General features: G+C 36.8%; 4 protein-coding genes across 4 annotated transcripts in view; 3 read left to right on the forward strand and 1 right to left on the reverse strand.

The window, feature by feature from the left end:
• The first annotated feature begins 3,933 nt into the window (after nt 1-3,933).
• LOC132372559 (olfactory receptor 9K2) lies at nt 3,934-4,932 on the forward strand. Its single transcript, XM_059934639.1, has one exon. It carries the CDS (start codon nt 3,991-3,993, stop codon nt 4,930-4,932), a length of 942 nt encoding a protein of 313 aa, XP_059790622.1. The 5' UTR covers nt 3,934-3,990.
• Nucleotides 4,933-24,948: 20,016 nt separating this feature from the next.
• On the forward strand, nt 24,949-25,883 carry LOC132372560 (olfactory receptor 9S13-like). Its single transcript, XM_059934640.1, is given in 2 exon segments — nt 24,949-25,648; nt 25,651-25,883. Coding segments are annotated over 2 exon segments (933 nt in total).
• Nucleotides 25,884-39,595: 13,712 nt separating this feature from the next.
• On the reverse strand, nt 39,596-40,609 carry LOC132372561 (olfactory receptor 9K2-like). The gene has a single exon (XM_059934641.1). The coding sequence runs from the start codon at nt 40,544-40,546 to the stop codon at nt 39,596-39,598; it is 951 nt and encodes a 316-aa protein (XP_059790624.1). The 5' UTR covers nt 40,547-40,609.
• A 31,092-nt stretch (nt 40,610-71,701) lies between these two features.
• The window catches only part of LOC132373750 (olfactory receptor 10P1), a 3,151-nt gene continuing 2,763 nt past the window's right edge, over nt 71,702-72,089 (forward strand). Inside the window, 1 exon segment of the mRNA XM_059937366.1 lies at nt 71,702-71,815. Within this exon segment, the coding sequence (XP_059793349.1) occupies nt 71,702-71,815 (114 nt within the window).

The following is a 72,089-nucleotide window of genomic DNA, read 5'->3' on the forward strand; positions in this document are numbered from 1 at the left end:
TGTGCCCCGGAGAGGAGGTGAGCTCAGGGTCTTCTTATTCTGCCATCTTGGGAATTCTCTGCTCAAATTGCTTCTGCTAATACTGGTATACCCTATTAGGACTCAACAAGTGTCTTATTCACTATTATGCCATATTGCACTAGTGTTTTGGTGCAAGGCACTCACTTTACAAGAAGAGAAGTAAGGTGATGCACTCACACCCATGAAAGTCAATAGAATTATCATGCAGCTAGTCAAACAGAGTCAGATGAATTTATGGAATGGTGGAATCACTTACTGAAGACTCAGTTGTTGAACCAATTGGCTGGCAATACTTTACAAAATTGGGTTATTGTCACCCAGGATATGGTCTGTGCTCTGCATTCAGAACCAATTTATGAAGATATTTCTTTCCTAATCAGACTATGGTCCAACTACAATGGGTCAAAGTGGGAATGCCAACCACCACCATAAAACCTACTAACCCACTCTCAACGTTTTTTCTTCACTGTCTGAGACGTTTGACTTCGTTGAATTAGAACACCTACTACCCAACAGACAGATGATTTTACTAGGGGACACAGCAATTGCTCCTGCCTCCTGGGCATACATTTCACTGAACCACAGGTAAACAAAATGCTTTGTATTCTTTTGGGTAACTGATACTGATTAGCAAAAGATATTAATAGAAAGGAGAAAAGGAGGAGTATGGTAGTGACCCAGGGAATTTTCCAGGATGCCTTCTAATACTAATATGAATGAACAACTACAGCAATTCAACACGACAAGACCACAAGGGCTCAGATCCTTCAGCAATGAGGTTTGCATCACTGCACCAGGTAAACAACTTTTGGACACTGTGGTTATTGTTGAGACCAGGGGGAATATGGAAAGAAAAATACCAACTATTGTCTTCAACCAGTTGCACATATAAGGACTTTATGAGCCACCATTATGAGCCACCTTTTTACCTATTCTCCTTCCCTTACTATGTTACAACATGTATTTATGGCAGTTAGCTTAATAATTTAATTTATATCAAATACAAATTGGGATTTTCTTGACTGGTATAAAACAGTTTAAAAATTATTTTGAAGTGTATATAATGACTGTTGAGAAATTAACTTAATACATGACATCTGGATAAACATCTTTGAATCAATTAAAGTTACAAAGTGAACCTATCTTTAGATATAGTTAATCATTATCTATCCTTTACTTAACCAATTAGGGGGCACTTACTGGGCTTTGCCCCACATCTTAGTCATGCTGCTGTACTCTTTATTATCAATTATTATTGACACAATGTATCTAAAGAATAAATATGGAGAGTTTTGAGTAAAAATGAAATGAACTTTACGGATAGGAACAAATTTTCCCTGTAAGTTATGTTTCATAATATAATATTTCCTTTCATATCTATTTCTATTTGCCTACCAAAAACTTTGCTGAAATGATAAATTGAAATGCTCCTTTTCAGTGAAGAAATTAAGACTGAAAGATGGTTTTGGTCCCTCCCAAAGGATTCTCACAATAAGAAAACAGCTCTTGTAAGTATTTTGACTCCTATTAGGCTTAGGCTCCTTTTTGTTCCCATTTTCTTTCTTTCTTTTCTTCTTTTCTTTTTAAAATCTGGAGTCTCTGTGTTCCTCATGGACCTTGGCTCTGGAGCCTAGGTATCTTAATAACTAATTTATGCTTCTTTCTTTCCCAGGAGGACTATCTCCCAGAAGGTGAGGGGAACCTCAATGCTGTAATTATTTGAAAAATGTGCATTGTTATGTCAAAACCAAAGCCATTATAAATAACCGCTGCTGATATTTTGGCAGATTATCAGAGATTCCAGATGATTCAGGGCCTCTACTTGGATATCTAAGACAATCTATTTTCCTTCTTAAAAGCGTTCAAGCACCCAAGAACGCAGGAGAGAGACTATCCTGCAGATTGATTCCTCAGGTTCACTTTGCATAACTACAGAATATAATTCCTGGAAATATTTCAGAGTTAGCCCAGCATCATTTGGAAAATTCACTTGTTTCTCTTTTTACAAAGGACGATAACATTTTCCAATATCAACTACTAAAGGAAAGGAGAGTAGTTTATATAGAGCAATAGGGAAAATAACTTTATTTTCTCTATGGGAAGAATATGAAACTGGGATAATGAACACACCTTTGGAAATTTTTTTTGGGGGGAAGGGGTTCATTTTATCTTGACATAATGATTTTTCATTACTTGTAGTTGTAACATAGTCATTAATTAACTTTATGTTTACTCTTTCTAGAATTAATAACAAGACAAAAACATCAGAATTCTGCTGCTTCCTTTTACAGAATATGACAAATTACCCAACAATATAAGGTAAGAGTAAAATTTCAAATGTGAGTTTTTGACAAATAATAAATCACAAACTGACTACTTGTCTATTGGCTACCCTGGGAAAAACTCTCCCTTTTCCAGGCATAAATGGCTTCAGTCATAAACTTATTAACATTGGAATGAGTTTGATAGGAGTAAATCTCAAAAATTAAAATGATCTGTTTCCTTGCCCCTAGGCAAGATTAAAGAAATATAAATAAAATATATCATTTTTCAAAAAAGATTTCACAACTACTTTAGTTTCTTTTCACTGCCTAAATAGCTTATACTTCCTCAGACCCTAAGTATGATCTTTTTAAAATCTTGCTCCTTTATAATTATTTGAATATTTAATTTTTGATGGAGCTGGCGCATAACAAAAATGTATCAAGAAGACATCATGCCATTTTCCTGGAAGTCATCTTTTTTTAGGCAAAATATTACATTTCTCTCAGATTTCTTTATCAAAGGTGATAGATATCACATAGTGATTAAGAGCATGGATTCTGGAGCCAGGTTTCTTGGCTTCAAATTCCAGTTCTGACCCTAGTATGTGGCTTTCAACATATATTTCTTGGTACCTCATTTTCCTTACTGTAAACTGGGGACTATAATAGTACTCAGCTCATATTATTGTTGTATGTATTAAATGAGCTACTATGAAAGCATTTAGAAAAGTAGCCTATAAAAGGTGCCACATAATGTTTGCTATTATTATTGTTGTCTAAGCAGAGTCATGCATATAAAGGCCTGAGGGGAGAGAAAGAGGGACCATGAGCTCAAAATCTTGTTTGAGCTGTCTAGTAAATGAACTAATGATGGCTGTGAAGGTTATATCCAGGGTAAATAAGAATTCAATCAAAAATTTCTTCATATGTATCTTTTGTTTAGTATCCATTTCTAAAGAAATTCTTCTGTCTAGTCAGTGTAAGGCTTTTTCTTTAAAAACTATGAGCTGTCAGTTGAGGAAATGCAGGGAGATTGTATTTATGAAAGGGGTTTTGAGGCTCATCTGGACAAATAGCATGCAAGTGCTAATAATTTTTGTGCTTGGTTGTGCACAACTTTTTCTTTGTAAGTATATAACTTACATCGGAATTGAAAGTTTCCATTACCCACAAAAAGTAATTGCACCTTTTAAGTAGTCTTAAAATTCAGTCACTTTCTTTGTATCTGCTGGTACTTAAGCTCTCCAAGCTAAGTTTTCCTAAACTAGACAGCTGAAGCCCCTAATATCTCTAAACCCAGACACCAAAATTGCTTAAAAATGTCATTTATTGAAATATTTGTGCTCTCTCCCAATCACCATTTCATGACATTAAATTTATTGCATAAATCACAAATTGGAAATATATACAGAAGTGATACTTGCAAATGTGAAAGGTATTTGGATGAAAAGGCATGGCATTAGACTCAGAGGAAAAAGCTCTAATTCCACCACTTGTATGAATTAGGACATAAAACTAACCTTTTGGTTCCTCATCCGTTGCAGCTGGCTTAAATTTAAGTCACTGCAATTTTTAAGGTTAAAATAAATAATGATTTTAGAATAGCTTTGTGAATACTAATACTGTAAGAGATTATTTGTAGCTAGGATGAAAGCCAAGAGTTCATTTGTTTATTTTGCCTTGTGCCTCTCAGCAGGTTTCTGGCATGGCTGACAGGGGAACAAGCAATCGCTCAGAAGTGACTGACTTCATTCTTGTAGGCTTCAGGGTCCGCCCAGAGCTCCACATTCTCCTCTTCCTGCTATTTCTGCTTGTCTATGCCATGATCCTTCTAGGGAATGTTGGCATGATGTTCATCATTATGACCGATCCCCGGCTGAACACGCCAATGTATTTCTTCCTGGGCAACCTCTCCTTCATTGATCTCTTCTGTTCATCTGTTATTGTACCCAAGGCAATGATCAACTTCTGGTCTGAGAGCAAGTCCATCTCCTTTGCAGGCTGTGTGACCCAGCTCTTTCTCTTTGCCCTCTTCATTGTGACTGAGGGATTTCTCCTGGCAGCCATGGCTTACGACCGCTTCATTGCCATCTGCAGCCCACTCCTCTACTCTGTCCACATGTCAACACGTCTCTGTGCTCAGTTGGTGGTTGGTTCCTATTTTTGTGGCTGCATCAGCTCAATTCTTCAGACCAGCATGACATTTACTTTATCCTTTTGTGCTTCTCGGGCCATTGACCACTTTTACTGTGATACTCGCCCACTTGAGAGACTATCTTGTTCTGACCTCTTCATCCATAAAGTGGTTTCTTTCTCCTTATCTGGCATCATTATCTTGCCTACCATCATAGTTATTATTGTTTCTTATTTGTATATCGTGTCCACAGTTCTAAAGATACCCTCCACTGAGGGACGTAAGAAAGCCTTCTCCACCTGCAGCTCTCACCTGGGAGTCGTGGGTGTACTGTATGGTGCTGTATTTTTTATGTATCTCACTCCTGACAGATATCCTGAGCTGAGTAAAGTGGCCTCATTATGTTACACCCTAGTCACTCCCATGTTGAATCCTTTGATTTACTCTTTGAGAAACAAAGATGTCAAAGAGGCTCTAAACAAACTTTTGGAGAAGAAAAGTACTATTCTGTGATTATTCTTTCTCTTCCACTAATGATGTTGTGGCTGATTATTTTGTACTCCTGGCCATCGATGAAACTTATTCTCCCAAGTATCATAAAAATATTATTGAAAGCTTTTTAAGGTAATGTATCCTTCCCATATATTACTTTTTTTTTCCATCTGAGACATTGTCAATCTTAAATGTCCTGGATATTGGAGATGTTCCGGACATTAGAGAAGCATTTTTCAAGGTGAATCTTCACACTGATCTCAAATAACATTTTATTTCACGGAATTGATTTCTATTTATTTTTATGGCATACTGCTGAACACTATTTTTATATATTATTATAGCGTTTAAGCAATTATTTTGTCTGATGTTAGTCTCTGGAATTGCTCCTTTGCTTGCACATTTTGGTCACTGACAGAAGTGTTCAACTTATTTTTTAAAGTAAAATATTTCTCAATTTTATTACTAGTTTCTCTAGCATATTAAATGGTGTTGACCTGAAACAAAAAGACTGCCAAATATTTCTCTAGCAAAGGTGGGTTTATTTGGGATCAGCAGAGAATTGCAATTTGTAGTCTGTAATCATGGTGAGCCACACACAAGTCCCTGCACGTCAAGGGAAGGAAAACAGTTTTATAGAGGGAAGAGGAAGTTGGGAGGGCTATAGAGAACAGAATGCCTGGCTTTTCATTGGCTGAGTCTTTGCCAGGGAAGAAGAGGAATCTTCTTCTTGTGTAGCCCTTCCAAAGGAATAGATCAAAGGATGAAAAACACAGCATCATTTTAGAGAAAAAAAGCCCTGGTCCTGAAAGAATGGGTTGAAGACTAGCCACCTTAGGAGAAGCAGCCCCCGTTCTGCAGGGAATAGGCTGAAGGCTAGTCAGTTTCAGTGGAACAGTCTGATCTCAAATCTTACCAAAGTGCCAAATGAGTACTAACCTAAAGAACAACGCCTTAACCAGAAAGATAAAACCTTTAAATAGATCCCAAATAAAGCCTAGAGATCTTCAAATGCAAAGAGGGTGAAAGCTCAGATCCAGGAGAAAGCCACACATTCAAACTCCACGGTAGGTGAGAAAAACAGTAAGCAACAATGGGCTCATATGAGGGTACTGCACCTGTTTGCTCACCTGTCCCAGAACTGTCGGGAGTCTTCTCTGGTCCCTGTATGGGCCACCGAAATGTTCCCCTGAAACAAACAGACTGCCAGGTATTTCTCCAGCAAACATGGGTTTACTGGGGAGCAGCAGAGAACCGCAATTCAGGGTCTGCAACCATGGCAAGACACATGTAAGTCCCTGAATGGCAAGGGAAGGAGAACTCTTTTAAAGAAGGAAAAAGAAAGATTGGGTGCTATAGTGAACAAAGGGTCCCTGGCTTTTCATTGGCTGAGTCCTTGACAGGAAGGAAGAGGTGTCTCTGTCCTTCCTGCTGGGCTCTGTTTTTGTTGTTGGGCGTGACAGCTCCCCTCTCTCTGAGCTTCCAACTCTATTTAACTGAGGTTTCTGTTGACTCATTTTTTTACAATCATTGTTGAATTTTCACTATTTTATACATGTTCTATCAAGAAGAAGTAATAAGAAGAAACAAACAATAAATAATCTTCATTATAGGCATTAACTTGGGAAATTGTATATTGAGTGTGTCTGAGGCCCTGCTTTGTTGCTTGATCCTAATATAAAGAACCAAAGTGGGGGACAGAGATATACAAACATTTGTGAGCAATCATTCCCTCAAATGGATCTTCATAATTCTTTCCTATATTAATTATTTAAAGAATTTTTAATAAAAGTATAGAAGTCAGGCATTCATCAAAATAGACTGTGACCCAAAATTTACTATGTCTCTGTATCTTCATTCATTCGATTAATTTTATTTACTCTCTGTGTAATATGTTCTGGTCTTGTGGTAGGCTCAGGTATAAATAACCTTATTCTTTAGGGAATTTACAATTTAATGTGGGAATCAGATCCTTGGACAATTAAAATCTGGAGATTTTATTTTATTGTTTATTGTAAGCGAACAATAAACATAGAGATTGCAAGGTGGGGTGCCTGAGAGTGGGTGTTGGTGATCAGGGAAAGTCTTCTTAGGGTTATATGGAAAATATATTTAAAGGACATAAGATTGGAGTCAGGGAAACTGCTGTATCACTTTATATTATTGATGGGGCTTGAAGTATGCCAATGTAAATTTTAAAAGGCTTATTTAAAAATGACAGGTGAAATACACAGAACATAATAACTGATTAGTATGAGGGGAGTGTACCAAAAGAGGTGTGTCTCATCTTTTTTAACTTGAATGATGTGTGTGGTGATGGTACAAACACATAAAAAGTAAAGGAGCTCTTAGCAAACTACAAATAGAAGGGAATTTCCTTAACTTGAAAAGTAACATCTACCAAAAACCTAGAGCTAAGATCATATTTAACGGTGAGAAACCAGAAGCTTTCTTGCTAAGATTAGGAACAAGGCAAGGAAGTCCCCACTACAAAACCTTTTCAACATCCAGCTGTAAGTCTTAGCTAATGCAATAGACAAGAAAAGGAAAGTGTTATGCGCTGAATTATGTTTTTCAAAACTCATATTTTGAAGCCCTAACCCCAGTACTGTAGTATATGACTATAGAGTTGAACCTTGAACAACACGGGTTTAAACTGTGCAGGTCCACTTATACACGAATTTTTTTGTTCAATAAATGTATTAGAAATTTGTTTGATATTTGCGACAAAACTTGCAGACGTACTATGTAGCCTAGAAATATTGAAAAAATTAAGAAAAAGTTAGGTATGTCATGAATACATAAAATGTATGTAGATACTACTCTATTTTATCATTTACTACCATAAAATATACACAAATCTATTATAAAAAGTTAAAATTTATCAAAACTGAGGCACACACTTACAGACCATACTTGGCACCATTCTCAGTTGAGAGAAATATAAAAAACATAAAGATGCAGTATTAAATCATAACTACAGGAAATTGATTGTAGTACATACTGTACTACTGTAATAATTTTGTAGCCACCTCCTGTTGCTGTTGTGTTGAGCTCAAATGCTGTGAGTATCCACTTAAAAACACCATGTGACACTAATCATCTCCGTGTGAGCAGTTAGTCTTTCCAGTGAACTGGGTACCACAATAAAAAGTGATCTTTCCCAGTTCTCATGTATTTTTCATCATGTTTAGTGCAATACCTTGAATAACTTAAATAACACCATGGGACTCCTACGAAATGCCACTAGTGATGTCAGAAGTGCTCCTAAGAAGCAGAGAATAGTCATGACGTTACAAGAAAAAGTTGAATTGCTTAGTATGTACTGAAGATTGAGGTCTGTAGCTATGACTGTCTGCCATTTTAAGATGAATGAATCCAGTGTAAGGACTACTATAAAAAAAGAAAAAGAAATTTGTGAAGCTGTTGCAGTAGCTATGCCAGCAGGCATGAAAACCTTGCACTTTTGTGAAATACTTTATCTCGTATTAAAAATGCAGCTTTTATTGGGTGTAGGATTGCTATAAGAAAGCCATATCTTATAGACTCTGATATGATTTGAGAAAAAGTGAAGTCATTACACCACAACTTAAAGCAAAAGGAAGGTGGAGGATCTAAAACTGGAGAATTTGATGCCAGCAAAGGATGGTTTGATAATTTTAGAAAGAGGTTTGGCTTAAAAAGTGTCAAGATAACAGGGGAAGCAGCTTCTGCTGACCAAGAGGCAGCAGATGAGTTCCCAAATGCCATTAAGAAAATCACTGAGGAGAGAGGATGTTTGCCTGAACCAGTTTTTAAAGCAGATAAAAGTGCCTTATTCTGGGGGGAAAATGCCGCAAAGGATATTTATTAGTAAGGAAGAGAAGCAAGCACCAGGATTTAAGGCAGGAATGGATAGGCTCACCCTACTGTTTTGTGCAAATGCATTCAGGTTTATGATCAGGACTGTCCTTAGCTATAAAACTACTCACCCCCAAGTCTTAAAGGGAAGAGATAAACTCTAGCTGCCAATCTTTTGGTTGTACAGCAAGAAGGACTAGACAAGTACCCTCTTTTTCTCTGGACTGGTTCAGTTGATGCTTTGTCCCTAAAGTCAGGAAGTACCTTGCCAGTAAGTGTCTGCCTTAAACTTTTTTTTTTGATATTGGACAGTGTCCCTGGCCACCCAGAAACCCATGAGTTAAACACCAAAGGCATCTACTTGCTCCCTGAACACAGCATCTCTAATTCAGCCCCTTGATTAGGGGGCATATGGATCTTTAAGGCTCATTATACGTGATACCCTATGGAACAGATTGTCAATGCTATGGAAGAGAATGTCGACAGACAGAGCATTATGAAAGTCTGAAAGGATTACACCATTGAAGATGCCATCATTGTTATAGAAAAAGCTGTGAAAGCCATCAAGCCTGAAACAGTAAACTCCTGCTGGAGAAAACTCTGTCCAGATGTCGTGCATGACTTCACGTGATTTATAACAGAGCCAATCAAGAAAATCATGAAAGATATTGAGGATATGGAAGAAAAGGTGGTGAGGTGGGTCAAGTGTTTCAAGATATGGATCTTGTAGAGAATTGACTTGAGGACACGGGGAGAGGGAAGGGTAAGCTGCGACAAAGTGAGAAAGTGGCATGGACATATATACACTACCAAATGTAAAATAGATAGCTAGTGGGAAGCAGCTGCATAGCACAGGGAGATCAGCTCAGTGCTTTGTGACCACCTAGAGAGGTGGAATAGGGAGGGTGGGAGGGAGATGCAAGAGGGAGGGGATATGGGGATATGTGTATATGTATAGCTGATTCGCTTAGTTATACAGCAGAAACTAACACAGCATTGTAAAGCAATTATACTCCAATAAAGATGTTTAAAAAATAATAAATAAATAAACATGGGAAACACACATTAAAAAAAAAAGATATGGATCTTGGAGAAATTCAAGAGCTAATAATTGAAGGAGAAAAGCCATATGATCATCTCAATAGATGCAGAGAAAGCTTTCAACAAAATTCAACACCCATTTATGCTAAAAACCCTCCAGAAAGCAGGCATAGAGGGAACTTTCCTCAACATAATAAAGATCATATATGACAAACCTACAGCCAACATCATCCTCAACACTGAAAAACTGAAACCATTTCCACTAAGAGCAGGAACAAGACAAGTTTGCCCACTCTTACCACTATTATTCAACAGAGTTTTGGAAGTTTTAGCCATAGCAATCAGAGAAGAAAAAGAAATAAAAGGAATCCAAATTGGAAAAGAAGAAGTAAAGCTGTCACTGTTTGCAGATGACATGATACTATACATAGAGAATCCTAAAGATGCTACCAGAAAACTACTAGAGCTAATCAATGAATTTGGTAAAGTAGCAGGATACAAAATTAATGCACAGAAATTTCTTGCATTCCTATACACTAATGATGAAAAATCTGAAAGTGAAATTAAGAAAACACTCTCATTTACCATTGCAACAAAAAGAATAAAATATCTAGGAATAAACCTACCTAAGGAGACAAAAGACCTGTAGGCAGAAAATTATAAGACACTGATGAAAGAAATTAAAGATGATACAAATAGATGGAGAAATATACCATGCTCTTGGATTGGAAGAATCAACATTGTGAAAATGACTCTACTACCCAAAGCAATCTACAGATTCAATGCAATCCCTATCAAACTACCACTGGTATTTTTCACAGAACTAGAACAAAAAATTTCACAATTTGTATGGAGACACAAAAGACCCCGAATAGCCAAAGCAATCTTGAGAAAGGAAAAAGGATCTGGAGGAATCAGGCTCCCTGACTTCAGACTATACTACAAAGCTACAGTAATCAAGGAAGTATGGTACTGGCACAAAAACAGAAATATAGATCAATGGAACAGGAGAGAAAGCCCAGAGATAAACCCACGCACATATGGTCACCTTATCTTTGATAAAGGAGGCAAGAATATACAGTGGAGAAAAGACAGCCTCTTCAATAAATGGTGCAGGGAAAACAGGACCACTACATGTAAAAGAATGTAATTAGAACACTCCCTAACACCATACACAAAAATAAACTCAAAATGGATTAAAGACCTAAATGTAAGGCGAGACACCATCAAAGTCTTAGAGGAAATCATAGGCAGAACACTCTATGACATAAATCACAACAAGATCCTTTTTGACCCACCTCCTAGAGAAATGGAAATAAAAACAAAAATAAACAAATGGGACCTAATGAAACTTCAAAGCTTTTGCACAGCAAAGGAAACCATAAACAAGACCAAAAGACAACCCTCAGAATGGGAAAAAATATTTGCAAATGAAGCAACTGACAAAGGATTAATCTCCAAAACATACAAGCAACTCATGCAGCTCAATATCAAAAAAACAAACAACCCAATCCAAAAATGGGCAGAAGACCTAAATAGACATTTCTCCAAACAAGATATACAGATTGCCAACAAACACATGAAAGAATGCTCAACATCACTAATCATTAGAGAAATGCAAATCAAAACTACAATGAGATATCATCTCACACTGGTCAGAATGGCCATCATCAAAAAATCTACAAACATTAAATGCTGGAGAGGGTGTGGAGAAAAGGGAACCCTCTTGCACTGTTGGTGGGAATGTAAATTGATACAGCCACTATGGAGAACAGTATGGAGGTTTCTTAAAAAACTAAAAATGGAACTACCATACGACCCAGCAATCCCACTACTGGGCATATACCCTGAGAAAACCATAATTCAAAAAGAGTCATGTACCACAATGTTCATTGCAGCTCTATTTACAATAGCCAGGACATGACAGCGACCTAAGTGTCTATCAACAGATGAATGGATAAAGAAGATGTGGCACATACATACAATGGAATATTACTCAGCCATAAAAAGGAACGAAACTGAGTTATTTGTAGTGAGGTGGATGGACCTAGAGACTGTCATACAGACTGAAGTAAGTCAGAAAGAGAAAAACAAATACCGTATGCTAAGACATATATATGGAATCTAAAAAAAAAGAAAAGAAAAAAAAACAATGGTCAGAAGAACCTAGGGGCAAGATGGGAATAAAGATGCAGACCTACTAGAGAATGGACTTGAGGATATGGGGAGGGGGAAAGGTAAGCTGGGACAAAGTGAGAGGTGGCATGGACATATATACACTACCAAACGTAAAATAGCTAGTGGGAAGCAGCTGCATAGCACAGGGAGATCAGCTCAGTGCTTTGTGACCACCTAGAGGGGTGGGGTAGGGAGGGTGGGAGGGAGGGAGATGCAAGAGGGAAGAGATATGGGGACATATGTATATGTATAACTGATTCACTTTTTTATAAAGCAGGAACTAACACACCATTGTAAACCAATTATACTCCAATAAAGATGTTTAAAAAAAAAAAAGAGCTAATAAACACCACAACAGAGGAGTTAACAGAAGATGATTTGACGGAGATGAGTGCTTCTGAACCAGTGCCAGATGATGAGGATGAAGATGTAGAAGAAGCAGTGCCAGAAGACAAATTGACATTAGACAATCTGGCAGAAGGGTTCCAATTATTTAAGACTGCTTTTGACTTCTTTTAGGACATAAACCTTTCTATTATACAGGAACTGAAACTAAAGCAAAAGATGGAGGAGGGATTGCTACTGTATAGAAACATTTTTAGAGAAATAAAAAAGCAAAACTGTCAAACAGAAATTATGATGTATTTCTGTAAAACTACACTGAGGGTGCCTGCCTCTCTTGCCCCCTCTTCCACCTCTCCACGTCTTCCACCTCTGCCACCCTGAGACAGCAAGACCAACTCCTCCTCTTCCTCCTCTTCCTCAGCCCACCCAACGTGAAGACAAAAGGGATGAAGGCCTTTATGATAATCCATTTCGCTTAATGAATAATAACCATCATGCTGTACAGTTAATAAACTTATCTGCTGTGTATGTATGTCTTTGTGTGAAACTCTAATAACTGTACAGCAAGAACTGTATTAGTTGTTTTTGTGCCATCATCATCATCATTGCCTAAGTATTCATCATACAGAATGCTGTGTGCAAAACTTGCATTGAAGTGGATAGCCTATCCTTACATAGGAATAAGGTGAGTGATATTTAATATAGAATTAGTAATGTGTAAATTTTCTTACTGTTTTATAACTTTGCTTTCAAAGAATTACATTATGGTACAATACGTGTATCTCTCTCTCTTGTAATTGGAGAAACCGCATATTAGCATCATAGGTAAGTGGGTTTTAAAAAATATAACAATGTTTCTGATACTGTATTATGAATATGACTATAATACTGTATGTCATAAAATGTTTATAATGATTCATTCATTAGTTGTGTAGGTTAGGACACCATGAAGCAATTCTATCAATTACACAGTTTTCATAAAGCAATCATATTGCTGCTTCTTAGTTATCAGTAGATGAATCCTTAAATAAATAAATCCTAAATAAATATGAATTTCTTTTTCACATGTCTTTTTTTTGAATTTTTGAGTTTTATTTATTTTTTTATACAGCAGGTTCTTATTAGTCATCCATTTTATATACATCAGTGTATACATGTCAATCCCAATCTCCCAATTCATCACACCACCACTCCCACTCGCTGTTGCTTTCCCTCCTTCGTGTCCATACGTTTGTTCTCTACATCTGTGTCTCCATTTCTGCCCTGCAAACCGGTTCATCTGTACCATTTTTCTAGGTTCCACATATATGCGTTAATATACGATATTTGTTTTTCTCTTTCTGACTTACTTCACTCTGTATGAGAGTCTCCAGATTCATCCATGTCCCAAAAAATGACCCAGTTTTATTCCTTTTTATGGCTGAGTAATATTCCATTGTATATATGTACCACATCTTCTTTATCCATTCGTCTGTTGATGGGCATTTGGGTTGCTTCCATGACCTGGCTATTGTAAATAGTGCTGCAATGAACATTGGGGTGCATGTGTCGTTTTGAATTATGGTTTTCTCTGGGTATATGCCCAGTAGTGGGATTGCTGGGTCATATGGTAATTCTATTTTTAGTTTTTTAAGGAACCTCCATACTGTTCTCCATAGCGGCTGTATCAATTTACATTCTCACCAAAAGTGCAAGAGGGTTCCCTATTCTCCACACCCTCTCTAGCATTTGTTGTTTGTAGATTTTCTGATGATGCCCACTCTAACTGGTGTGAGGTGATACTTCATTGTAGTTTTGATTTGCATTTCTTTAATAATTAGTGATGTTGAGCACCTTTTCATGTGCTTCTTGGCCATCTGTATGTCTTTGGAGAAATGTCTATTTAGGTCTTCTGCCCATTTTTGGATTAGGTTGTTTTTGAAATATTGAGTGGCATGAGCTGTTCATATATTTTGGAGATTAATCCTTTGTCCATTGATTCGTTTGCAAATACTTTCTCCCACTCTGCAGGTTGTCTTTTTGTCTTGTTTGTGGTTTCCTTTGCTGTGCAAAAGCTTTGAAGTTTCATTAGGTCCCATTTGTTTATTTTTGTTTTTATTTCCATTACTCTAGGAGGTGGATCAAAAAAGATCTTGCTGTGATTCATGTCAAAGAGTGTTCTTCCTATGTTTTCCTCTAAGAGTTTTATAGTGTCCAGTCTTACATTCAGGTCTAGAATCCATTTTGAGTTTATTTTTGTGTATGGTGTTACGGAGTGTTCTAATTTCATTCCTTTACATGTAGTTGTCCAGTTTTCCCAGCACCACTTATTGAAGAGACTGTCTTTTCTCCATTGTATATCCTTGCCTCCTTTGTCATAGATTAGTTGACCATAGGTGTGTGGGTTTATCTCTGGGCTTTCTATCCTGTTCCATTCATCTATATTTCTGTTTTTGTGCCAGTACCATATTGTCTTGATTACTGTAGCTTTGTAGTATAGTCTGAAGTCAGGGAGTCTGATTCCTGCAGCTCCGTTTTTTTCCCTCAAGACTGCTGTGGCTATTCAGGGTCTTTTGTGTTTCCATACAAATTTTAAGATTTTTTGTTCTAGTTCTGTAAAAAATGCCATTGGTAATTTGATAGGGATTGCATTGAATCTGTAGATTGCTTGGGCAGTAGAGTCATTTTCACAGTATTGATTCTTCCAATCCAAGAACATGGCGTATCTCTCCATCTGTTGGTATCATCTTTAATTTCTTTCAACAGTGTCTTATTGTTTTCTGCATACAGGTCTTTGTCTCCCTAGGTAGGTTTATTCCTAGGTATTTTATTCTTTTTGTTGCAGTGGTAAATGGGAGTGTTTCTATAATTTCTCTTTCAGATTTTTCATCATTAGTGTATAGGAATGCAAGAGATTTCTGTGCATTAATTTTGTATCCTTCGGGCTTCCCTGGTGGCGCAGTGGTTGAGAATCTGCCTGCCAATGCAGGGCACACGGGTTCGAGTCCTGGTCTGGGTAGATCCCACATGCCACGGAGCAACTGGGCCCGTGAGCCACAATTACTGAGCCTGCACGTCTGGAGCCTGTGCTCCGCAACAACAGAGGCCGCGATAGTGAGAGGCCCGTGCATCGCAATGAAGAGTGGCCCCCACTTGCCACAACTAGAGAAAGCCCTCGCACAGAAACGAAGACCCAACACAGCCATAAATAAAATAAATAAATAAAATTTGAAAAAAGAAAATGCTCCCTATAATTTTGTATCCTTCAACTTTACCAAATTCATTGATTAGCTCTAGTAGTTTTCTGGTGGCATCTTTAGGATTCTCTATGTACAGTATCATGTCATCTGCAAACAGTGACAGTTTTACTTCTTCTTTTCCAATTTGTATTCCTTTTATTTCTTTTTCTTCTCTGATTGCCATGGCTAGGACTTCCAAAACTATGTTGAAAAATAGTGGTGAGAGTGGACATCCTTGTCTTGTTCCTGATCTTAAAGGAAATGCTTTCAGTTTTTCACCATTGAGAATGATGTTTGCTGTGGGTTTGTCATATATGGCCTTTATTATGTTGAGGTAGGTTCCCTCTATGCCCACTTTCTGGAGAGTTTTTATCATAAATGGGTGTTGAATTTTGTCAAAAGCTTTTTCAGCATCTATTGAGATGATCATATGGTTTTTATTCTTCAATTTGTTAATATGGTGTATCACATTGATTGATTTGCGTATATTGAAGAATCCTTGCATCCCTGGGATAAATCCCTCTTGATCACAGTGTATGATCCTTTTAATGTGTTGTTAGATTCTGTTTGCTATTATTTTGTTGAGGATTTTTGCATCTATATTCATCAGTAATATTGGTCTGTAATTTTCTTTTTTTGTAGTATCTATGTCTGGGTTTTGTATCAGGATGATGGTGGCCTCAGAGAATGAGTTTGGGAGTTTTCCTCCCTCTGCAATTTTTTGGAAGAGTTTGAGAAGGATGGGTGTTAGGTTCTTCTCTAAATGTTTGATAGAATACACCTGTGAAGCCATCTGGTCCTGGACTTCTGTTTGTTGGAAGATTTTTAATCACAGTTTCAATTTCATTACTTGTGATTGGTCTGTTCATATTTTCTATTTCTTCCTGTTTCAGTCTTGGAAGGTTATACCTTTCTAAGCATTTGTCCATTTCTTCCAGGTTGTCCATTTTATTGGCATAGAGTTGCTTGTAGTAGTCTCCTAGGATACTTTGTATTTCTGCGGTGTCTGCTGTGACTTCTCCTTTTTCATTTCTAATTTTATTGATTTGAGTCGTCTCCCTCTTTTTCTTGATGAGTCTGGCTAATGGTTTATCAATTTTGTTTATATTCTCAAAGAACCAGCTTTTAGTTTTATTGATCTTTGCTATTGTTTTCTTTCATTTATTTCTGCTCTGGTCTTTATGATTTCTTTCCTTCTGCTAACTTTGGGTTTTGTTTGTTCTTTCTGTAGTTCCTTTAGGTGTAAGGTTAGATTGTTTATTTGAGATTTCTCTTGTTTCTTGAGGTAGGCTTGTATAGCTATAAACTTCCCTCTTAGAACTGCTTTTGCTGCATCCCATAGGTTTTGGATCATTGTGTCTTCATTGTCATTTGTCTTTAGGCATTGTTTTTATTTCCTCTTATTTCTTCAAAATAATCTCTTGGTTATTTAGTAATGTATTGTTTAGCCTCCATGTGTTTGTGTTTTTTTACATTTTTTTCCCTGTAATTCATTTCTAATCTCATAGCATTGTGGTCAGAAAAGATGCTTGATATGATTTCAATTTTCTGAAATTTACTGAGGCTTGATTTGTGACCCAAGATGTAATCTATCCTGGAGAATGTTCCATGCATACTTGAGAAGAAAATGTAATCTGCTGTTTTTGGATGGAATGTCCTATAAATATCAGTTAAATCTATCTGGTGTATTGTGTCATTTAAAGCTTGTGTTTCCTTATTAATTTTCTGTTTGGATGATCTGTCCATTGGTGTAAGTAAGGTGTTAAATTCCCCTACTATTACTGTGTTACTGTCGATTTCCTCTATTATAGCTGTTAGCAGTTGCCTTATGTATTGAGGTGCTCCTATGTTGGGTGCATATATATTTATAATTATTATATCTTCTTCTTGGATTGATCCCTTGATCATTATGTAGTGCCCTTCCTTGTCTCTTGTAACATTCTTTATTTTAAAGTCTATTTTATCTGATATTAGTATTGCTACTCCAGCTTTCTTTTGATTTCCATTTACCTGGAATATCTTTTTCCATCCCCTCACTTTCAGTCTGTATGTGTCCCTAGGTCTGAAGTGGGTCTCTTGTAGACAGCATGTATATGGGTCTTGTTTTTGTATCCATTCAGCCAGTCTATGCCTTTTGGTTGGAGCATTTAATCCATTTACATTTAAGGTAATTATCGATATGTATGTTCCTATTACCATTTTCTTAATTGTTTTGGATTTGTTTTTGTAGGTCCTTTTCTTCTCTTGTGTTTCCCACTTAGAGAAGTTCCTTTAGCATTTGTTGTAGAGCTGGTTTGGTGGTGCTGAATTCTCTTAGCTTTTCCTTGTCTGTAAAGCTTTTGATTTCTCCATCGAATGTGAATGAAATCCTTGCCAGGTAGAGTAATCTTGGTTGTAGGTTCTTCCCTTTCATCACTTTAAAATGTCATGCCACTCCCTTCTGGCCTATAGAGTTTCTGCTGAGAAATCAGCTGTTAACCTTATGGGAGTTCCCTTGTATGTTATTTGTCGTTTTTCCCTTGCTGCTTTCAATAATGTTTCTTTGTCTTTAATTTTTGCCAATTTGATTACTATGTGTCTCAGTGTGTTTTCCTTGGGTTTATCCTGTATAGGACTTTCTGCACTTCCTGGACTTGGGTGGCTATTTCCTTTCCCATGTTAGGGAAATTTTTGACTATAATCTCTTCAAATATTTTCTCGGGTCCTTTCTCTCTCTCTTCTCCTTCTGGGACCCCTATAATGCGAATGTTGTTGCGTTTAATGTTGTCCCAGAGGTCTCTTAGGCTATCTTCATTTCTTTTCATTCTTTTTTCTTTATTCTATTCTGCAGCAGTGAATTCCACCATTCTGTCTTCCAGGGCATTTATCCGTTCTTCTGCCTCAGTTATTGTGCTTTTGATTCCTCTAATGTATTTTTCATTTCAGTTATTGCATTGTTCATCTCTGTTTGTTTGTTCTTTAATTCTTCTAGGTCTTTGTTAAACATTTCTTGCATCTTCTCGATCTTTGTCTCCATTCTTTTTCTGAGGTACTGGATCATCTTCACTATCATTATTCTGAATTCTTTTTCTGGAAGGTTGCCTATCTCCACTTCATTTAGTTGTTTTTCTGGGGTTTTATCTTGTTCCTTCATCTGGTACATAGCCCTCTGCCTTTTCATCTTGTCTATCTTTCTGTGAATGTGGTTTTTGTTCCACAGGCTGCAGGATTGTAGTTCTTTTGCTTCTGCTGTCTGCCCTCTGGTGGATGAGGCTATCTAAGAGGCTTGTGCAAGTTTCCTGATGGGAGGGTCTTCCTACCAGCTTTATAAATGGTTGATCTACTACTTTTAATATATGTTTTTCTTTGCCAATGACATTTTTTCTTTCAAAATATTCCCATTTCTAGTGTAGCCTTTTCTTCTCTGCTTAGAGAAGTCCCTTTAACATTAAAGCCAATTTAGTGATACTTAATCCTTTTAGCTTTTGTTAGTCTGGAAAAATCCTTATCTCTTTTTCAAATCTGAATGATTACATTGCTGGGTAGAGTATTCTTAGTTGTAGGTTTTTTCTTTTCATCACTTTTAATATATCATGCCCATGCTACTACTTTCTTTCTTTTTTTTTTAACATCTTTATTGGAGTGTAATTGCTTTACAATGATGTGTTAGTTTCTGCTTTATAACAAAGTGAATCAGCTATACATATACATATATCCCCATATCTCCTCCCTCTTGCATCTCTTTCCCTCCCACCCTCCCTATCCCACCCCTCTAGGTGGTCACAAAGCACTGAGCTGATCTCCCTGTGCTATGCGATTGCTTCCTACTAGCTATCTATTTTATATTTGGTAGTATATATAAGTCCACGCCACTCTCTCACTTCATGCTACTCCTTTCTGGCCTGCCTATGTTCTACTAAAAAGTCAGCAGACAGTCTTATACAAGTTCCCTTGAACATATCTAGTTGCTTTTGTCTTGCTGCTTTTAAGATTCTCTCATTATCTTTAATAGTTGATATTTTCATTTTAATGTGTCTTGGTGTGCATCTGTGAGGTCATCTTATTTGAAACACTGTGCTTCCTCGACCTGGGTGTCTGTTTCCTTCCCCAGGTAGGGAAGTTTTCAGCCATTATTTCTTCAGATAAGTTTTCCACTCATTTCTCTCTTTCTTTTCCTTCTGGGACCTCTATAGTGTGAATATTGGTATACTTGATGTTGTCCCTCATTTTTTAAAATTTGTTTCTTTTTCCTGTTCATCTTGGGTGATTACCACTGACCTGTCTTCCAGAGCACTAATCCATTCCTCTGTATGATTGAATCTACAGCTGATTCCTTCTGCTGTAGTTTTTGTTTCAGTTATTATATTTTTCAGCTCTGTTTGGTATTTCTTTGCATTTTCTAACTCAGCTGAAATTCTCACTTTGTTCATCCATTCTTCTGAATTCAGTGAGCATCTTTAGATCATTCTCTTCAACTCTTTATCAAGTAGATTGCTTACCTACACTTCATTTAGTTCTTTTTCTGAGGTTTCATCTTGTTCCATCATCTGGAACATATTTCTCTGTCTCCTTATTTTGCCCAATTATCTATGTATTTTTCTATGTACATCAGGTACATTTCCCAATCTTGGAGAAGTGACCTTATGTAGGAAACATCCAATGAGGCCCAGCAGCACCCTTTCCTCTGGTCACCAGAGGTATATGCTCTAGTGTTGTCCTCATATGGGATGCCTGCACCCTGTTGTTATGGCAGGGCTGACTATAGTAGGCATGCTGGTAGATGGGGCTGACACCCAGCCCAGTTGGCTATGAGGCTGTGCCTTGTACATTGGCTTTGGGCCCACTGGAGGGCAAGGTAGCTTATCTGCATGGTTGGTTGTGCAGCCAGGGGTGGTAGGTAGTGCTGCTTTTGGCCCACTGGAGGGCAGGACTGTGTCACCATGTAGCTGTCTGCTTAGCCCAGGGGGAGTCAGAGCTGGTGCTGGCCTGTTGGAGGGTGGGGCTAGGTCCCTGAGTGGCTGTCTGCATAGCTCAATGGAGCTTGGGGCTGGATCTGACTTGCTGGTGGGTGGGTATGCTCCCCAGTGCTGACAGGTTAAAGAGAAGTTTCCAAAATGACACTTGCCAGGCTGACGTTATTGCTGTAGAATGAGGTCCTCCAAATGGCTGCTTCCAGTGTTCCCTTCCCAGTGGGGATCCCCAGTTACCTTCTGCCTCTCCAGGAGGCTCTCCAAGATTAGCAAGTGTGTCTGAGGCAGGCTCCTTTCAAATTACTGCCTGTGCACTGGAACTCAGAGTGTGTGAGATTTTGTGTGCACCCTTAAAGAGTAGAGTCTCTATTTCCTATAGCCCTCCAGTTCTCCTGAATAGAAAGCCTGCAGGTTTTCAAAGCTAGATGATCTGATGGCTTATCTTCCCTGTGCTGGACCCCCAGGCTGGGAAGCCTGATGTGGGGCTTGGACCATGCCATTCATTGGAGAGGACCTCTACAATTATGATACTCCTTCCATTTGTGGGTCTCCAACCCAGAGATGTGGGTCCTGACTATAATGTGTCTCTCTGTTCCTCATATCCATCTCATTTTTGTTTCCTCTTTATGTCTTTAGATGTGGAAAATCCTTTCTGATATTCCTTAAGTTCTTCATACAGATAGGTGCTCTGTAAGTAGTTGTAATTTTGGTGTGTCTGTGGGAGGAGGTGAGTTCAGGGTCTTCCTACTCCACTTTCTTGGCCACAAACCCCCCACCCCCATAAATTTAACTGCAAAAGACCTAAACAGAATATTAACAAATAATATGGTTCAATATACAAAGAATAATAAAATCTCACTAAAGAGCACACTTATACTACAAATGTAAAGATCTCTTAACATTGAAAAATAATGAATTTAAGATATTTCCACATCTATTCATGAAAGAATAACTACTATAAGATCTGCCTTCCATTACAAAGTTAAACTCTGTAGAAATTATATTAACTAACCACTTTTAGATATTGTCCAATAATAATAAGCTGTGAATGACTGTAATTCCCGAGCAAAAGGAAATACTTCAAGAAGATTTTAAACATGAATACAAAGCAATGGAAACAAATTAAACATAAGCATGGAGTTAAAAGGGAAAAAAGTAACAGTCAGTAATAACTGAGAAAATATTACAAATATAATTGGAAAAGGAGGGGCCAGAAAAGTATTAGAAACTATAATGCGCAGAGTTTTTTTTCAAAGTGGATGACAACTCTAGACACAGAGATACAAGAAAATTCACAGAAACCCAAGCAGGAGAAACAGAAAGGAAACTGAATGAAGGCATGTGAGGATAAAATTTCTGAAAATGGGTGAAAAAGAGAATATTGTCAAGGCAGCAAGAAGGAAAAAGAAACATTACATATCCTCAAACAAAAATTAAAGCATAGACTTTTTGTCAGAAAAATTCAAACCAGAATACAATGGAATACCACCTTTAACGTGCTAAAAGAGAGGAGGAGGGGAGACCAAATGAAAATGCTATACCCAGGAAAAACATACTTTAGAACTGAAGGCAAAATAATAAACTGTTTAGATAAAGGAAAACTAATAGAATGCATTATGCCAAATTTGCACTATAAGAAATGTCAAACAAGTTTTTGTAGCTAAAGGGAAATATTATTAGGAGAAACTAGGATCTCAAGGAACATTTTGAAATGGAGAGAACATAACTGTGGAGTCTTAAAAAACTTTTATGTAAGATTTCTTCTTTCCCAACATGTTCGTTGAGGAATCTTTGTATATTCTAGAGTAGTGGTCATCCAACCATAGCCTGTGGGCCAAATCCTTGCACTCATCCATTTACCTATTGTCTATGGCTACTTCACACTATAAAGGCAGAACTGAGGTTGTAGGAACAGAGGGTATTCCTTTCTCTTTCAATATCTCCTTGGAGTTTTTCTCTTTTTGGTTCTAGCACCTAGTGGGCAAACCCCACCATGGTTCCCAGTTTTGATGTGATTCCCAGGCTTCTGAGATCCTCTAACAGCACCTCTTCTTGTGCCTTGGAAAATTATAGATGGAGCTATGACTGCCTGATCTTGCTAATACCTATGTTACTTCAGAATCACCCCCATATTTCCCCCAGCTCTTCCATTGACTGTTTAGATTATTCTCTGTATTAATCTTAATACAAGCATGATGTACTTACAGTAGAGATAAGAAATGAGTTTCTAAAACTAAAGGTTGTAATTCATTCAAATGAAAAATCATGAACGTCCCTCTGCGTAAATCATGAAAATTAAAAGAGAATCAAGTGCTTCTCATCCAAATGCGTTTTTTAAAATTATTTTGTTCTGTAAGTTGAACTTTAGTTCTTATGTCCTCTAGAGAAAGCTTCTAACTTTCTAACGATCTTGTGAGTTTACTAATAAATAATTTCTTCTCACATTTTTCTTTTTGCATTATGATATAAAATACATTGTAGATGAGAAAGGACTTACTCCCTGATGAATACCTTGCAGAGGGAATGCCCATCACCCTGGCTTCTCTCCCCGTCAGAGAATTTCTCTCAGGACCCATTTCAGGTATATTTGTTGGTTTAATCAATGAAAAGTACAGTAAATGAGAGAGAGAGAGAGAGAGAAACTACAATTTTTGCTAATACCTGTTCACCTTAGCAATTTGAGTCATGATCTTAACAGTAAGGAAATGTCTCCATGTTGCAGAAAAACTTCCTGTTAAACAAAGCTTTGCTTCTTTTCATACTTTGTTTCTTCATGAATGTATTATACAGTACATATAGTAGAGGTTTTACTAAGATGAGAAGTAGTGTCCATTCTTGAGAATACATTTTATATTTAAGTTGTTTGTTCTCAACACTCTTCTCTTTTAGATAACTTTCTTTACATCATTCTTTTCAATTTTTCTGTTGAAACCAGAAACTTTATATAAAATATGAATTTTAAGGAATGTACTCATTTTGTAGCTGACAGCCCTGCCAGAGGTTATTTTGACCATTCCTCTGCCTCCTAAAATCTATCAGTCAACATTTCTATTAACCTTTAATTTTTTCAAAAGAATAAGATATTGTAACTGCACCAAGTTGATTTCAATATACTTTCATAGTCCCAACTAGTCTTAAAATAATGTCACAATTAATAAAACCATAGCAAAACCATAGCAAACAAAAATTATAAGAAACCTTAGGAGACACTTTATAATTTAGATCATATATAATTTTATTTATTTACTATAAGTATGTAATTTATATACGAAATTATAAATTTTTATAAGATTATAAAAGACATTTCTATAGTATGTGAGTTTTTATCATTTGTCAGTTTTCTTTTACATTTTATGATAGATTATTGAATAATAAACCACTATGCTGCTCAAGCTCATGACTCTAAATAAGCCTCTTAAATCTGTTTTTGTCTGAATTTCCCCATTCATAAAATTAGAATAAAAACTACTTCCTGACTTTACCTCTCACTGTATTTTATCTAAGGACATTTTATGGTCATAATAGCATAAACCTAAATAAATATAGTGCAAGCTTGTTTAAATACATATTTTTTCTTTTGTAGCTATCTTTAAATTGTCCTATGTGCTTTCTATCCTTCATAGGCACAGATCTTTGTATTTCTAATTTGTCTGTTTCTGAAAAGACAGAAAAATCTCCGTCAAAGATCTTAGAATTCTCCACTTGCATTCCAATCTGCAAAATCCAATGTAAGCAAAAGGGAGAAGAAAGGAAGGAAGGAAGGGAAGCAATAGAAGTTTGATTTCATTGTGTTTTGCAAATATAAGCAAGAATCATTCTGTTTTTAGCAGACAAACTGTGCCACTAATAGTGTATGTTACCATAGGGAAAAAAATAATCGAAGAAATAAGGATATGATGTTAATGTGTAAAAGCATCATGTTTTGTCGGGATCTGAAGTCTTTCTCCTAATATAAGAAAGATAGATACAATACTTATATATTACTTTTCTACAGTAGATAAGCTAATCATTTAAAATAAAACAAGACCATGAATTGAACAGATTTTATTCCAGGTAAAATCTTAAGTGGATTATAACATCTGTGAGAAATATCATCCACTAAGGGAGACAGCTTTCAACAGCAGTAAACTGTTAATAAATCAAGGGGGGAGAAAAGGCTCTTATTTCCAGATATTTTCTTAGAGTCTCCACTTTCCCAAAGCACAACTGGAGAGCAAATCTGCACTATTTTCTAAATAAGCATATTTGAAAAAGGATAACCAGTTAGATCTAACTCTTCACTAGGAAGACTTTTTAAAAATGGTAATCTCTTTATGTTCATTGGTGCTTTTTAAAATATTGGGAACAATACAATATGAAATGGATTTTTTTCTATGCTGGTTCCTACTTATTTTTACTATAACAAGTATTCTGATCATTCATTTCTTTCATGTCACCATCTCTCCAGTCCTACCTATATCTCAGCTATGAAGAGTGAGTTTAATAGAAATTTCTCAGAGGTGACTGAGTTTATTCTGCTGGGATTCAGAACCCATCCAAAGCTACAGATCATCCTGTTTCTAGTGTTCTTACTGGTCTATGTGGTCACTGTGGTGGGAAATATCAGCATGATAATTGTCATTAAGATGGACTCTAGACTTCAAATGCCAATGTACTTCTTCCTTAGAAACTTGTCCTATTTAGATCTCTGTTACTCCACAGTCATTGCTCCCAAAACCTTAGCCAACTTCTTGTCTAATGAAAAGAAAATTTCTTACAAAGGCTGTGCAGTCCAATTTTTCTTCTTTGCCCTGTTTGTCACCACTGAGTGCTTTCTTCTGGCTGTCATGGCATTTGATCGATTCTCAGCCATTTGTTCCTCATTCCTGTACCCTGTGCACATGTCCCAGAAAGTCTGTGTTCGATTGGTAACTGGCTCCTATATCTGTGGCTGCATCAACTCTGTAGTCCAAACAGGTTTCACCTTCAGTTTGCACTTCTGTGGGGAAAACAGATTGGACCACGTTTTCTGTGATGTCCCAGCCCTGATCAAGATCTCTTGTGTCGACAACTTTGTGAATGAGATTGTACTGTTTATTCTGTCTGCTCTCATCATCATCACCACCACAACTATCATTCTGGTTTCCTATGCGTATTTCCTCTCCACTGTCCTAAAGACCCCCTCAACCGCGGCAGGAGTAAGACCTTCTCTACCTGTGGCTCCCATATAGCAGTGGTGAGTTTATTCTATGTGACTGTGTTCTTCATGTATGCCCAACCTGGGGCCATCTCCTCACCAGAGAAGAACAAGGTTGTAGCTGTGCTCTACATGCTTATAATACCAATGCTAAACCCTCTAATATACAGTCTGAGAAACAGAGATGTGAAAGATGCTGTGAAAAGAAAATTATACAGGAAATGATTCTCTCACTGATATTTGTAAAACTATTATATAATGGACAAATTGTGTTTTCTAAGGGTCTTAGTTACCCTTGTTTTTGTAAAATTACTGCTATATCAAAGATATTTATATATCACAACAAATATTTTTCTGTTTTATAAAATATTTCTAATAATATAGGTATATAGATCATTATTTTATTTGCTTAGAATGTATGAAAACATTGTATGTTCTCAACTTGTGATGTTATAATAATATTTTCATTTCAATATTACTTTGATTAGGGAGTAACTATTAAGAGCTTCTATTATTCATTAAAATAATATTATATCTGTGTGAATAATATTATAGTTCACACAGATATGACTATTCTTTAATTCAGGACAAAAAAACACTTTTTATTCTACAACGCAAGTAAACTGATATTCGTTTGGACAAGATAACTGCCCCATTGTGTAAGTGGCAAAATTGAATAGTAATGGTTGGTTACATAGAACACTTTTGATAAAAGGTCTATCCTTTTCCAAAGATCCAGGTTTTATTCTGAGGAGTATCATCCACAGAGTTGCTACTCCTATAAAACGGAGGCCCATAATATAGTATTTGAGGAGCAATTCTTCACATGGAAAATGTGTCAATAACGTTCTACCAATTTTTATTTCATCATTTTCTTCTTAATATAAAATGATATATTTTATAATAATAAAAGCTGATACATAAAAAATAGGTCCTATATGCCATATATCATTTTTAATCACCATTTTCAAATGAGGAAATTGAGACTAAGCAACTTGGTGGAGTCAAAACTCTACACCAGTATGGCTCCACAATTCTAATTACCCAAATATATCTTCCAAAGCATGTGCATATTTTAAAAGTGTAATCTCACAACCTAGAAACAACCATTTCTTAATGGAGGTATCGATACGGAACCAGTCTGGGAACTATAACAAATTTGAGCATTCTCCTTTTATTATGTGTGTAAATAATATTCTGTGTTTCTATTTCAACATTTTAATCAATTTTTTTTTTTGGTGTACAGCAGTACAACATTTGCATACAATTCTATTTATTGGTCTTTTCTCTTTCAAATTATGATGTATATTTTGCACTGAAAATCAAATACTTTCTAATGTTAACTTTTATATATTATTTTAAAATATTGGTTAATATAAAATGCTTTTTCTATATGATGTGGACTGAGGTCTTTACCTCAAATTTTTTTTCTACCAAGTAGCCAATTTTTCTAACATTTAAAAAATATAGAGAGGGGCTTCCCTGGTGGCGCAATGGTTAAAAATCTGCCTGCCAATGCAGGGGACACAGGTTCGAGCCCTGGTCTGGGAAGATCCCACATGCCGTGGAGCAACTAAGCCCGTGAGGCACAACTACTGAGCCTGCGCATCTAGAGCCTGTGCTCTGCAACAAGAGAAGCCACGACAATGAGAAGCCCGCACACCGCGATGAAGAGTAGCCCCCGCTCGCCACAACTAGAGAAAGCCCGTGCACAGAAACGAAAACCCAACACAGCCAAAAATAAATAAATAAATTTATAAAAAAAAAAAAAAAAAAAGCTTATCCAGCATGATCATACCTTGGTGAAGTGAGTCACACTAGCAAGCTAGCCTGAACCTGCATTATAAAAATATATATATAGAGAGAGAGAGAGAGAGAGAGAGAGGAAATGAAAGTTTTTGCCCTCCTTTCTCTTCTTTTATTTCATTTCTTTAAAGATATGTGACTACTAAATAAGAATCCAGGAATCTAATCAAGCCAAATGTATTAATGGGAGTGAACCACTTGTTTTAAAATTTTATACACATGGTTTGTCACTGTTCTGACACTTACCCACGTCATGTCAGACCAGAAAGGTTAGTTCTTTCATTTTTCTTCCTCTCACACATGGGTTGTATTCAATTTCATAGTGGCAAGGTTTTTTTTCTCTTTGCCTTAACTAGTATTAATAATTGAATTTAGGCAGAATAAGAATTACTTCCAAGACCTCATGGCTTCCCCAAATGCTTTAGTTCAATTTGACACTCAGTTCCCACCAACTAAAAAAAAAGTTATACTTGCTTCCAATTTGCTACTGTTACTTCTGGCAAATAAATCCTACAGATAATTCATGATAGGATGCACAGCCAGGCAGGATCAAGAAATTACTGGTCTTCTAGTAAAATATTAGTGAATAGGGCCCAAATTACATCAAAATTTCTAATAAATAATAATCTATTTTAGTTTATGAAATTTATTGTTGTGATCATATAGTACATTTTATATATACTAGATGCATTTCAAATTTTTTGTTTTCTTCCATTGATTTGCTTGACTCTTTGTGCTGGTATAGCATCCTTATTGCACAATAGGATTTAATGCCTGATAGGGCTACATCTTTTTAAAAAATTTCTCAGCTAATATTACTTATTATTTCAGTGAACTTCAGAATTCTTTTGCATTAAAAATAATTCTTCTTTGCATTTTAGCAGACTCGCATTTAGTAAATCACTGATTTGTTTACAACCCTCATTTGTAAGAACAGGGTAAGAGTATTGCTTCTGATTATCAGAGAGGCTAGCTTTAGGGCCCTGTACTGCCACCAAGCACAGATTTTGAGAAATTTTTGAATGGCATTAAGGTTGAATGAACACTATCAGTTTCCTTACTTCATTCAGCCGATGTAAGGATTACATAAAATACTATAAATCAAGCTTCTGGCACAAGACAGTTTTCAATTAATAGTAGCTTCAACTATTATTATTACCATTATCATCATCTATTTTTAAATTTGTTTTTTATTGAGGCAACATTGGTTTGTGACATATTATTATATAAGTTTCACTTGTACAGCATTATATTTCTACTTCTGTACACTACAGCATGCTCACACCAAAAATTCAGTTTCCATCCATCATCATACAGTTGACACTCTTTACTCATTTCATCCTACACCCTCCTCCCCCAACCTGTTCCCCTCTGGTAACCACTATCTGTTCTCTGTATCTTCATGTTTCTTTTTGTTTTGTTGATTTGTGGCATCACCTTTTTTACAAGACTTAGCGATGAAAAAAAAAAAAAAGACTTAGCGATGCTGTAGAGTTTCTATATTTGAGAGCCTCAAGTTTTTCCGTAAACATATTATTATACATTTCATGTATTAGTTGCTATTGTGACAAAAATCTTCATTAGCTTTTGTTTCCTAATGGATAATTCGACCACTAAGAACTTTAAAAATTACTGTGTATTTATTTTATATGAGCTCAACTTGCTAAACTTTCATTCAATACTTAGAATTTTTAAATTAAATATGGATTTGAGGCCTGCCTAGAAAAAGAGTCAAGTTTTGAAAACTTTCCATCAGCACTTTCTCAGAGTTGATATTAATGAAAAATACTTTCTATATATGTTAGGTACTGTATAAAGTACACATGTATTTCTTTACTCCTCAAGTCAGACTTATGGTGAAGGCAACATTATAGATATTAAATGTATAATTTATATTAATATGTCTTATGAGTATAGAAATTGTGTCTTAGAAGAGTTAAGTAATATGCTTGATGTCACATTGCCAGTAACTACCAAGGCCAGGGCTGGACCCTGATCTTTCTGACTCCAAAGCCCATAGAGGTAAAGATTATGTGGCAGTGGCTCAGAGACAGTTTTTTGGGGTTTTTTTGTTTTTTTGTTTTGTTTTGTTTTTTCACACACACACTGTGCTTTATTTTTACAAGAGATAAATAAACTGACACCAAGCATTGTAAATGGATGACCACAACAAAAGCAACAATGACTGCAATTACCAAACACGAAACACACTCATACTATGTCATAATATTGACATTCAGTCCATCAGAGAGTTTTGTCCTCTATAGGTTTTCATGTTGTAAAGGTATTTGTTAACTAAAATGTATTAATAATTTTATTCACATCTCATTAACATTTACTTTCTTGATATATCATAAACTGAATGTGTTAAAGTATTGCTTGGGTTATTTTGGTCATTCTGTCCATTGCAATAATTTTTGTTGTTGTTGTTGTTTTTGTTTTTTTTGTTGTTTTTTTTTTTTAAACATCTTTATTGAAGTATAATTGCCTTACAATGGTGTGTTAGCTTCTGCTTTATAACAAAGTGAACCAGTTATACATATACAATATGTTCCCATTTCTCCTCCCTCTTGCATCTCCCTCCCTCCCACCCTCCCCATCCCACCCCTCTAGGTGGTCACAAAGCACTGAGCTGATCTCACTGTGCTATGCGGCTGCTTCCCACTAGTTATCTATTTTACATTTGGTAGTGTATATCTGTCCATGACACTCTCTTACCCTGTCACATCTCACCCCACCCTCTCCCCATATTCTCAAGTCCATTCTCTAGTAGGTCTGTGTCTTTATTCCCATCTTGCCACTAGGTTCTTCATGGCCTTTTTTTTTTTTTTTCCTTAGATTCCGTATATATGTGTTAGCATACTGTATTTGTTTTTCTCTTTCTGACTTACTTCACTCTGTATGACAGACTCTAACTCCATCCACCTCATTACAAATACCTCCATTTCATTTCTTTTTATGGCTGAGTAATATTCCATTGTATATATGTGCCACATCTTCTTTATCCATTCATCTGTCGATGGACATTTAGGTTGCTTCCATGTCCTGGCTATTGTAAATAGAGCTGCAATGAACATTTTGGTACATGACTCTTTTTGACCTATGGTTTTCTCAGGGTATATGCCCAGTAGTGGGATTGCTGGGTTGTATGGTAGTTCTATTTGTAATTTTTTAAGGAACCTCCATACTGTTCTCCATAGTGGCTGTATCAATTTACATTCCCACCAACCACTGCAATAATTTTTGCTTTATTGTATTATATAATATATGCCATTTAGTTACATATTTTATTAATATAGATTCATTTTTTGTCATATTTATCATTGCATTAGCCAGAATTCTACTTTATTTAATATCGATATGGCACTAGACTTATTTTAAAAATCTTATCCAGTATATATTATTAAAACATTAATTTAAAAAAATTTATATAGCTTTTTATAGCTGTGACTTTTTAAATCTCATCAATGGAGATTCAAACATATGCATATCAGAAAGGACAATTACCATAAATTAAAATATGAATGCAAGAAGAAATATTTTGTTAAAAATATGGTAAGCATTTGATAAAACTATTTGTAGATATGACTGAATACACAATCATATCTACAAATATGATTGAATCATAGGGTATTTCTCAACTTTAGAAGATAACAAGTCATCTCCAAACAGGTTTTGGCAAATTATATTCCCATCATCAGCATATAAAATGCCACATTGATTCTCATCTTTGTCAAGAGCTGGTAGCAATCACATTAAAAATTTTTTTACACAATCATGGGTCATGATATCTCATTGTATACTTACTTCACATTTCCCTGATTTTACTGAAGGTGACAGAATATGCCAACCCCAAACATGCCACGTTGTCATAAGGATTATTTTGACCTAAAGGTACTTTAACAAAATGAGCAGGTGCAAGAGGGTCTCTGAGTCTCCTCTTTTTCTTCCTGGAAGCAGGAGATAAAACCCTCATGACATTCTTATCATCAAGGATGGAGAATTGAGACTGAGAGAATTCTGTACAACACAGACCTTGTTAAAATAATTCTTAACTTGTTTTAGCCTCCCCACTTAGTTTAGTTACTTTTCCACAATTGACTCTATTTGTTCAACTTAGTATAAAGCATTTAGGATTTGCCCCTTCTTTGGGTCTTCATGCCTTTATAAGTGCTCCTGTGTCACGTTAGACATATTAAATAAATTTGTATGCTTTTCTCCTATTAATCTATCTCATATCAATTTAATTATCAGGCACAGGCAAAACCCTAGGAGACAGAGGTAAAATTTTGCCTCCTCTACATTATCAAGTGTGTTTTATGCCTTTTTTGAGTTGATACAATGATTTTTCCCCCTGTTTTCTATGAGTGTGGTGAACTACATTAGTTGATTTTCTAATATGAAACCGACTTTGCATTCCTGGGATATAATCAACTTCGTCATAATATTTTATGCTCTTTATATACTGCTGAATCAATTTCCTAATGCTTTAAATTCTACTTTAATATGATAGAAGGAGTTCCAAAATATTTTTTTCCCTAAAAGTAAATACCTAATTATTGTGAAGTCAATGATACGATCCAGGCAAGGACGTGCAGAACCGCTCAGGATTCCTGGAGGGTTCTTGCTACAGAAGCAAACGTTTCATGCAGCTGCAGTTTGCCGCCATCTGGTGGCTACTGTCAACTCTGACTAAATCTAAGGCAAAGATTCTAGGTACTGTGATAGAATGGAACTTCCAAAATGGTTAATTCCAATTACTTCCTAGTTACTTGGTTTCCATCCCCATCACATAGTCCTGAGGGGGGGAGGTTGGCTGGAAATAACTAGCAATGTGCAAAGCCCCCAACACCTCCCTGTCTCCCGAGATAAAGTTGCCTCTGGCATTGTCAGTCCTGTTTTTCCTCCCCTCCTTCAGTTCTTGCCCTCACCAAAATGAGTCCTGTAAGATCTCATCCTTGTTTCAAAAAAGGGATGAACAGAATGTATATCTCAGAAATAACTAAATTTCCTTGTCAACTGCATTATTATGAATTTTCATTAAATCTTTAACCGTGGTTATTTTTAAGTCTTTTGTCATTTACAGACAGTTCTGGGTGTACTCTGATGCTTTTGCAAAAATGTTCCTATAAAAGGGTTTCATCTTCAAGGAATTCATGGAAAAGACTCTGACAAGTACAGGTTTCTGGTAACTGACTATATGCTGAACTGAATGAATAAGCATTTTCAGAACTCTAATGGAAAACTGATGAATTCATAAAACTGCTAACAAAAGATCAAGATGGAAAAAAAAATTAATTACATGGGACTGAGTGAACTGATGAGGATGATTATAATTTTTGTGACTTTCTGTTTGCATAAAAAAAAAATCCCACAAGGACTCAGAGGCAAAAAATATAAAAATCAATTATCACTGCAAAGTAAAGGAGCTGTTACAGTGGAGGATTACTGGACTGAATGTCAATATTATGACAGTATGAGTGTGTTTCGTGTTTGGTAATTGCAATCATTGTTGCTTTTGTTGTGGTCATTCATTTACAATGCTTGGTGTCAGTTTATCTCTTGTAAAAATAAAATACAGTGTGTGTGTGTGAAAAAAAAAATCTATAAATATCTGGGCATCACACAAAAAGACAAATGAAATATATCAAAATAGAAACTAAACAGTTGTTTCTGGGTGGTAGGACTAGGTATAAGGTTTTCCTCCTTTCAGTTTATCTATGTCTGTATACATTATCCAAATGATCTGTAATAAGGATGTTTACCTCTTATATTGAAAAAATTTTGGGTCGTTGAAAATGTAAACGTGTAAGGAAAAGAAAAAAAAAAGAAAATAGAAAATATTTGCCAATTATATCTGAATTTGTCCTGAGATACATTTTCAAAGGGTTTTATTGAATTTTATTTAGAATTATTGTGTATATGTTCATCATCAAGACAAAGTATTATTTGGTTTCCTCATACTAATCATGGCACATTTTGGACTCCAGCTTGTCTTAACATCATTAAAAGACAGGGAATTTTTTTCTCCTTTTTTTATTCTGAAAAAAAGATCTTATAACATTGAAATTGTTCCCTCTTTCAAGGTTTGCAAGAACTGACAGGAGTTGCCATATGACAAAGTGTTTTTTTAATGAAAAGAATTTTGACTTATGATTCAATTGTTTTAGTAGTTACCAAAAGGGGTGATGATCAAAATATTTAACAGCTTATTCAGTAAGCATTATATAAAATATAATATATATATATTATATATATAAAGATAAAGCAAATAAAGGTTGCTGTTTTAAGTTGATAGCAACTTAAGCTTGAATGCATTCTAAATAAATTTTAATCCACCTCACGTGTTATGTTTTTGATGTTGTATTTTACATCTTTTTATTTTGCATATACCTCAACTAATTATTGTAGTTATTGTTCATTTTACTATGTTTGTCTTTTAGTCTTCATAGTAGCTTCACAAGTGGTTAAACCACTACTTTTACTATATATTTGCCTTTACCAGTGAGATTTTTACTTTCAAATGTCTCCTTTTTACTAAATAGTACTTTTTCTTTTCAGTTTAAAGGAGTCCCTTTATTTATTTTTTATTCTTTTTCATATTCTTTTCCATTATGATATATTATAGAATATTAAATATAGATCCTTGAGTTTTTCTTTTTTTTTTAATTAATTAATTTATTATTTATTTTTGGCTGTGTTGGGTCTTCATTGTCGCACGCAGGCTTTTTCTAGTTGTGGTAAGTGGGGGCTACTCTTTCTTATGGTGCGCGGGCTTCTCATTGTGGTGGCTTCTCTATGTTGCGGAACATGGGCTGTAGGCGCACAGGCTTCAGTAGTTGTGGCAGACGGGCTCAGTAGTTGTAGCTCACAGGCTCTAGAGTGCAGGCTCAGTAGTTATGGCACACGGGCTTAGTTGCTCCACAGCATGTGGGATCTTCCCAGACCAGGGATCAAACCCGTGTCCCCTGAACTGGCAGGCGGGTTCTTAACCACTGCACCACCAAGGAAGGCCAGATCCTTGTGTTTCAAAGTAGGACCTTGTTGTTTATCTATTCTATGTATAACAGTTTGCATCTGCTAATCCCAAACTCCCCATCCATGCCTCCTTCCCACTCCCTCCGCCTTGGCAACCACAAGTCTGTCCTCTAAGTCTGTGAGTCTGTTTCTGTTTCATAGATAAGTTCATTTGAGTTACATTTTAGATTCCACACATAAGTGATATCATAAGGTATTTGTCTTTCTCTTTCTGACTTCACTTAGTATAATAATCTCTAGACCCATCCATGTTGCTGCAAACGACATCATTTCATTTTTTTATGCTGAGTAATATTCCATTGTATATATGTACCACATCTTCTTTCCATTTGTCTGTCGATGGACGCTTAGGTTGTTTCCATGTCTTGCTTATTGCAAATAGTGCTGCAGTGAACATAGGGGCGGATGTATCTTTTTGAATTAGAGTTTTCTCCGGATATATGCCCAGGAGTGGGATTACTGGATCACATGGCAACTCTATGTTAGTTTTTTGATGAACCTCCATACTGTTTACCACAGTGGCTGCACCAATGTACATTCCCATCAGCAGTGTGGGAGGGTTCTCTTTCTTCCATACCCTTTCCAGCGTTTGTTATTTGTAGACTTTTTAATGATGGCCATTCTGACTGGTGTGAAGTGGCGCCTCATTGTAGTTTTGATTTGCATTTCTCTAATAATTAGCAGTGATGAGCATCTTTTCATGTGCCTATCGGCCATCTGTATGTCTTCTTTGGAGATATGTCTGTTTACGTTGTCTGCCCATTCTTTGATTGGGTTTTTGTGGTTGTTGCTGTTATTGAGTTGTAAGAGCTGTTTGTATATTTTGGAAATTAAGCTAAAAGAGTCACTTTAACACTTCTTGTAGGTCCAGTTTAGTAGTGATGAATTCCTTTAACTTTTGCTGGTCTGGAAAACCCTTAATCTCTCCTTTAATTCTGTATGATAACCTTACCAGGTAGATTATTCTTGGTTGGAATTTTTTTCCTCTCAGCCCTCTGTGTATGTCATGCCATTCTCTTCTGTCCTGAAAAGTTTCTGCTGAAGAAATCAGTTGATCATCTTATGGGGGCACCCTTGTATGTAACAAGTTGCTTTTTGCTTGCTACTTTTAAGATTCCCTCTTTATCTTTAGTTTTTGACATTTTAATTTTAATGTGTTTGGTGTGGATCTCTTTGCATTTATCTTTCCCGGCACTCTGTGCTTCCTGCACCTGGATGTCTGGTTTTTTCTCCAGGTTAGGGAAATTTTCAGCCATTATTTCTTCAAATAGTTTTATTCCCCTTTCTCTCATTCTTTTCCTTCTGGGACCCCTAGAATGTGTATGGTATTCTGCTTGATGTTGTTCCATATGTCCCTTAAGCTTTCTCCACTTTTTAAAATTCTTTTTTATGGTTTTTGTTTGTTTGTATTTGCTGCTTCTTTGGATGATTTTTTTTCTGCCCTGTCTTCCAGGTGATTAAATAAAATTTATATTTAAAGGCAGGACAAGAAAAATTAAACATAAAATTCTCTCTCTGTAACTATTTGGCCTCCTCCCTCCCTCCCTAATGTGCAGTGTGCACCTGCATTACACATTAACCAGAGCTCCTAAAGATGGGAATGCCTGCTTGACCATAAAGATCATCTTCTTCCTTTCTTCTGATGCTAGCAGTGCAACTGCTTAAAAGAACAGAGTTTTTTGCCAACTCTAGTCAAACATATATTTATTATAAGAACTAAGCATCTCAGAGGCAAAGAATATACAAATCAATTTTCACTGCAAAGTAAAGGAGCTGTTACAGTGGAGGATTACTGGACTGAATGTCAATACTATGACATAGTATGAGTGTGTTTCATGTTTGGTAATTGCAATCATTGTTGCTTTTGTTGTGGTCATCCATGTACAATGCTTGGTGTCAGTCGATTTATCTCTTGTAAAAATAAAATACAGTGTGTGTGTGTGAAAAAAAAAAAAAAAAGATGTTAAAAAAAAAAAGATTACATTCTATTGGAGGAAAACAGTCAATAAACAAATATACAAATTAAAAAAAAAAAAAAAAAAAAAGAACTAAGCATCTCAATCTTCAACATTACCAAGGATAAAGGAAAACAAGTCTAGGCAAATACATATGAACATTCATACCAGCTTTATTTACAATATCTAAAAACTGAACACATATCAATTGCCCATTTATTTAAGAGTGCATAAACAAAATTTGGTATATGTGTACAATGGAAAAATGGAATACTACTCAGCAATAAAAAGAATGAGTTACTTATACGTGACAAAATAAATAAATCTCGGAATCATTTTACTCAGTGAAAGAAGTCTGACAGAAAAGAGCACATAATGTATGATTCCAATATATATCATTCAGATCATTGGTTATCTGAAAATGGATTTGGAGGTGAGCATGGACTGGAAAGAGGCATAATAAATCTTTGAGAAATGAAGGAAATGTTCTGTATCTTGATGTGGTGGTGTTTTCATTTAAGCCAAAACTCACAGAATTGTGCACTTTGAATGCATACTGTTTATTTCACACCAATTATTCCTCAATAAAGTGTTTTGGGAAAAATAATGAGCAGATCTTTTTTTAGATCCAAGGATTTGCGTTTTAGAGCAATGACTCAGAAATATCTTTTTTTGAATGAAGCTTTAATTTTCACCTAAAAAACGATAAGCTACACAAGGAAATGCAAAATTTACAATTTACTTATTTATAATAATTATACATATTTATTATTTAGAATAATAAATAAGAATAGTTATTATTAACTAATTTATGATAGATATTTCTTATATAAAAATCTGAATGTTAAAAGTAGGCTAGGGGCTTCCGTGTTGGCGCAGTGGTTGAGAATCTGCCTGCCAATGCAGGGGACACGGGTTCGAGCCCTGGTCTGGGAAGATCCCACGTGGCGCGGAGCAACTAGGTCCGTGAGCCACAATTACTGAGCTTGCACGTCTGGAGCCTGTGCTCCGCAACAAGAGAGGCCGCGATAGTGAGAGGCCTGTGCGCCGCGATGAAGAGTGGCCCTCGCTTGCCGCAAGTGGAGAAAGCCCTCTCACAGGAACTAAGACCCAACACAGCCATAAATAAACAAATAAATAAATAAAATTTAAAAAAAAAAAGTAGGCTAAAACTTTTTAATATAATTGTTGTTGGTGTAGCAGCAGCTGAGTGAGGATTAAATACCATGAACACTATCATTTAAATTAAGAAAATCTTATTAGTTATGACACTACAATCAGCTATAATTATAAATGTAATGCGATGTCACAAGATGAGTTTAAAGAAGTAATAATATTATAGACCAGTGTGGTCTTTAAGTTATTTAGACATATAATACTAGCACTCCTTTGGGTGTAAAATACAGAATCTTTCATGCAGCACTCCTATAATGGAACAAACCTTCAATGAAAGTGGTTCGTAATTGTTTTTAGTTCCAGCTCACCTAAATCCCAGGTATAGGGTCTTTGCCCACTGGACATTAGTAATCTTACATTAAACTGAGAAACCAGAGTCGCTGCAAAGTCAAGACAGTTGACTGTCGAGCACATAGGCAAAACCAGAATTTGAAAGCTCAGTCTGAATCTTGAGCTTATTTTCTTAACTCTTAATGATTAACTATTATTATTCATATTTTCCTCCTCATTTTGTGAGGCAGCATTTCCCCAATGAGAGATGCTCAAACATTAGAAGTCATCATGGACTTCCACCCATTTCTCATTTTATCAACCGTCAATCAATATTCAGCTTAGATTACCTGTAGTTTTAAAGGTAGTCCCTCTCTTCACTGTCTCGTGTAAGACTGCCATCATTAAAGCCACTGTAACCTCTTACTTGGACAATCACACACTTTCCATGATTATCTACTTCTTCCATGAATATCTATCGACCACAAATTACCAATGTGATTTTTATTAAATTCCAATTTGAACACAATATATCCTTTAAAAAAAATCCCCAGTGGTTCCCCACTTCCAACACAATAAAGGACATCTTCCTTTTCTTGTTATATAGGTCTGCACGATTTCCATGAATTTCCTTATCTCTCACTCCTCTTTTGTACTAAAAATCAGGTATTAAACTTCAGGAAGTTTAACATGTAGTTATTTAATTTCCTTTGCACAGAAACTTTTCTATTTCACCTTGCTCAATTCCACTTATGTTTTAAAATGTACTTACAAAGTTTACCCTGATCATTTAGATCAGTCATCTTTAGCAGCTGCACTCTCTGTATTTTCTATACATGCCTTTATTCACTGGGTTTACCATATGAATGCTAGCTCTCTATTCAGCTATTTTCCCCTCAATTATTGTGAGCTCAAGTACAGAAATTATTTCTACCTAGGAATTTTTATAGGACAAAGAGTACATCAAAATTCAGTAAATATTAATTTGATGAATGAATTCTCACTAATGCCTATATAATAAAATATGAATTATCTTTACTCTTGTTTATTTTTATTATAGTTTTCATGTGAAAAGGGAGAATTTTCAAAAATACTTTGTCAGTTTAGTAGATATTCAAATGAGGGAGAGAAATAATAATGATTCAAGTCAGAGAAACCATGAAATAAATGTGTCACTCATTTAGCCTCTGGACAATTAAGAGTTACTTACATGTCACCCTTCAGACTCTGTGCACTGCAGAGTATCTGATTCTCTCACTAAGCTTTCACGAAGATGGCTTCAGGAAATCTGATATTTTGTTCTGTCTGGCTTATTACATCACGTTGTGTTACCTCTACCAATTACCTACATATCCACATAACACGTGTAACTGACCCAAGATAAACAATACATCCCAACCAATAACCTCAAAGAGTCAGCAGCAAAGTTGGAATATATTTTCCTAAAAGCAAAATTACATGGCAATCATTATCTTTACCCAAAATGAAGATGATGTACAGAGAAAGTCACTCCATTCCAAAATCAACAGCCAGGCAAAATATAGTCCAAATGTATTCTTTGGCTGTAATTTCATGGAATTCAAATAAATAAGCTCTCTAAGATTAAAATTTCTAAGCTCAATGGTACATTTTTTTTGAGTCAGTGTTTCCACAAGTTGTTATAATGCCCAGGTCTTTCAGTTATATTACTGTTCAAATAGAATTAAATAAAAATATCTTTTCCCCCAGGATCTTCCTCAGAGCCTCTTTGACATCTTTGTTTCTCAAAGAGTAAATCAAAGGATTCAACATGGGAGTGACTAGGGTGTAACATAATGAGGCCACTTTACTCAGCTCAGGATATCTGTCAGGAGTGAGATACATAAAAAATACAGCACCATACAGTACACCCACGACTCCCAGGTGAGAGCTGCAGGTGGAGAAGGCTTTCTTACGTCCCTCAGTGGAGGGTATCTTTAGAACTGTGGACACGATATACAAATAAGAAACAATAATAACTATGATGGTAGGCAAGATAATGATGCCAGATAAGGAGAAAGAAACCATTTTATGGATGAAGAGGTCAGAACAAGATAGTCTCTCAAGTGGGCGAGTATCACAGTAAAAGTGGTCAATGGCCCGAGAAGCACAAAAGGATAAAGTAAATGTCATGCTGGTCTGAAGAATTGAGCTGATGCAGCCACAAAAATGGGAACCAGCCACCAACTGAGCACAGAGACGTGTTGACATCTGCATAGAGTAGAGGAGTGGGCTGCAGATGGCAATGAAGTGGTCGTAAGCCATGGCTGCCAGGAGAAATCCCTCAGTCACAATGAAGAGGGCAAAGAGAAAGAGCTGGGTCACACAGCCTGCAAAGGAAATAGACTTGCTCTCAGACGAGAAGTTGATCATCGCCTTGGGTACAATAACAGATGAACAGAAGAGATCAATGAAGGAGAGGTTGCCCAGGAAGAAATACATTGGCGTGTTCAGCCAGGGATCAGTCATAATGATGACCATCATGCCAACATTCCCTAGAAGGATCATGGCATAGACAAGCAGAAATAGCAGGAAGAGGAGAATGTGGAGCTCTGGGCGGACCCTGAAGCCTACAAGAATGAAGTCAGTCACTTCTGAGCGATTGCTTGTTCCCCTGTCAGCCATGCCAGAAACCTGCTGAGAGGCACCAGGCAAAATAAATGAAATTATGGCTTTGATTCTAGTACCATCAATACTCTCTGAAATGTAGAAATACATTATTTACACCTTAATGAGATATTGCATATAAAAGAATTTTTATGTCAAGAAGATGCAAGAATTGGGGTTACGTATCATCTGGCTTCTGAAACTGTTATTCTATTAAGCAGTGAAAGAAGTTCTTTGGTTATTTTATCTAAATCATATTTTTGCAAGGAAGTCAGTAAGAAAGTAGCATATTTTCTCGTGTAATTTTACTCACATTCTGAATTTCTATTCTTAATATATTTATAGTTAAAAATTATGTGTATCTAAAATAAGAGTATTACATACAATCTAAATTAGGAATATTCCATATTATCTAAAACAGGAGTAGTACATATAATATCAATGATAGTGTTTGAGTCATTATGATAGCCAAGTCCATGTCTGAATCACAACACAACAGTAATAACAGTAATAAATATATTTAAAATATTTTAACCTTATTACACCTCAATTTATTTAGTTTCCATTATAATTGTATCCATCTTTGAAAACAGAATAAAAATAGATGTTATTGGTATGTTAAAATTATTAACATCAAAAAATCGCTAAGACTAGATAAAACAAAATTCTCTAAAGCTATTTCCAAATATATGTTCATTTTCTCAGATCAAAGCCACTCCCCCAAATACATGCATTTTTATTGCCTCATTATAAATTTGAACTTCCATTAGTAATTGTTTAATTAAAAATATCAAAATCATTTAGCCCTCTTTTTGAATCAGAGAGAGAATCTGTTGACCATTCCAATCCTTACACTGCAGTGAATGACTTTCTACCAAAGCTGCATCAATTCAAGGGATCTCACTCTTTAGTCAGGGTGAGTAAACTTAAGGAAAGTTCCTCTCCTGAATTCTAGTATGCTTCGTACCACTTAAAATAAGGATAATGGGGGTACTCTTGCATATTTAAGGACCATGGCAACCTTGTGTTGTCCAGAGTCCATGATCATGAGCTAGAGTATCAACAGTGGTGTTTATGTGGGCCTTAGTTATTTTCACTCCTGTGAAACCTTCTTCAGGATATTTCAGCATTGAGGTTTTGCTCACCCTCGGTAATGGATTCCACTGGGAGAGAAGTAATCATAAAGTCAATTATGAAGACATAAGTGCAGACTCCAGGGCTGTTATCCATGAGGACATCGACAAAGAAAAACTTTGTGGTAACTGTCACAGCAGCCAAATTGATAGGCAGAGAGAAACAGACTGAAAAGTCTGTACTATATGAGAAAATTTTATATAAACAAATATTTAATATTATGTAGTAAATTACATTTGCTATGATTTTAAAAGGCAAAAATTCACTCCAAATCATGGTTTTCCTGTATTTCTTGATGCATATATATTTCATGGTACACAAATTCCATCTAAATCACAAACTCAGAAAAAACCACAGTTACAGAAAGATAGAGAAGATGAAAAGGCAGAGGGCTATGTACCAGATGAAGGAACAAGAAAAAAACCCAGAAAAACAACTAAATGAAGTGGAGATAGGCAACCTTCCAGAAAAAGAATTCAGAATAATGATAGTGAAGATGATCCAGGACCTCGGAATAAGAATGGAGGCAAAGATTGAGAAGATGCAAGAAATGATTAACAAAGACCTAGAAGAATTAAAGAACAAACAAACAGAGATGACCAATACAATAACTGAAATGAAAACTACACTAGAAGGAATCAATAGCAGAATAACTGAGGCAGAAGAACGGATAAGTGACCTGGAAGACAGAATGATGGAATTCACTGCTGCGGAACAGACTAAAGAAAAAAGAATGAAAAGAAATGAAGACAGCCTAAGAGACCTCTGGGACAACATTAAACGCAACAACATTCGCATTATAGGGGTCCCAGAAGGAGAAGAGAGAGAGAAAGGACCAGAGAAAATATTTGAAGAGATTATAGTCGAAAACTTCCCTAACATGGGAAAGGAAATAGCCACCCAAGTCCAGGAAGCGCAGAGAGTCCCATACAGGATAAACCCAAGGAGAAACACGCCGAGACACATAGTAATCAAAGTGGCAAAAATTAAAGACAAAGAAAAATTATTGAAAGCAGCAAGGGAAAAATGACAAATAACATACAAGGGAACTCCCATAAGGTTAACAGCTGATTTCTCAGCAGAAACTCTGCAAGCCAGAAGGGAGTGGCACGATATACTTAAAGTGATGAAAGGGAAGAACCTACAACCAAGATTACTCTACCCGGCAAGGATCTCATTTAGATTTGATGGAGAAATCAAAAGCTTTACAGACAAGCAAAAGCTACGAGAATTCAGCACCACCAAACCAGCTCTACAACAAATGCTAAAGGAACTTCTCTAAGTGGGAAACACAAGAGAAGAAAAGGACCTACAAAAACAAACCCAAAACAATTAAGAAAATGGTCATAGGAACATACATATCGATTATTACCTTAAACGTGAATGGATTAAATGCCCCAACCAAAAGACATAGACTGGCTGAATGGATACAAAAACAAGACCCATATATATGCTGTCTACAAGAGACCCACTTTAGACCTAGGGACACATACAGACTGAAAGTGAGGGGATGGAAAAAGATATTCCATGCAAATGGAAATCAAAAGAAAGCTGGAGTAGCTATACTCATATCAGATAAAATAGACTTTAAAATAAAGAATGTTACAAGAGACAAGGAAGGACACTACATAATGATCCAGGGATCAATCCAAGAAGAAGATATAACAATTATAAATATATATGCACCCAACATAGGAGCACCTCAATACATAAGGCAACTGCTAACAGCTATAATAGAGGAAATCGACAGTAACACAATAATAGTGGGGGACTTTAACACCTCACTTACACCAATGGACAGATCATCCAAAATGAAAATAAATAAGGAAACAGAAGCTTTAAATGACACAATAGACCAGATAGATTTAATTGATATATATCGGACATTCCATCCAAAAACAGCAGATTACACGTTCTTCTCAAGTGCGCACGGAACATTCTCCAAGATAGACCACATCTTGGGTCACAAATCAAGCCTCAGTAAATTTAAGAAAATTGAAATCATATCAAGCATCTTTTCTGACCACAACGCTATGAGATTAGAAATGAATTACAGGGAATAAAACCTAAAAAGGACAAACACATGGAGGCTAAACAATACGTTACTAAATAACCAAGAGATCACTGAAGAAATCAAAGAGGAAATCAAAAAATACCTAGAGACAAATGACAATGAAAACACGACGACCCAAAACCTATGGGATGCAGCAAAAGCAGTTCTAAGAGGGAAGTTTATAGCTATACAAGCCTACCTAAAGAAACAAGAAAAAGCTCAAGTAAACAATCTAACCTTACACCTAAAGAAACTAGAGAAAGAAGAACAAACAAAACCCAAAGTTAGCAGAAGGAAAGAAATCATAAAGATCAGAGCAGAAATAAATGAAATAGAAACAAAGAAAACAATAGCAAAGATCAATAAAACTAAAAGTTGGTTCTATGAGAAGATAAACAAAATTGATAAGCCATTAGCCAGACTCATCAAGAAAAAGAGGGAGAGGACTCAAATCAATAAAATCAGAAATGAAAAAGGAGAAGTTACAACAGACACTGCAGAAATACAAAGCATCCTAAGAGACTACTACAAGCAACTTTATGCCAATAAAATGGACAACCTGGAAGAAATGGACAAATTCTTAGAAAGGTATAACCTTCCAAGACTGAACGAGGAAGAAACAGAAAATATGAACAGACCAATCACAAGTAATGAAATTGAAACTGTGATTAAAAATCTTCCAACAAACAAAAGTCCAGGACCAGATGGCTTCACAGGTGAATTCTATCAAACATTTAGAGGAGAGCTAACACCCATCCTTCTCAAACTCTTCCAAAAAATTGCAGAGGAAGGAACACTCCCAAACTCATTCTATGAGGCCACCATCACCCTGATACCAAAACCAGACAAAGACACTACAAAAAAAGAAAATTACAGACCAATATCACTGATGAATATAGATGCAAAAATCCTCAACAAAATACTAGCAAACAGAATCCAACAACACATTAAAAGGATCATACACCACGATCAAGTGGGATTTATCCCAGGGATGCAAGGATTCTTCAATATACGCAAATCAATCAATGTGATACACCATATTAACAAATTGAAGTATAAAAACCATATGATCATCTCAATAGATGCAGAAAAAGCTTTTGACAAAATTCAACACCCATTTCTGATAAAAACTCTCCAGAAAGTGGGCATAGAGGGAAACTACCTCAACATAATAAAGGCCATATATGACAAACCCACAGCAAACATCATTCTCAATGGTGAAAAACTGAAAGCATTTCCTCTAAGATCAGGAACGAGACAAGGATGTCCACTCTCACCACTATTATTCAACATAGTTTTGAAAGTCCTAGCCACGGCAATCAGAGAAGAAAAAGAAATAAAAGGAATACAAATTGGAAAAGAAGAAGTAAAACTGTCACTGTTTGCGGATGACATGATACTATACATAGAGAATCCTAAAACTGCCACCAGAAAACTGCTAGAGCTAATTAATGAATATGGTAAAGTTGCAGGATACAAAATTAATGCACAGAAATCTCTTGCATTCCTATACACTAATGATGAAAAATCTGAAAGAGAAATTATGGAAACACTCCCGTTTACCATTGCAACAAAAAGAATAAAATACCTAGGAATAAACCTACCTAGGGAGACAAAAGACCTGTATGCAGAAAACTATAAGACACTGATGAAAGAAATTAAAGATGATACCAACAGATGGAGAGATATACCATGTTCTTGGATTGGAAGAATCAACATTGTGAAAATGAGTATACTACCCAAAGCAATCTACAGATTCAATGCAATCCCTATCAAATTACCAATGGCATTTTTTACGGAGCTAGAACAAATCATCTTAAAATTTGTATGGAGACACAAAAGACCCCGAATAGGCAAAGAAGTCTTGAGGCAAAAAAATGGAGCTGGAGGAATCAGACTCCCTGACTTCAGACTATACTACAAAGCTACAGTAATCAAGACAATATGGTACTGGCACAAAAACAGAAACATAGATCAATGGAACAAGATAGAAAGCCCAGAGATTAACCCACGCACCTATGGTCAACTAATCTATGACAAAGGAGGCAGAGATATACAATGGAGAAAAGACAGTCTCTTCAATAAGTGGTGCTGGGAAAACTGGACAGCTACATGTAAAAGAATGAAATTAGAGTACTCCCTAACACCATACACAAAAATAAACTCAAAATGGATTAGAGACCTAAATATAAGACCGGACACTATAAAACTCTTAGAGGAAAACATAGGAAGAACACTCTTTGACATAAATCACAGCAAGATCTTTTTTGATCCACCTCCTAGAGTAATGGAAATAAAAACAAAAATAAACAAGTGGGACCTAATGAAACTTCAAAGCTTTTGCACAGCAAAGGAAACCATAAACAAGACGAAAAGACAACCCTCAGAATGGGAGAAAATATTTGCAAATGAATCAACGGACAAAGGATTAATCTCCAAAATATATAAACAGCTCATTCAGCTCAATATCAAAGAAACAAACACCCCAATCCAAAAATGGGCAGAAGACCTAAATAGACATTTCTCCAAAGAAGACATACAGACGGCCACAAAGCACATGAAAAGATGCTCAACATCACTAATTATTAGAGAAATGCAAATCAAAACTACAATGAGGTATCACCTCACTCCTGTTAGAATGGGCATCATCAGAAAATCTACAAACAACAAATGCTGGAGAGGGTGTGGTGAAAAGGGAACCTTCTTGCACTGTTGGTGGGAATGTAAATTGATACAGCCACTATGGAGAACAATATGGAGGTTCCTTAAAAAACTAAAAATAGAATTACCATATGACCCAGCAATCCCACTACTGGGCATATACCCAGAGAAAACCGTAATTCAAAAAGACACATGCACCCGAATGTTCATTGCAGCACAAAAAAAAAAAAAAAAAAAAAAAAATCACAAACTCAAAGTCAGATAATGCTTTGTTAATTTTACGCTTTCTTACATTTAAATGCTAATCAGTTAGAAAATATCATGGAATAAATGATAGTATTCAATAAAATTATTTTTTAAATCTCTAGCAAAAATATTTATGAGATCAGGACTTATATTTTAAAATTCCTTAATAGCTACTGTTTGACTGCAAGGGTAGATTAAAACCAGAGACATTATACTCTATTTAACAAGCCTAATATTATAAGGATGTCATTTTTCCTAAATATTTCCATAAGTTAACTGTAATCCTATTTTTAGAAAATCCATTTTTAATTAAAAATTATTTTTAGACTTTATTTGGAATCTTTTCAGTATATAGATTGAAAAATGATATGGGGCTAGAGCTTCTCTTTATTATAATATAGTATTATTAAGAGTGTAGGAAGAGAAAGCAGTTTAGGAATTTTAAACAGGAAAATGTTAATAACTAAGGTGAATAGAGGCACATGAAATTTGGAAAGGCTGGAGGAACTTCTAGCCGAAACTCTTGTAATGACTCTTAGAACAATATAGAATTAATTCACAAAGAGAGGCTACCATTGTAGGTAAGATTTAAAAACATAGTACCATTGACTGTGATCCAAGGATCAGATACACAGAAGCAAAAATATGTCACTACTTTCTTATCCATCAAAATAGCTTCTCTAGGAAGTTGGAGGTTCAACAAGACTTCAGAGAAAAACCCACATGTTTCCATGACTTCCTAACCAGTAGAAAAGTCAAAATGAACAGAACATTGATCCTGAATACACTGTGCCCTTCCAAATTCTAACTCTGTATGGATCTAATTGGCATAGTAAAATCTGCATCAAGAACCTTAGTAGCAGGAGACATTTTAACTTTTTAACATCTCCATCTAAAAAGCACCTGGAGAGGAGCTTTGGTATATCCAATATACTTTTTCTCATTCCCTAAACTTCTCACAATACCATTAGCAATAACAACATGCTAATGATTATAAATACACAAGAAACACTTACTGGCATTCACAATAAGTGGGACGAACCCTCAACAAATTCAAAGACTGAAATCATTCAGTATATGTTCTTTGATCATGGTCAACTTAATATAGAAATGAATAACAAATAGATAACTAGAAAGCATGGACATTAAAAATAAACACTGCTTAAAAGTCCATGGATAAAAAGGAAATCAAACTATCTTTTTATTTAGTTTAAACCAAACTGTAATAAATTATGATATATCTAAACATCTGGGGTGCAGAAAAAGAAGTACTCAGTGGGATAAATAAAGCCCTATAAGTAACTGTTATAAAGGAGAAAGGCAGGAACATAAATAGACTAATTGTCTATCTTAATTACGTGAAAGAGAAAACAGCCAGTCCAAAGAAAGTAAAATAAAATAAAAGAAGGTAAATAATATAGGTAAAAATTAGTTATATAGAAATATACAGATAGTATAGGATATTTACATGGCTTAATATTGAGTTTTTGAAAGATTAGTAAGATGTATGAAATCCTAGCCAACTTAACAAAGGAAATACAGCAACACTGAATCACAAGTATCAGGAATGAAAAGGGGATAGCACTACAAATCCTCCTAATATTAAAAAAAAAAGGCCATAGTAAATAATATTTTTTAACCAGAAATGATTTTTTTAAAATAAACGTATTTTAAATAGAATGAAATGATATATAAATGATAAATATGAATTTTTAAATGTCAATTAATTTGCTGATATAAACTACTGTATATAAAATAGATAAACAACAGGGTCCTGTTGTAACATACAGGTAACTATATTCAATATTCTTTATTACAGGATTGGGGAGGGGGGAGGGGAGAAATTGTTGAAAATACTTTTGTTTGAAAATCGCATCAGTTCAAAGTGATATACCTGACTTTCTGGTGTTTGGGGTTGGCGTGCCTCAGTTTGCCCCGCTGGATTAGAGCGAAGAGCATCCTAATCCAGACTTTAGGCAGCGCAGCCCAGACCTCTATCAAAAAAAGCAACTGGGAGAAAGGTCCATTTGCATCCGCATTCACAGGTCCACCAGGCCCAGCCCCTGTGAGGGATTGCCCGCAATACAGACGGGCCACCTCCCGCCACAGCCACTTAGGACTTTTAGGGCACCTCAAGAGAGGACTACAGGGTCACTGTTCCCCGGACCATGAGCAGGTGCAGCTAGACACTGGCTTGGTTGCAAACCGAAGCAATCTGTCTGTCTAAACCGCAAACCGAGTTTCAAAGAGAACACTGCTGTCTGTTTGGCAAAACCCCAAGAGGTCCTTATCTTTTTTTGTGAGGAGCCTTGGAAGGAATATGGATGACAAAGATTCTGACAACTGTTGAGGCCGACTGTGTGCAGATCCTGACCTCCCTAGACCTTGCATGGATAAAGGGGGCACTACGGGTTTTGCCCCACTTTACAGAAGAACAGAGAGAGGCTCAGGGAAGTGAAGTAACTTGCCCAAGAGAAGAGGAAGAGTAGAGATTTGAACACAAGACAGCCTGACCCCTCTGGGTAATGGGGTTATCAAGCATCTTGCTCAGTGGTCACCAGTAAGGAAGTGACACTTCCCAGGATGGGAGAAGGAGGGCAAACCTCCGTCAGGAATCAAGAAATGGGGAGTGACCAGTGTCTGCTGATTAATATTATCCGCCAAAATGACAATGAGCCAGAGATGCAAGCCAGCCCATGGCCTGAGCAGTAGAGGACCCATGGGAGCACCCCCACCCCAGGCAACTGGAACTGAGACATTTCAATCTCAGGTTTTTTCCAGGAGATGCTCAGGACCTCTCTGAGCCTCCACATGTTTGGCTGTAAAACAGAAATACTACTGCCTTCCAGGGTTCCTGTGAGGATGAGCTGAGAGCAAGCACGTAAGGCACCAGCCTGGTATTTGACTCCAGCTTTGCCGGCACCCAGACGGAGGCTTGTCAGCTTTCTCATCTCCAGCTTGCTTTCCACTCACCTTAAAACTACAGGTCCAAGTACAGAAAAGTGGTTTCTAAGAGAAGGGCCTCTCCTTGTTTCCAGGCATTCTACTCATATTGTTGGGAAAACATCTCAAGGCCACATAGGACTTTAAGAGACAAAACTAAATGACAGCAATCCCATCTGTAACTGAAGTTTGTGGTAATAATGCTGAATTTTTATTTCACCCCAACACAAAGCTGTGCCACCACAAAATCTGCGGCAGCCTTGTTCCGAGCGTGCATGGGACTAGGGGGAGCATGGATTCTGCAGGAAACCCCAGAGCTCCACCCCGCCCACTGCCTAGTGGGGTGGGAAACCTCAGGTGGAGCCCAGTCCTCAACTCCTGCACCATTGACCGCGGCAGCAAAATCCTGAGCCAGACAGGGTCTGCGTCTCCTTGTCCAAAACATGACACAACTTGTCTGCAAATATGCTCTGACACTCCGGCACTTCAGTGGCCTGCAGAGAATCACTCTCGCCAAGTGTCATCGATGACACAGCTGAAAACCAGAAAGAGTTCCTTTCCTAGCCACAGGACTACTGCAATCCCCTGCTTCATACTGTACTTGGGGAAACCGAGGCCCAGAAATCTGAGCCTCACAAGGCCCCCCAGAAGGTGAGGCCAGAGAGGCTGGGACAGGGACTCCTCACTCCCAGACCATGCAACTCTAACAAATTAAACCACTTCACTTTGAGCTACTCCCACTGGCCTTAAGGAGCCCGCGCTGGGAGGTTGGGGTGTACACAGAGTTATAAAGAGAAACCCAAGTTGGAGCCTCAGATTGCTAATCAGTAGCAAAATATCCCTCAGACCCTAGTCCTGCCCTGAACTCACAGACTGAGAAGGTAAAGGAAGAACTGTGCCGGGCTAGCACCCGACCTTCCCGGGCACAGACCCCCGCCCCCACGGCAAGGCACCTGCAGAGGCCACTTGGCCATCGAACCAAACAGAGAGGGTCCGGTCCCCACCCCATCCCCAGGCTGTCTCTCTGGGGAAGAACAGTCATTTAAGATGACGAGATACATTTTCTCTGAACTAGGAAAGCCTTCAAAGAGAACCAGAAAGGGCTGTTTCATCTCCACCTTCAGGCACATATCCAGGCAGCAGCAATTGCCACCAGAAGCAGGAGCCAAACCACTAAAAATGTGGAAGGACACGGAGGCAGGAGAGGGGCGAGGCAACAGGGAGGAGTTACTGATCAGAGGGCTGGGAAATGGGGCCCGGCTGCTCCGCTCCTACAGAGCCCTTTGCCCTGGGCCGGACACTCACGCGGGTGTGGGAGACGGTAACCGAGTTTTCCTGAGGCCAAAGGTCCTCCCACACACAGCTGGCCGCCCGCAACCGTGGCGCTTCCCGTAACGTGACCAACAGTTTACAAATCCCTTCAGAGGCTTTTATCCACCTCAAATCCAGGAGGTAGGATCATCGTCTCCATTCTACAGAGAAGGAAACTGAGGCACGCAGAGACGAAAAGCCAGGATCCATTCCAAGCACATATTCCTCTGCGAAGTCTTACAGCCTCGGTTGGGAAAGGTCCCCGGACCCTGAGAAGGGCAGGACTAAGAGCCAACCAGGAAGGCTCTTAGCCCTGGTCCTCCGGCCCAGCTGCCTGTGCCCCTTCCCAGCGGGCAGGCAGCACGGAGAAGCCCGGGAGGAATTCCAGCCCCAGCACACACGTGAACGCTGCTCAGGTTTGGGGCTGCCTGTTGTCCCAAATAAGAGGGGAAATTTCACTTTTGCGCAAAAGGCCTTTCGGGGGTTTTGTTTTGTTTGTTTTTTCCATGAAAAACTTCCCGCTCCCCGACAAGGGTTTCCAGGCTGGGATGCGGCGCCTCCAGCCAGCCCCACAGTTCCAGCCCCTAATACTCATAACTCCGCCGGACAGAAACTTTTCTGGGGTCTGGCGGGTCCCGGGCCCACTGCTGATTCCACGCCTCCATCTCTTAACTAGAAAATCACCACCCAAAGCCCCAATGCAGGTGGGCTCGGGATCTCCCTGCTCAGAGCCGGACGCCAGCTGGAGGAGGGCTCTAGAGTGGCGGCCACCCGTGGGGGAAGGGGTTGCGCGCCCGAGACCCGCGCTGCCCGGCCGGTGCCTTCCTTACCGTGCAGGCCATTGGGGATGCTTCGGTGGTGAGATGGCGCCAACAGGTCGTCAGGGACATGCGAGTGGCGACGGCCTTGTTTGCCGGCCCTGTGAGGTCCAGGGGGCAGCAGCGGGGCCAGGAAGTGCTGGTGGGCGTCTGGGCTGTTGCAGTCGCCCATGTCTCCCGCCGCGCCGCCCGCCATTGGCCCGCTCAAGCCGGCCTGGCCATCGATGGAGCTGCGGGAGCCGCCGCCGCCGCCGCCGCCCGCGCCCCGCGCTCCCGGTCCAGCAACAGCAGCTCCAGGTTCCCGCGCAGCAGGGCCTCCAGGTGCGCCTCGAGTTCGCGCAGCTTCCGCGGCTCGCGGGCCACCTCGTGCCACACGGCGCCGGCTGCGTGGCGCCCCAAGGACTGCCACAGGGCGCGGGCCTGCGCCCCTTCTGCCGGTCGTCATCCAGGAAGCAGCAGGCTCGCGCAGTCGCCGGTTTTCATCCCGCAGCCTCCAGTTCCCGCCCTGGAGGCCGCGGATATCCGGCGGGTGCTGCCGCAGCTGCCACTTCACATCGAGCATCAGGCCGCCGCGCTCCAGCACGAGGCCCACCTTCTCGGACGCCGGGGGCCAGCTCCTCCTCGCTCCAGGCAGCGTCGGAAGAGCTGAGCCAGGTGCCGGACCAGGAGCCCTTCTAGTTTTCCAAAGGTCGGGTGAGTTTACTAATTAATAATTTCTTCTCTTATTTTTCTTTTTGCATTATGATAGAAAACACATTACTGGTCAGAGAGACATTTAGGTCCCTTGCAGAGGGAATGGCCACTACTCCGGTTTTCCTCCCCAGGAGAGAATTTCTCTCAGGACCCATCACGGGTATACTTGTTGGTCTAATCAATAAAAAAGTACAGAGAACTAAAGAGAGAGAGAGAAGCTACATTTTTTCCCTAGTACTTGTTCATTTTAACAAATTTAACTCATGATCTAAACAGTGAGGAAATGCAATCCACCTTGCAAAATTACTTCCTGGTAAACAAATATTTGCTTCTTTTCATACTTTTGTTTATTCATGAATTATTTGATTTCATAGTTGGTAGAAGGTTTACTCTACTGTAAGGAGTACAAGGAATCATATCCAGTCATGAGACTGTCTCAGATTCTCCAAACTCTTTTCTTTTAGATGGTTTTAGTTACATTTCTGTCTTTTAAAAGAAAAATGTTTCTGTTGAAACCAGAAATGTGTTTATGTAACAAATGAAGTGGTTTGAGTTTCGTTTCTGGAGAATTGTCATTTTAATTTCGTGCTACTGTGTTACTGTGGTTTTTCATGGTGTTTAATGAGTTGTTTCTCTGCTGGTACATTTGAAGTAGTGAACACCTTTCTTCTTTAGGAAAAGCTGCTTTAAAAAAAAAAAAAAACTTGATTACAATGATTCAACAGGTTAGTAATTAGTGGTCTTTCTCTTGTTTTCAGTAGGTGGTACTATAGCACCAGTTTTTGGTTCCTCTTACCTGAGCTGCCTCTGGTTATATTAGAGATTTGACACTTTCCACCCTCCACTACCTCTGCCAGAGGTACTTGCCTGGTGCCCTCATTGTTGTTGCTTGTGCATCCAGGGTCACTGGTGCCTTACTGCTGCTGTGGCGAATGTCACCACCTGGGGTTCTGGGATGGCTGGCATCTCTGCTACCTTCGGGGTCTCCTGGGATGCAGGCTCCACCACCCCAGGGGGAAGGAAAAAGTTTCGGGGAAGCTGTGGTCACGGGTTCCTCTTCTGCATCTGGAGTTGCTGAGTTCACAGGTGCCGCTGCTGTGGGCAAGGGGCCAGAGTCACGGGTGCCTCTAAAGAAATGGAGTGGCAGGCTCTGCTGTTGCCTGATTTCTTGTGGCTCTGGTCGCTATTGCATCCTGCAGGCCTGAGTCATGTGTGCCACCTTCCCTGCAGCCAAGCCACCGGCTTCCCTGGGACTACAAGCTCAGCTGGGGGTCTGGGACCACATGTGCCAACTCTGCTTATCCCCTGGCTCTGCCTCCTCCGTGTTTCCAGCCCACCCGCCCGCCCCCGCTTTAGATGTGCAGATGTGTGGCATTCTCTGGTGTCCTGGTGTGCTGGGCAGAGGTACCTTTGTTGAATTATGGATGTTTTACTGGTTGTAGATTGAAGGGGAGAGACAAAGAGAACGTCTCACATCACTATGGTGCTGACTTAAAATTTTTTATATGGTGTATCTTATTAAAACTTTGATTTTTAACTTTTTTATGTAGCATTTTATAGCTGTGACTTTTTAAAACTTCAGCTTTTCCCCCCACTCCCACATATATAGTAGGCACCATATTTTGAAACGGGAGGGATTTATCTCATTTACATTGACCCTAAAGATTGTTCTTTACTTTTGCCATTTTAATATCTTTGTTCTATGTTCCTTTTTTTTTGTATTTTGCTTTTAAATAAATAATTACCCATTCACTTTCATCTTTGAGAAATATAAGCTTAAATTATATGCATCACTTATGTTTATATAGAGGAATTTACTCTCTGTTTATGTTTGTTTACCCTCTCTTATTTAAAATTGAATTTTCTTAAATATTTGATCTATATATTATACATTTAGAACTACAGAAGACTGTATTATAATTTTTCTTCAACCACCAAACATAATTTAGAAAACTCAAGAGAAGTCTATTATATTTACCCACAGTGTAGTATATCATCCACAATATATTATATATTATGCTTTGAATTTCAGTTTTTCTATGAAATCTCTTATAGCTGAGATTTTTATAAATCAGATTTCCTTTTCTTTGTCACAGATGTAATTCTCTTAAAATAAAGGTAGTATATCTCATTTACATTCATTGTTAAATCTATTTTACTTCACTTTTGTCATTTTTTATATTTTCTTATTCTATGTATGTTCCTTTTTTGTACGTTGTTTTAGAGGAAATAACACTTCTGCTGTTTCCATCTTTGAGAAGTATAAGCCTATATTACATCACTTGTGTCTATAGTTAGCAAATGTATCACATTTTTACCTTTCGACTTTTAAGATTCAACAAATTATTAAAACTCATCTTTTACTTTTAGAAATAGTATTGTTCTCCGAGCCTTGTAAAATTACACATATGTCAGTTGTTCTTATATGTAAACAAATGATTTGGAATGTAACAGATTTTTTTCCAGAAAATATTATTGTATCATTTAACAGATGAGAAATAGAGGTCATTATAATTTTATAGATATTTAACTTATATACTTTATATGCCCATATATAGAAATATTTTAATTTTTAAAAGTCAAGTAACACTTATAAGAATCATATATTTCTCTATGCTGTGTCATCTTTTCTGTTGCACTTTAAATGGATCGTATTTGTTTATTTTTGTTTCCTGCAGTAGCAAGTGAATGTGTCCTTAACAAAGACTACATCCTATTTTCAGTGACTCTTTCTAAGGGCTTAGAGTCTCACTTTGACTGAAAACTTCGATTCCTTTAAACAGTTAACATTAGTAAGAAAAAGAATTATAAAATATGAGGAAACTGATTAAAAAATAAATAGAATGGTATGATCCAGCCAAGGACGTGCAGAACCGCTCAGGATTCCTGGAGGGTTCTTGCTCCAGAAGCAAACACTTGATGCAACTGCAGTTTGCCACCATCTGGTGGCTATTGGCAACTCTGACTAAATCTAAGGCAAAGATTCTAGGTACTGTGATAGAATGGAACTTCCAGAACGGTTAAGAATTCCACTTATTTCCTAGTTACTTGGTTTCCATCCCCATCATATAGTCCTGAGGGGGAGAGGTTGGCTGGAAATAGCTAGCAATGTGCAAAGCCCCCAACACCTCCCTGTCTCCCAAGATAAAGTTGTCTCTGGCATTGTCAGTCCTGTTTTTCCTCCCCTCCTTCAGTTCTTTCCCTCACCAAAAATAAGTCCTATAAGATCGCATCCCTTGTTTCAAAAAAGGGATGAACAGAAAATGGAAAATATTTGCCAATTATGTTATATCTGAATTTGTCTTATTTTAAAATACCTTTTCACGGGGTTTTACTGAATTTTATTTAGAATTATTGTGTATATGTTAATCATCAAGACACAGCATTATTTGGTTTCCTCATACTAATCATGGCACATTTTGGACTCAAGCTTGTCTTAACATCATTAAAAGATGGTGGATTTTTCCTCTTTTTTTAATTCTGAAGAGGAGATTGTATAACACTGAAATTATTCCCTGTTTCAAGGTTTTCAGGAACTAATGGGAGTTGCCATCTGACAAGGGGTTTTTATTATAGGAAGAGTTTTGACTTATGATTCAGTTACTTTAGTGGTTACCAAAATGAGTGATAATCAAAATATTTAACAGCTTGTTCAGTAATCATTTATATAAGTGTTTGTATATCAATAAATAAATCAATAATAAAAATAGTCCCTTTTGTATACTTACTAAACTTCTTACTAGTGATGAAGTTTTTAACACAAATCATTCTAAATTTTTCTAAACCATTTATTGATTATTTTTGCAAATTGTTGTGGGAAAACTTTGGTTTGACATACTATCACTAAATGCTGTCTGAACCACAGTTTGTATTCCCCACAGTTACCAGAGGGGACTAGACGACGCCAGACATTAAATTGAAAGTCATTAGATGATGTGATATTTGAAAAAGTACAGTCTTCTTTCAACAAAATTGTTCATAATGCTGAATACTCTCCTGGCTTCTGCTAAACTAATATCAGTTATATTTACAATTTTCTAACTCTTTGTCTCGTTCCTGAGCTTCAGGTAAACTCTTTCAGACTTTCATCATTAAGGGTGATGTTACCCCTAGATTTTTCACAGATGCCTTTTATCAGGCTGAGGAAAGTTGCTGAGAATTATCAGGAATAAATGTCTGGATTCGTGTGTACATATTCTCCTTTCTACATTGTTAACATAGTAAATTACATTATTTTTGAACACTAAACCAGCTTTGCATTCCTGGGATAACATCTACTTGGTCATAGTGTATTATCCCTTTGATCCTTTGTTGGATTGAATTTACTAAATTTTTGTTTAGAAATTTTGCATTAATGTTCACAGCAGATATTGACCTGTAGTTTTCTTCTTTTGTTCTGTTTCTGTCTGGTTTAATGCCAACTTTTTACTGGCTTCATAGAATAAATTAGGAGGTATTCCCTCATTTAAATTCCATGGAAAAGTTTATGTAGAATTGTTATTAAGGTCTTACTTATGTATTTGGTAGAATTCAGCAGTGAACTGGAGTTTTTCTTTGTGGGACAGTTTTTAACTATAATTTTAATTTTTTGAATTACTCAGTGAAATAAACTTGGACAATTATTGGGCTTGCCACATTTAAAGACATTTCAGGAATCACTGTCCTTTACTGCCTACTCTCCAATGTCTTGAAAAATATATATATATATTGGTATGTATATGTGTGTCTATGTGGCATATGTATCAGAGGGTAGAAGGAGAGAGGGAGGAGAGAGAGAGTCAGAGCGAGAGTGAGAGAAAGAGACTCTCTGTTGTTATTGATTTAGAAAGTGGAGTAAATCTGGTTCCTTTTACTTTTTCTTGGCCAGAATCAGAAGTCAACTCCTTTATTTTGCAAATCAAATTGAGCTTCTTTTCCAATCTGCCTGAGTAGTAGAAAAACAGTGATTTTAATTATGTATAAATGTAAAGAAACTAAAGGAATGCCTGGGAATTGGGGGTGAACTTGGTTATATAAGCAGCATTTAGTGATCTAGTTTTGGTATCCACTGGCATCAGAAAAATAAGAAATGAGTTATATTTATTACATGTTTGTGTTGAACAGAGACAGAAATTTCTGCAAGTGATATTTGTAAAACAATGCAATGAAGGGTGAAAAATATCCTTCCAGAAGAATATTTATAATTAATAATAACTTTGATTGACTTTGAGTGAGAATATTGCTATTCTGCCAGAAGAAGACCAAATTCACTGGTCCTCAAACTTCTAAGTAGGGACTGACTTCATTAGAGTCAGTTGAGAGTCTTCAAAAATAAATGAATGATCCCTGCACTCGTCTCAATAGACTTTTCAATATTGAGACTAATAAAGAATGAGGTGTGATCCAGGAATCAGTATTAAAAGCGAAACAAAACAAAACCTCCCCAGCTGATTCTGAGGAATGGGGAAGTTTGGCAAACACTGACCTAGTTGACCTCCAGGGCCCTTTTTGCTTTTCAGAAAGACCACACATTTATATATATGTGTGTGTGTATATATATACATATATATATATTTCTAATTTACTTTCTTGTTTGTAAGAATAACTACATGGCTAGATCAAAGGATTTAGAACTTATTATGGTAGGTAATACGTAGGAGGGATTTTTAGTTCAGTCTTTGCATAATATAAAGAGTAGGATATTTCTCGATGTCAAACTGAAGAGTCGATCTAGGATTCTCTTTTGGTTCTAGTAAGTAAAAATGAAGTACATGAGACTTAGAAATAAATAGGTCTACTTACTGAGTGCACTCAGATAGTTGAATAAATCTAATCTATACTGTTGAACATGTTGCAGTTAACTGCACTTTCTTCAAAGCTTCCTTTAAAGGAATAATGAGCTATTAAAATTCTTCAATGAAGCTTCTTTTGGTATCTCCTGGATCTCAAGTAAGGTACTTGATTTTTTAAAATCTCAACTTTTTCTGAAGATAGTTTTCTTAATTTAGAAAAAAATTTTTTTTCTGTTCAGTCTCTCATATATCCACTCTTTTTTTTTTTAAGGTTTTTAGAAATTTCATGTAATGTCTGAAACATTTATATTAACATATTTCCATACAAATAACCCAATGAAAGTTTAGTATTAGTTGTTTTGTTTGTTTGTTTGTTTTTATACTGCAGGTTCTTACTAGTCATCAATTTTATACACATCAGTGTATACATGTCAATCCCAATCGCCCAATCATATATCCACTCTTAATGAGCACTTTATATTTCCCAGATCCTACATATTTTATTTAATTTATATACATCACTTAATTTAATCCTTTCAATACCATCTTATAGGATAGATGTTCTAAGACATATTTTGCTGATGAGAAAACAGAGTTTCATGGAATATGAACAATTTGTCCAAGACTACTTACCCAGTGAGTGGCAGGACATGGATTAAAACTTAGATTTATGTGAATTAAACGCCACAGTTTTAACTAATAAGACATTTTTGACTTCATAAAAAATAGTAACAGAAGCTAAATTAGTTTCACTTTTTCTGACTCTGTTGTAATTTTGATTTTATAAAAATGTCCAAATTAAAATGTGACTTCAAATATGATATTAATTTCCTTGATGGGAAGATTTTTTTTTGATATTTCAGAAATTAAAGATAGTAATGGGCACAAATTTATAACATAGAATTTCTTCTTTTCCACTTGGATTAAATTTTTCAGATATATTGAAAATTATTGATGTTTTATCCACATACATCTTTAGTATTTGATATTAAGCATTGATAGTTATTTTAAAAAGCAAAAAGCAAAACCTGTGCAACACAGATTTTGTTTGCTCTCTGTATTTGTATTAATGTCTTCTGTTTAACAATGTATACAAAGACAAAAACAGTTCTTAGGAAAGTTAATCTTGTACTTCAACCATAAAGTTTGCTTCTATATATACAGAATAATTCATATATCTGAGATGTTAATGCTTGACAATAAAAGGAAAAAGATGTGCTGGAGTTTGGCTGCCAAAAAGGGAGCAGAGCTACTAGCAATCAGAGTTAAGTAGTAAATGGAGTAGGCAGTAGAGGTTGAAGAGTGTCTGCTTAGTGTAGGAGGTAAGAGTTGATCTATCATTTCAGATGACCTTCTTTAAGACTGGTGCTTCATTCCACCTCATGAAGCAGTAATCGCATGTTTCCTAATGTCTTTTATATAGCAGAATGTTTTAAGACCACCAAGTTAACTGCATCTTATGGTGGGAAAAGGAATTGACCTACGTTTTCAGCTGATACTCATTCCTAAAACAAAAGTAATTTTTTTAGGTGCTTGTTTGCTTGTTGATTTATTTGACTAACATTTATTATGCATTTAAGGTGTTCTAGTAACTGCAAAAATTGCTTTTCATACTCAGTTTCATATTATTCTCACAACAATCCTATAGTTAGGTATTATTAGTACCTCCCATTTCACAAAAGAGGACTTCAAGGCATTGAAAATGTGGGTAACGATCTTAGATTCTTTTAGACTGAAAGAGGTGAAATTTGGACTCAGTCCATCTGATTCCAAGGCTCTAAACAAATGGCATAAAATGACTCATAACATCACTGTCCCAGATGTCCTTTGTCCATCCACATTTCTCATATCATTGACATTGAATATATTAGGAAAAATTATATATAATATATTTGGGTACTGATACTTCCAAAAGTAAAGTTATTCTGTCAGATGTAGTGCCAAGACAACCTCATCTTCTATTAGCATTTTTTTCTGTCATTTGCAGCAACGTGGATGGCCTTGGAGGGTATTATGCTAAGTGAAATAAATCAAACAGAGAAAGACAAATACTGCATCATATCACTTATATGTGGAATCTAAAAAAATACAACAAACCAGTGACTATAACGAAAAAGAAGCAGACGAAAAAGAAGCAGACTCACATATATAGAGAAAAAACTAGTGGTAGCCATTGGGGAGAGGGAAGGGGGAAGGAGAAAAATAGGAATAGGAGAGTAAGAGATACAAATTATTATGTATAAAATAAGTTACAAGGATATACTGTACAACATAGGGAATATAGCCAATGTTTTACAATAACTATAAAAGGACTATAACCTTAAAAATTGTGAATCACTATATTGTACACCTGTAACATATAATATTGTACATCAACTATACTTCAATAAAAGAAGAACCAAAAGTTGACAAGGCTTTCTGTAGGGTTCGTGATGATCCACTCATTTTCTCAGATAAGTCTCAGCTATGAAGAATGAGCTGAGTAGGACTTACTCAGAAGTGACTGAGTTTATTCTGCTGGGGTTCAGAACATCTCCAGAAGTACGGATTCTCTTATTTTTATTCTTCTTGCTTATCTACATGGTCACTATGGTGGGAAATATCAGCATGTTAGTTGTCACTAAAATAGACTCCAGACTTCATACACCTATGTATTTCTTTCTCAGAAATTTGTCCTATAGATCTCTGCTACTCCACAGTCATTGCTCCCAAAACTCTGGCTACTTTCTTTCTTTCTTTTTTTTTTTTAAGCTGGTGAATTCTATCAAACGTTTATTTTTTTTTAATTTATTTTTTAACATCTTTATTGGAGTATAATTGCTTTACAGTGTTGTGTTAGTTTCTGCTGTATAACAAAGTGAATCAGCTATATGTATACATATATCCCCATATACCCTTCCTCTTGCATCTCCCTCCCACCCTCCCTATCCGACCTCCCTAGGTGGTCACAAAGCACCGAGCTGATCTCCCTGTGCTATGCGGCTGCTTCCCACTAGCTATCTATTGGACATTTGGTAATGTATATATGTCAGTGCCACCCTCTCACTTCATCCCAGCTTACCCTTCCCCCTCCCTGTGTCCTCAAGTCCATTCTCTACATCTGTGTCTTTATTATGCCCTGCCCCTAGGTTCGGCAGAACCAGTTTTTATTTTTTTAGATTCCATACATATGTGTTAGCATATGGTATTTGTTTTTCTCTTTCTCACTTACTTCACTCTGTATGAGAGACCCTAGGTCCATCCACCTGACTACAAATAACTCAATTCCATTTCTTTTCATGGCTGAGTAATACTCCATTATATATATGTGCCACATCTTCTTTATCCATTCATCTGTCGAGGGACATTTAGGTTGCTTCCATATCCTGGCTATTGTAAATAGTGCTGCAGTGAACATTGTGGTACGTGACTCTTTTTGAATTATGGTTTTCTCAGGTATCTGCCCAGTAGTGGGATTGCTGGGTCATATGGTAGTTCTATTTTTAGTTTTTTAAGGAACCTCCATGCTGTTCTCCATAGTGACTGTATCAATTTACATTCCCACCAACAGTGCAAGAGGGTTCCCTTTTCTCCACACCCTCTCCACCATTTATTGTTTGTAGATATTTTGATGATGACCATTCTGACCAGTGTGAGATGATATCTCATTGTAGTTTTGATTTGCATTTCTCTAATGATTAGTGATGTTGAGCATCCTTTCATGTGTTTGTTGGCAATCTGTATATCTTCGTTGGAGAAATGTCTATTTAGGTCTTCTGCCCATTTTTGGATTGGGTTGTTTGATTTTTTGATATTGAGTTGCATGAGCTGCTTGTAAATTTTGAAGATTAATCCTTTGTCAGTTGCTTCATTTGCAAATATTTTCTCCCATTCTGAGGGTTGTCTTTTCGTCTTGTTTATGATTTCCTTTGCTGTACAAAAGCTTTTAAGTTTCATTAGGTCTCATTTGTTTATTTTTGTTTTTATTTCCATTCCTCTAGGAGGTGGGTCAAAAAGGATCTTGCTGTGATTTATGTCATAGAGTGTTCTGCCTATGTTTTCCTCTAAGAGTTTTATAGTGTCTGGCTAAAGGTCTTTAATCCATTTTCAGTTTTTTTGTGTGTGTATGGTTTAGGAAGTGTTCTAATTTCATTCTTTTACATGTAGCTGTCCAGTTTTCCCAGAACCACTTACTGAAGAGGCTATCTTTTCTCCATTGTATACTCTTGCCTCCTTTTTCAAACATAAGGTGACCATATATGCATGGGTTTATCTCTGGGCTTTCTATCCTGTTCCATTGATCCATATTTCTTTTTTGTGCCAGTACCATACTGTCTTAATTACTGTAGCTTTGTAGTATAGTCTGACTACTATAGTCTAGTCCATTTTTCTTTATCAAGATTGCTTTGGCTATTCAGGATCTTTTGTGCTTCCATACAAATTGTGAAATATTTTTGTTCTAGTTCTGTGAAAAATGCCATTGGTAATTTGCTAGGAATTGCATTGAATCTATAGATTGCTTGGGTAGTATAGTCATTTTCACAATGTTGATTCTTCCAATCCAAGAACATGGTGTATCTCTCCATCTGTTTGTATCATCTTTAATTTCTTTCATCAGTGTCTTATAGTTTTCTGCATACAGGTCTTTTGTCTCCTTAGGTAGGTTTATTCCTAGGTATTTTATTCTTTTTGTTGCAATGATAAATGGGAGTGTTTCCTTAATTTCTGTTTCAGATTTTTCATTATTAGTGTATAGGAATGCAAGAGATTTCTGTGCATTAATTTTGTATCCTGCTACTTTACCAAATTCATTGATTAGCTCTAGTGGTTTTCTGGTAGCATTTTTAGGATTCTCTATGTATAGTATCATGTCATCTGCAAACCGTGACAGCTTCACTTCTTCTTTTTCAATTTGGATTCCTTTTACTTATTTTTCTTCTCTGAATGCTGTGGCTAAAACTTCCAAAACTATGTTGAATAATAGTGGTGAGAGTGGACAACCTTGTCTTGTTCCTGATCTTAGAGGAAATGGTTTCAGTTTTTCACCATTGAGAAGGATGTTGGCTGTGGGTTTGTCATATACAGCCTTTATTATGTTGAGGTAAGTTCCCTCTATGCCTCCTTTCTGGAGGGGTTTTATCATAATTGGGTGTTGAATTTTGTCAAAAGCTTTTTCTGCATCTGTTGAGATGATCATATGGTTTTTCTCCGTCAGTTTGTTAACATGGTGTATCACATGGATTGATTTGCTTATATTGAAGAATCCTTGCATCCCTGGGATAAACCCCACTTGACCATGGTGTATGATACTTATAATGTGCCATTGGATTCCGTTTGCTAGTATGTTGTTGAGGATTTTTGCATCTATGTTCATCAGTGATATTGGCCTGTAGTTTTCTTTTTTTGTGGCATCTTTGTCTGGTTTTGGTATCAGGGTGATGGTGGCCTCATAGAATGAGTTTGGGAGTGTTCCTCCCTCTGCTATATTTTGGAAGAGTTTGAGAAAGATAGGTGTTAGCTCCTCTCTAAATATTTGATAGAATTCGCCTGTGAAGCCATCTGGTCCTGGGCTTTTGTTTGTTGGAAGGTTTTTAATCACAGTTTCAATTTCATTACTTGTGATTGATCTGTTCATACTTTCTGTTTCTTCCTGGTTCAGTCTTGGAAGTTTATACCTTTCTAAGAATTTGTCCATTTCTTCCAGGTTGTCCATTTTATTGGCATAGAGTTGCTTATAGTAGTCTCTTAGGATGCTTTGTATTTCTGCGGTGTCTGTTGTAACTTCTCCTTTTTCATTCCTAATTTTATTGATTTGAGTCCTCTCCCTCTTTTTCTTGAAGAGTCTGGCTAATGGCTTATCAATTTTGTTTACCTTCTCAAAGAACCAGCTTTTAGTTTTATTGATCTTTGCTATTGTTTTCTTTGTTTCTATTTCATTTATTTCCGCTCTGATCTTTATGATTTCTTTCCTTCTGCTAACTTTGGGTTTTGTTTGTTCTTCTTTCTCTAGTTCCTTTAGGTGTAAGGTTAGATTGTTTACTTGAGATTTTTCTTGTTTCTTTAGGTAGGCTTGTATAGCTATAAACTTCCCTCTTAGAACTGCTTTTGCTGCATTCCATAGGTTTTGTTTATTTATTTATTTATGGCTGTGTTGGGTCTTCGTTTCTGTGCGAGGTCTTTCTCCAGTTGCGGCAAGTGGGGGCCACTCTTCATCGCGGTGCGCGGGCCTCTCACTGTCGCGGCCTCTCTTGTTGCGGAGCACAGGCTCCAGACGCGCAGGCTCAGTAATTGTGGCTCACGGGCCCAGCCTCTCCGCGGCATGTGGGATCCTCCCAGACCAGGGCTCGAACCCGTGTCCCCTGCATTGGCAGGCAGATTCTCAACCACTGCGCCACCAGGGAAGCCCTTCCATAGGTTTTGGATCGTCGTGTTTTCATTGTCATTTGTCTCTAGGTATTTTTTGATTTCTTCTTTGATTTCTTCAGTGACCTCTTGGTTATTTAGTAACGTATTGTTTAGCCTCCATGTGTTTGTGTTTTTTACGGTTTTTTCCCTGTTATTCATTTCTAATCTCATAGTGTTGTGGTCAGAAAAGATGCTTGATATGATTTCAATTTTCTTAAATTTACTGAGGCTTGATTTGTGACCCAAGATGTGATCTATCCTGGAGAATGTTCCATGTGCACTTGAGAAGAAAGTGTAATCTGCTGTTTTTGGATGGAATGTCCTATAAATATCAATCAAATCTATCTGGTCTATTGTGTCATTTAAAGCTTCTGTTTCCTTATTCATTTTCATTTTGGATGATCTGTCCATTGGTGTAAGTGAGGTGTTAAAGTCCCCCACTATTATTGTGTTACTGTCAATTTCCTCTTTTATAGCTGTTAGAAGTTGTCTTATGTATTGAGGTGCTCCTATGTTGGGTGCATATATATTTATAATTGTTATATCTTCTTCTTGGATTGATCCCTTGATCATTATGTAGTGTCCTTCCTTGTCTCTTGTAACATTCTTTACTTTAAAGTCTATTTTGTCTGATATGAGTATTGCTACTCCAGCTTTCTTTTGATTTCCATTTACATGGAATATCTTTTTCCATCCCCTCACTTTCAGTCTGTATGTGTCCCTAGGTCTGAAGTGGGTCTCTTGTAGACAGCATGTATATGGGTCTTGTTTTTGTATCCATTCAGCAAGCCTGTGTCTTTTGGTTGGAGCATTTAATCCATTCATGTTTAAGGTATTTATTGGTATGTATGTTTCTATGACCATTTTCTTAATTGTTTTGGGTTTGTTTTTGTAGGTCCTTTTCTTCTCTTGTGTTTCCCACTTAGAGAAGTTCCTTTAGCATTTGTTTTAGAGCTGGTTTGGTGGTGCTGAATTCTCTTAGCTTTTTCTTGTCTGTAAAGCTTTTGATTTATCCATCGAATGTGAATGAGATCCTTGCCAGGTAGAGTAATCTTGGTTGTAGGTTCTTCCCTTTCATCAATTTAAATATATGGTGCCACTCCTTTCTGGCTTGTAGAGTTTCTGCTGAGAAATCAGCTGTTAACCTTTTGGGAGTTCCCTTGTATGTTATTTGTCATTTTTCCCTTGCTGCTTTCAATAATTTTTCCTTGTCTTTAATTTTTGCCAATTTGATTACTCTGTGTCTCAGCGTGTTTCTCCTTGGGTTTATCCTGCCTGGGACTCTTCTGTGCTTCCTGGACTTGTGTGGCTATTTCCTTTCCCATGTTAGGGAAGTTTTCGACTATAATCTCTTCAAATATTTTCTCTGGTCCTTTCTCTCTCTCTTCTCCTTCTGGGACCCCTATAATGCGAATGTTGTTGTGTTTAATGTTGTCCCAGAGGTCTCTTAGGCTGTCTTCATTTCTTTTCATTCTTTTTTCTTTAGTCTGTTCTGCAGCAGTGAATTCCACCATTCTGTCTTCCAGGTCATTTATCTGTTCTTCTGCCTCAGTTATTCTGCTATTGATTCCTTCTAGTGTAGTTTTCATTTCAGTTATTGTATTGTTCATCTCTGTTTGTTTGTTCTTTAATTCTTCTAGGTCTTCGTTAAACATTCTTGCATCTTCTTGATATTTGCCTCCATTCTTTTTCTGAGGTCCTGGATCATCTTCACTGTCATTATTCTGAATTCTTTTTCTGGAAGGTTGCCTATCTCCACTTCATTTAGTTGTTTTTCTGGGGGTTTATCTTGTTCCTTCATCTGGTACATAGCCCTCTGCCTTTTCATCTTGTCTTTCTTTCTGTGAATGTGGTTTTTGTTCCACAGGCTGCAGGATTGTAGTTCTTCTTGCTTCTGCTCCAGATATTATTGAGGCATCCAATCTTCAAAAATTAAGACCTAACTTGGTGGCTACTCCCCATCAGAGAATGCTGTGGCTTATAAATTCATCTTCCTTATTGTTCAACTACTGTCACAGAGGCCTTTATAGTACCTCCTTGTGTTGGAGGGTCTCCTGCAGAGGTGGTAGGTGGCTGTGGCTCACTGTGGGGACAAGGACACTGGCCATTATGCTTTTTATATGATAATTTTTATTACTATTTCCCTATTGTGGACTGAACCAAGAAATAGTGTGAAGAAGAAAAACATGGCAATTTCTGAAGACTCATTTAACTATGACATCTTGTGCATGACAAGCAGAATTGTGAAACCAGAGTGAGTAATGACAAATCTCTTGTTTTAGATGTTTGTTTTATTTTCTGCAAAACATGATAGGGATCTGGTCATTTGTGTTAAGTATGATTCAAGTCAGGGGAATAGAACAGGAAATGGAGTATGCATTAGTTTGCATGGACTTTTAAACTTCGTCTTTAAAATAGTCTGTGATATATAAAATTCTTCAGAATTTTAAATGAGAAATCCTTAAAACATAGCCTGTCTAGTCCATGTGCACGTTTCTTACTGGTACCAATTCACCACCAGAATCCAGCTCTCTTTATTCCAAATTCCATATTTTTTTTGCACAATACCTTACCCAAACCTAGATTAGGTAAGAGAAAAATATTTCTTAATAAGTAGGTTTTAGTCCCCCTAATCCTAAGGATTTGTATATTTGGTAAGGAAATTTTCTGATTAACTTTTTGTTTTGAGGAGAATATCATCTTAATTATGCAAGAGGACAGAATCCCTCTAAGATATCCTTTTCATTTAAAGTGTCTAATGTGCCTTCTGGAGTTCATAGTTAAAAGAAATTTACATCTCTAATGCAGCAAACCCTGGAGACCAATCAAAAACTCACATAGCACTCTTCTGTTGTTGCCATTAATCACCTTGGTCCTTAGAGAATATTTATACAAATATTTTTAGTTAAAGATGAAGTCACCCCCAGGGTAGCATGTTTGGGGCCAGTCGACTCTGATGATTTCCAAATAGTGTCATTCCCAGTGGATGTCTAAAATAACACTGCATTTTCACAGTTAAGTGTGCCAGTTAGAGAGATACGTAAGAGAGTTGGAATCATGCCTTTGAGGTTAATGAGAAAATGGGACTCCACAGGTCTCAAAGTACAGTTGGGGTGTAGGGTAGCTAATTTCTCAAACTTCCTCTAACAATTTGATCTGTTTTACCATAATTAGCTATAGGTTATACCAGGGCAACCAGATGATTCCCACTGGGGGAATGAGACTTTTGCATCCTGCTATGAATTATCTTAAAGCCCATGGAAAATAACTCACAATTTTAATCTGTCTCATTGGGCCCTATTAAAAAGTAAATTTAGTCAAAGAACAAAATGAGAAAGAACTTTAAGAAATCTCTGAATAGGTGATTACAGGGCAAGATAAGCTTGAAATAGCTTTAAGTAGTACATTACATGTTTAAAAATATAGAGTCAGAGACAAGTGTTTACTTAAGTTTTCATACTTGTCATACACACACAGACACGCACACACACATACTCACAAGAATCTCTTGGGTGAATGTCAGCATTTTTGGAGTAGTTTCCAAAGAGTCCACATGTTAAAAGTAATTTTAGTACATATTCAAACACTATTATTTTCTGACTCCTTCCACAGGGAATTATATCTGCCCTTGACCACATCTTCTTTTAAAGAAATCTATTTGAAAGAGTGATTTGTAGCTTCCTGTTTAAATTCATTTTACATTTCTTAACGTCTGGAAGTTAGTTTAAAATTTATTTACAGTTATTTTTCCTCCAGTGGAAATAGCCATCTTATATTATTCATCAGGTTTAATAAATATAATCTAGAATAAATTGGGGAAAAATAAAAACTCTTTTTCTAAAACTGTTTTCTTTATATATGGACAAATTTGAATCACTGTTTCTCTTCTAACACTCACATGTAAAGTAACATTTTACCCAATTTCTTGGCATTTTAAATATATATATTTACATATGTATTTTAAAAATCAGTTTGAATAGTAAGATGCAATTAAACCATTTCTCCTGAGATGCTATTATTGGGAGAATGAATGAAGATATTTCCATTAGTCAATCAGATAAACACATTACAATCTTTACTTCACTCAGTTAATATACTCATTATTTGTATTCCCTTCAAGGTCACATATACAGATTATAGATTTTATATATATTATCTCAGGGCTATTGTTTGATTGATTAGATTGAGCAGTTGCTTTGAACCACATTAGAAACTATTGTCATATGATGCTCTAGCAATATTCTCAGCTAGTCCTTTTAACCAGAGCTGCCACACAAGAGAATAATAAATTAATTTCACTACTCATGATTTAGGATTTGATATCAACTAAATATCAAAATCATATCACAAGCAACCTGTAATAACAATTACGTATGCACAGGATTTGAGGAATGGCTACCAAAAAAATCCTTGTCCAAATCTTCTCAAAGACATCTATTATACTCAGCCATCTTTAAAGAGTTTTCTCCCTGTCACCCACCAAGAGTTCAAAATAACTCTGGGAAGATAATTATGGGGAGGAATTCTCTATGATGATTAAAATTGGTAAATATGAAAGAAGAGAGTGAAATGGTAAAAATGATGAATCTGTAATCTACATAAAACAATGCGTAGGGTCTTTCTCCTTATATTTTCAGAATAATTGAAAAGGAAGACAAGGCACTATGTTAGCTGTTCATCAAAAATAAAACATTTTATACCTTCCAATTGAGGCTAATTCCAGACACTAAATAATTAAGCTATAATTCGAAGGTTTCTTTTACATTTCCCAGAACCTCATATCATTTAGAGGTGGAAGACTTATTATTTTTTAAAAAAAGAGGTAATGTTTAAATTTTAAAGCTTTTCCTTAAAGTAGAAAAATATTCTTGTTATCATTTTTAGTGAAATAAGAGAATTTCAGTTTTGATGATAGGTTATCAGATGATTGTGGGACAGAAATTAATTAATGATATATTTAATTATAGTTGTCTATCTTATAGCATTAATGCATATAAATAATCCCCCCAAAGATTGGAAACCATATTCTACCTGAAGATAGAGGGTGGGATCAGGAAGGAGTGATACAATGGATATTTAAATTTTAGGTACCCTCTTTTAGTGTTTATTTAACACTTTCAAATGCATAATGTTTTGTGTTTTTTTTACGTCAGAGAAGTGCTTTAAATAATTTAATTTAACAGACAGTTCAAAATGAATTCATTCTATATGCTTCCTAAATGAATAACCAATTAGGATACACTTGAATAAGTTTAATCAAATGAGAATTTCATATTTTTGAAGGCAGTCTATTTCATTTTCACATGGTTCTGCTTCTTAGAAAGATTTTCTTCATACAAAGAGGAAAGGTGCTTTCCTGTTAGTTCCTCCCATTGTTTTAAAAGCTACCTTTTTCTTCTTTAAGAATAAATCAGGGCTTCCCTGGTGGTGCAGTGCTTGAGAATCTGCCTGCCAATGCAGGGGACATGGGTTCGAGCCCTGGTCTGGGAAGATCCCACATGCCACGGAGCAACTAGGCCCCTGAGCCACAACTACTGAGCCTGCGCATCTGGAGCCTGTGCTCCGCAACAGTGAGAGGCCCGTGCACCGCAATGAAGAGTGGCCCCCGCTCGCCACAACTAGAGAAAGCCCTCGCACAGAAACGAAGACCCAACACAGCCAAAAATTAATTAATTAATTAATTAATTAAAAAAAAAAAAGAAATTAAACCTCTAGTCCTTTTACATGTGTAATGATAATAACTTTGGGTTTCTTGTATAATATTCAGCTTCCCTAACAACTTCAGTCAAACCTTATCTGTCAAGACCAAACATAGCAATCCTGTCCACCCTTATGTTCTTGCTCTATTATTTTACCTGGGTCTTTCAAATGTAGTAGCACTTAAAATTGAACAGAATTATTTATTTATTTATTTGAAAATATTTATTTGGTGCTCGCTTCTTGAAAGATGTAGATAAAGTCTGTGGACTTCTTGGATTGAATATTTTGGAAATCACTGATGACCATGATACGCTCTTAAGCAGCGTATAAGTTATTGTGGAGAGGGATTCCAGGGAGTTATAAATGCTATTGAGAATAATAAAGTTAGGTGACAAAAACAAGTCATATGTGACACACTCTTTCTTTGATATACCCATAAAACAGTGAAGAAGCAAGGGAGGGAGTGATCCTGTTTCTTTGGGTAACTTTTAAATAATTTTAATAAATGTAATACTTTTAATAAAATTGCATATGTCACATTATCTTGAGAGCTAAAATGTCACGAAGCGCCAGATTTTTTTTTTAAAGTGTAAAAATGTTCAGACTTGACTATGTTCAGATACAAGCACTGTAAATTCTGTCCACCAGATGGCACTGCTAGGGAGCTTTTCATGGACAAGTCCTATACTCTATACAGTGAAATAAACTGCCTCTGATCTTAACTAACTGGTAGGATGTGAATATAGTTATATGTCATTTCCTTCCTTACAAGGCATTTATTCAGCAGTTAGTAACTTGGACTGATTGTATTGTGTATATTGAAAACACATATAATTTGGTAAAAATTTGTAAGTATAGAAAATCCTATTCTGGGTTATTATACTTATTACCAGATTGGTCAATGTTGCCAGATCAATCAATAATTATTAACAAACACTTGACATCTGCTTTTCCCTAGTGACAACTGTATATAGAAATTGAGAAAATATTATTTTTTGAGTCTTACCTAAGCATTATTTTTAAAAATTCAAAAATTAACACCAAATGACTGTATGCATAGTGCTATCTAGGAAAGGGTGTAGACACTGATTATATGCTTTGGTCTGTGTATTTGGGAAATTTCTCTTGAGTCAGGTGATCTGGTCCCAAAGATTACTTTTGCATTATGTAATTTGTTTGGCTTTTTCCTTCTGATGAAAGTAGAAAAACTTCATAAAATTAGAAGTCTCAGAAATCCTGCCAAATGGATAACTCTGAATTGTTTATGCTATAATATGTGAGCAATATTTGTTGAAGAAATTTTCATTATTCTGAATTACTCTTAAAGGATATGCACATGTTAGATGGAATAACAACTATCACGAGAGATATTATAAAGTCAACTAAGATACTGCACAACGCCCAGCACACAGCAAGCTCTAAGTGTCAGCTAGAGAGTAAATGACTTAAGGCCAAAAATATGGTGAGTGAGCAAAGTGAGGGTGGGGAGGAGATTAAGTGTCTGAGCAGTGGGCAGAAGTTTGAGACCCTTTTGCTTAAAGATGAAGATGGCTGGCTAATCTCCATGTATGGGGTAAATGGGGGTGATACAAGCTCTGCAAATCTTGGGAACCCAGACTTCTAAAAGACTCAAGGCCCGTTTCCTGTCTTTGTCCAAATAGTACATGACTTTAAGCAAATAACTTAATCTTTTTGTTCATCAGTTCCCCTGTCTTTATAAGTGGATTCATTCATTCATTTAATAAGTGTTTAGCTGAACACTTGGCATGTACAGGGTACCATGCTAGTTGTTCTGGTGATTCAGTTAGCCTCTAAGACAGTTGATAACTTAGTCATACAGAGCACAG

This window comes from Balaenoptera ricei, chromosome 10 (genome assembly GCF_028023285.1).
Source record: "Balaenoptera ricei isolate mBalRic1 chromosome 10, mBalRic1.hap2, whole genome shotgun sequence".
In the NCBI taxonomy this organism is placed as follows: Eukaryota; Metazoa; Chordata; class Mammalia; order Artiodactyla; family Balaenopteridae; genus Balaenoptera; species Balaenoptera ricei.

Bases quoted from the DNA above. Each gene is read 5' to 3' on its own strand.
- LOC132372559 (XM_059934639.1), top strand. From the start codon at position 3,991: ATGGCTGACAGGGGAACAAGCAATCGCTCAGAAGTGACTGACTTCATT.
- LOC132372561 (XM_059934641.1), bottom strand. From the start codon at position 40,546: ATGGCTGACAGGGGAACAAGCAATCGCTCAGAAGTGACTGACTTCATT.